Here is a 72,089-nt window from a genome sequence, read left to right as displayed (position 1 = left end):
GCGGTGGTGGGGCGGCAGATTAGGGGTTAATAAGTATAATGAAGGTGGCGGCGGTGTAGGGGGTAGCAGATTAGGGGTGTTTAGACTTGGGGTACATGTTAGGGTGTTAGGTGTAAACATTACTATAGGAATCAATGGGATATCGGGCAGCAGCGAACATGAGCTTTCGCTGCTTTCAGACTTCCATTGATTCCTATGGTATCCGCCGCCTCCAGGGTGGCGCATTGAAAACCAGGTAAGCTGGGCCGGAATAGTGTCAAGTGTACCTGGTAGAATTTTGATAACAAGCAAAAGTAATCAGATAGTGCCGAATTTGCATTCGGAACATCTGTATTGACGTAAGCATCGATCTGTGTCGGACTTTGCCCGGCGGATAGTATGTTATGTCACAAAATTTTACTTTTGCCGGTCTGTAGGGTTTGATAACAAAGGGGAATCAGGCACGCCACAAATATGCTGATGAATTCTAGTGTATTTGTGGTTGACAGCTTGATAAGTAGATGCCAAGGTCTCAATTTAAGGCCTGAGGAAAGCAGGTTTAATCTCCAGCAACGTAAAGATATTTTCACTGTAAGAGCAATCAAATTGTGGAACATCTTACCTAAGGAGGTAGTAACTTCCAATACCTGAGATAAATTTAAAAAATGGCTTAGATATATTTTTGACTAAAAACAGAATCCAGGGATATGATTGCTTTTGTTAAACGGATCAGTTTTCTAATTATTTAAGTTCAATTGTCAGTTTCTTTAGTGTAAATAAGGTAATCTTATAGGTTGAACTCAATGGATTTATGTCTTCTTTCAACCTCTACTATGTTACTATGTATGTAAATTGTAATGTTGTTAATTCTGAGCTCCACTAACCCTCACTTTGATAAAGTGTCTTCACTTTGTCCAGCTACACTTAGATGTTGTACTATGAGCATCATTCATCATGAAGTAGAGCAGCAAAATTCCCACAGTGAGACTGAAGACAGATATATTAATTTTACAATGATATTCTTGTGCTGAAATATAACAAATACAATAAATGGGTCAAGATCTCTGCAAGGCTTATAATCTACTCCTTTAAATGTGTGGGATCAATGCTGCATTATATGGACAATAAAAGTCAAAATTGAACTTTCGTAATTCAGACAGAGGCTACCATTTTAAACAACTTTCTGGTTAATTTCTATTAACTCATTTGTTTTATTCCCTTGATATAATTGAAAAGCATACCTAGGTATGCTCAAGAGCAGCAATGCATTACTGGAAGCTATCTGCTGATTCATGGCTGCACATATTTAGGGCTAGATTAGAAGTGGAGCACTAGTTTATCACGCGCCTGTAAACAGGCAAATTCGCTTGTTTATGGGCGCACAATAAATAACCAGCCTTTACAAGTGGCTGGTTATTGTTGTTGCAAGCTTGATTAGCAATTAGCACTCCACAAATTAACCAGAGATCAGATCTCTGGTTAATTTAAAAAATGTCCCGCAATTGCCCCGAAATAAAGTATAGTGTGCATTAATAAAATAAAAATTATTAGCATCTTTATTTGTATTAAAAACTGCACTTTTTTAGGGTTTAAAGTGTTGTGGGTGTAGTGTTCTAGAAAAAAATGGCACTGTGAAGTGCTTTTACATCAGGGTCTATGAAGACTGTGTAATTACTATAAATATATATGTAAATGCGTATGGATATATATTTGTGTTAATATGTGTATATACATTCATATACAGTCATGGCCAAAAATATTGGCACCCCTGCATTTCTGTCAGATAATAATGCACCACTTTGCCCAGAAAATTGTTGCATTTACAAATGTTTAGGCATTCTCATGTTTATTTCTTTTGTTTGTATTGGTATGACACATTATTGGTATGAAACATTCCATGCAAAACTCCAAAAATGGACTGGACAAAATTATTGGCACCTTCTCAAAATTGTAAGAAATAATTGCATCCCAAGTTTGTGATGCTCCTGTAATTTGTAATTAAACTCACCTGTATCAATTAACAGGTGCTGACAATATAAAAATCACACCGGCATCCAGTTAAAATGGTAAAAAAAATTACTCAACCTTTCTGTTGTGTGTCTCTGTGTGCAACAATCAGCATGGAGAAGAGAAAGAACAGCAAAGAATTGTCTGAGGATTTGATAACAAAATTTGTGGAAAAGCATGGACAATCTCAATGTTACAAGTCCATCTCCAGAGATCTTAATGTTCATGTGTCCACTGTGTGCAACATTGTCAAGACGTTTGTAGCCCATAGCACTGTAGCTAATCTCCCTGGGAGTGGACAAAAGGGAAAAATTGATCAAAGATTGCAATGAAGGATTGTTCGAATGGTGGATAAAGAACATTGATCAACTTCCAGATAAATTCAAGCTGACCTTCAGGCACAGTGTACAAAGGTGTCAGCTCACACTATACGTCGTTTTCTGAATGAAAAGGGACACTATGGTAGGAGACCCAAAACCCCCCACTGCTGACACAAAAACATAAAAAAGCTAGATTGGAGTTTGCCAAAACTTACCTGAGGAAGCCAAAATCCTTTTGGCAGAATGTGCTGTGGACAGACGAAACAAAATTACAGCTTTTTGGTAAAGCCCATAATTCTACTGTTTTCAGAAAAAGAAATGAGGTTTTTAAAGAAAAGAATACAATCCCTACAGTCAAAAAGACTGAAAAGGAACCCTTCCAATCTGAGAGACCTGGAGCAGTTGGCGAAAGAAGAGTGGTCCAAAAATTCCAGTAGAAAGGTGTAAGAAACTCATTGATGGTTACAGGAAGTGATTGATTTCAGTTACTTTTTTCCAAGGGGTTTATTACCAAATATTAAATTGAGGGTGCCAATAATGTTGTCCAGTCCATTTTTTGAGTTTTGCGTGGAATGTGTCAGATTTGGCTTTTTTTTTTTTCTGCACTTTTTTGTGTCAAACATGAGAATTCCTAAACATTTGTAATTGCAACAATTTTCTTGGTGAAGGGGTGGATTATCTGACAGAAATGCAGGGGTGCCAATATTTTTGGCCATGACTGTACATATATATTATATATATGCTGCCCTTTGCTGTGCTACTTACCCCCTTTGCTGGGCTAGTTTCTCAGCTGTGTCTGATAGCATCAGAACGAGGCTCGCATTGGAGCCTATTGAAGTGCGCTCCCATGCAATGAGAACGAGAGGTCACGTTCACATTGCGCTTTACTTGTAATACCAGTGCACATTTGCGTGTGCTGGTATTACATAGTGGAGCGCAAATATTGCGCTCGCGTAAGCAATATTTTGTGCTCTACTTGTAATCTGGCCCATAGTCATATGGCCCATCATATATAGTTATGATGTATTCAGATAGCTCCAAGTAGTGCCTAGCTGCTCATTCTACAAGAGAATGAACCATATTTGATAATATAATTAAATTAGAAAGCTGTTTAGAATTGTATGCTATATCTAAATCATAAACATACATGGTAATATATAAATGAAAAATATTCAGACCTTGATAAATAGAAAAGAGAAATTACAAATTATGTTAAGTCCTACAAGAAAATGACAAAATGTACATATTTTAGTCTTGAGGAATCAGCCTCATTTTCAATCATTTTGGTGAGAAGGTCATCACAGTAGTGATTGTGTGTGTTGGGTCAAAAATCAGTGTGCACAATAACTTTAAATGCATATAGATCATTATCTGTCTTTAACAATTTATTTTACCCTTAGCCCTAAACCTAATACTTTGATGAACACAGTCGTCTATCTGTAGCCTACAGCTAAGCTTTGTAGAGACAAGTCAGATCATCATGGCTGCTGCTATTAGAGAGAGTAAAAGTTACTTTAATAAATAACGTCATCAACAATAACAGAAAGAAAAGGGTACTCACTGCTCACTCATGTGAAATAGCAACTTGCCAAGGTTTCTTATTCTTATTTTTTGGTCTTTATTTATTTGGGCACATAACAGTGAGTGAACTTGTGAAGTCCCATAACTACGATATTAAAAGAGATATCATAAGGGGGCGGAGCCAGCTACAGAACTGAGCAGACGCAGGTGTTGAGAGCTCCTGCTCTAAAGGCATAATAAAGTATACTAAGGGACATCAAAACTATAGTTTTGACAAGTAAACGGGCATCAGCTTCATAGCAGACATTGGGGCACCCACAAAATTCCGCATTTGCTGTTTTGGAGAGAGCGGAGCTAGATGGTCTTCCTGAGAACCGGACAACTCACGGATCGCTCCTTTTCTCCTTGTATTTTGGTAAGAGGGATAAAAAAAAAAAAACTTATGAAACCCTGTAGGAGTTCTGATCAGCCACTATCTAACCTAGCTCTTAGCCATGTTCACGAAGGGCAGTTTTTGAAGTGGCGCGAAGCCGCCATTACCGCAGTGACGTCAAGATTTTGCTGAGGGTGAAGGGCCTGTTAATTTCACAACCGCTATTAGGAACAACTTAATAAAGGGATCCATACTCCCTTAGACCCTGGACTCTCATTTGTAACCTCTCTTCTGGGGGAAGTTTGGAGTCTCTAACTGATAGAGAAGATGGACTTCCAAATCCGTGCCGCATTCGCCGCCCTAGAGCTCCGCATGGAAGCTCAGTTCCACTCTCTCAGCCGACACCTCTCTCTTGTCCGGGAGGGTTTACTAGAGTCTTCAGAGGAATGTCCTGACATAACTACTTGCCAACCGGCAGAGGAATACAACCTGCAACACCTCCATTCTCAGAGCAGGTTAGCAAATGCGACCAGAGGTGTGCTGCCTGTACTACTGGAGCGGCCTGTTGAGACTGATTCTCTGATCCCATCCCTCCTGACCCCGGAGAACTCCCCTCACACTATCTCGCAACACACAGCTGTTGATTCTGCTTTTGCCCCGAGGCGGCCGATCGGAGCGGAGTTGAAGAGAAACATGCCTGCTGCTCACATAACGGGGGACACCTGCATCCTGAAACCCTGTAAAGAGGTCGACCAGGGGCTCTGTGAGAGATATATGAGGAGACCAGAAAAAATGCTCTATACACCCTCTTCCATATTAGGCCAGCTGGGCTCATCTTTCAATAATCCTGTTTTCATTCTACAGGCACCTATACTTTTGATACACCCCTCAAGCTGTCCCTGCCAGTTAATTGAGCCTATTGTTCATTTGGAGAACAGGGCCTTTGTTGCTCAAGCCGGTGTGGGATGAGGTCATCACAGAGCTGCTCTGACAAGTACGGGACATGCAGGGTTTAGGTCTAATATGTGTCCTGGTTACTGTTTGATATGTTTACTTGTTAGTCCGTGCCACAACAAAGACTAAGAGACGATATACAAGACAGCATATGGCATTCACTCTATATGATGGCATGATACCCTGATAAACAAGTTCTTGCCATTGAGCAATTTATAGCGCTCTATGCAACTGTTAGTTAATCATTAAAAAGACTGAACGCTACACTAGTAAGGTTATAGTATAATATCATTGTTCATGGTTACAGTTGTATAGTCATATACATGTATCTTAAGACATGCTCTGGCTTGAGTGGCGTTGTACTGATCTTATCTATCCTGATAGTTGTCTCACTACGTACTATGTTATATGCTTTAGCTGTATGCATGTAATCTCATACATATTTTAGCGTCAATGAGCTTGTGTTTCTTGCCCGGTGTATATTTATAAGCCTATATACACATTTCTCACAAGGCTTGTTTGACTTGACATAGGTCCCTGTGTTTAATAGATGCTAGTTGTACTAGTTCAATATACCTTAACGATTTGATATTATAGTATTTTCCCAAAACCACTTGGCTGTTTTTAGTGATACCTTGCCCCATAGGTTTAAAGTCTTACAGTTTAATATATAAGCTGTTATATATTCTTTACCCTCCAATATGCTTTGTACGGTTTATTCTATTCTTATTATTGACTTGAGTTACTTATGTTTGACCATGCTATATCTTTGTTTATCACTAATTAACAAATAAGAGGCTCGCTCTAGTTTTACAGCACGACCGCTATTACCTGCCTTAGGAATTACAACAGCTATGTTTTAATGTAGCGTACACAGAACATTTTTGCATTCCTGCCGTTGAAGTACATGTTTCTGGAGCTTGGTCCTCACTCTATGTGTTAGATACAGCAGTTATAGGTCCTCACTATTTTTAACACTGTTATTCATTTATATGTTTAAATATTTGCCTATTGGAATGTAGTGTGGTGTTATAGACTATGTTGGGTGACATCTTTTACATTGGTAGCTTAATGGGAGTTACTTGGGTTTGCAGCCTTCTTATTTTACCCCCTTATCACACCCATGAGGAGACAGTGAGTCATGTAGTAGAGGCCAAATAAATAGAGAGATATATTGTTGCAGAATATGGAAGAGGCTATAATACCCACATTCTATCACTCATAGATTGCATTTACATCACTGCTAGTAACTTTATCACATTATAGAAATTATGCGGTTGAGTCTCTAGCTATCTCTTAATTAAGCATTATAGTTGAAATGTCCAAATAACACTCTCACATGCCTGCTCCATGTACGCTACTACTTAATTCTCTTATACATTTAGGCACCCTATGTTGGGTAATGTTGTTTATTTATCTATATTCCACCACTTCATCCTGATTAGTAAAGCGTATAGCTTATAACACACTCATACTCAAACTGTCAAACAATGTATTCAGCGGTAGATGATAGCTTTTTCAGGATATGGCTTTCTTGGACACCCCTCATCTCTATCTGACCCCTCTCCTCCCTTTCCCGCCGGCGATTATTACCTGCGGGTCATATCCCTACTCCTTTTACCCGCATTGCCTATAGTTGGCACCTCCCCAGGAGAGGGGTTCACATTGTGGCCCCTAACTTTTTGAATCTATAGAAATATCCCCCCCTGTTTGTATCCTCTCTGGCAATTTATTTTTACCTACACATACCCTAGTCTTAATACACCAGAGGTGTTATCCAGGAATATACTCAAAGGCCCTGAGATCCAATCCCATTCCTTTTCACATAGTCCTGTAGTCTATATTTTCATAACAATTTAACTAGCTCCGCCCCCCCCTCCCCTCCTCCCTTTTCCCCTCCATTACGAGCGGCTCTTGCCCGCTGCATCCCCCACCCCCCCATTCACTTAGGTCTACGGGAGACCTAATAGAAGCCAGTTCCCTTCCTCTCACTATTTTCAGCGTATAGAATGCCCCTCATCTGAGAGTAGGGACCACTCATTATCTGTATTATAAAATCGAGACTTCATTACTATATGTTCCAGTCACACATGTTTTGTTTTCACTGTTTGCACTTCTTATTTAAGGCCATAAAGATGGTGCTATAACTCATGTCAAATGTTATCCCTTTGTTTTCGATCTAGATACCTTCCATGTCACTGACTCCTACAATCATATAAATATTGAGCTCCTATTGTCTAGATACTATTATAACGAATACTATATTAGCACACTAATGTTTTAACTATTATGTACCTTCCAAATGTGATATGTATCAGTTACTTATTTTTGTATCTGTCTCGTGCTGGGATATGCTTTCTTTCCTGTTATTTCCATTCAATGTCTCAATAAAAAACAGAATTTATGCTTACCTGATAAATTACTTTCTCCAACGGTGTGTCCGGTCCACGGCGTCATCCATTACTTGTGGGATATTCTCCTCCCCTACAGGGAAAGGCAAGGAGAGCACACAGCAAGAGCTGTCCATATAGCTCCCCCTCTGGCTCCGCCCCCCAGTCATTCGACCGACGGTTAGGAGAAAAAGGAGAAACTATAGGGTGCCGTGGTGACTGTAGTGTATAAAGAAAAAGAAAAATTTTTCAAACCTGATTAAAAAACCAGGGCGGGCCGTGGACCGGACACACCGTTGGAGAAAGTAATTTATCAGGTAAGCATAAATTCTGTTTTCTCCAACATTGGTGTGTCTGGTCCACGGCGTCATCCATTACTTGTGGGAACCAATACCAAAGCTTTAGGACACGGATGAAGGGAGGGAGCAAATCAGGTTACCTAAACAGAAGGCATCACGGCTTGCAAAACCTTTCTCCCAAAAACAGCCTACAAAGAAGCAAAAATATCAAATTTGTAAAATTTGGCAAAAGTGTGCAGAGAAGACCAAGTCGCTGCCTTACATATCTGATTAACAGAAGCCTCGTTCTTGAAGGCCCATGTGGAAGCCACAGCCCTAGTGGAGTGAGCTGTGATTCGTTCAGGAGGCTGCCGTCCGGCAGTCTCATAAACCAATCGGATAATGCTTTTCAGCCAGAAAGAAAGAGAGGTAGCAATAGCTTTTTGTCCTCTCCTCTTACCAGAGTAAACGACAAACAAGGATGAGGTTTGTCTAAAATTCTTTGTTGCTTCTAAATAGAACTTTAAAGCATGGACTACATCTAAATTGTGTAACAAACGTTCCTTCTTTGAAACTGGATTCGGGCACAGAGAAGGAACAACTATTTCCTGGTTAATATTCTTGTTGGAAACGACTTTTGGAAGAAAACCAGGCTTGGTACGCAAAATAACCTTATCTGAATGGAACACCAGATAGGGTGGATCACACTGCAAAGCAGATAATTCAGAAACTCTTCTAGCAGAAGAAATAGCAACCAAAAACAGAACTTTCCCAGATAGCAACTTGATATCTATTGAATATAAGGGTTCAAACGGAACCCCCTGAAGAACTGAAAGAACTAAATTTAGATTCCAAGGAGGAGTCAAGGGTCTGTAAACAGGTTTGATTCTGACCAAAGCCTGTTCAAAAGCTTGTACCTCTGGCACAGCTGCCAGTCGTTTGTATAACAAGACAGATAAAGCAGAAATCTGTCCTTTTAGAGAACTCGCTGACAATCCCTTATCCAAACCTTCTTGGAGAAAGGAGAGGATCTTAGGAATTTTAATCTTACTCCAGGAGAATCCCTTGGATTCACACCAACAGATATATCTTTTCCATATTTTATGGTAAATCTTTCTAGACACAGGTTTTCTGGATCTATCACTGAATCTGAAAACCCACGCTTGGATAAAATCAAACGTTCAATTTCCAAGCAGTCAGCTGCAGAGAAATTAGATTTGGATGTTCGAATGGACCTTGTACTAGAAGATCCTGTCTCAAAGGTAGCTTCCATGGTGGAGCCGATGACATATTCACCAGGTCTGCATACCAAGTCATGCGCGGCCACGCAGGAGCTATCAGAATCACCGAGGCCTTCTCCTGTTTGATCCTGGCTACAAGCCTGGGAAGGAGAGGGAACGGTGGAAACGCATAAGCTAGGTTGAACGACCAAGGCGCCACTAATGCATCCACTAGAGTGGCCTTGGGATCCCTGGATCTGGACCCGTAGCAAGGAACCTTGAAGTTCTGACGAGACGCCATCAGATCCATGTCTGGAATGCCCCATAATTGAGTCAACTGGGCAAACACCTCCGGGTGGAGTTCCCACTCCCCCGGATAGAAAATCTGACGACTCAGATAATCCGCCTCCCAGTTGTCTACTCCTGGGATGTGGATTGCAGATAGGTGGCAGGAGTGATCCTCCACCCATTTGATGATCTTGGATACCTCTCTCATTGCCAAGGAACTCCTTGTTCCTCCCTGATGGTTGATGTAAGCTACAGTCGTCATGTTATCTGACTGGAATCTTATGTATCCGGCCTTCGCTAGATGAGGCCAAGCCCGGAGAGCCTTGAATATCGCTCTCAGTTCCAGGATGTTGATCGGCAGAAGAGACTCTTCCCTAGACCATAAACCCTGAGTTTTCAGGGAATCCCAGACCGCGCCCCAGCCTGATAGACTGGCGTCGGTTGTGACAATGACCCACTTTGGTCTGCAGAAACTCATTCCCTGAGACAGGTGATCCTGTCTACTGGAGCATGCACAGTTGTAATGGTCTTAGATGAATTTGAGCAAAAGGAACTATGTCCATTGCTGCAACCATCAACCCTACTATTTCCATGCACTGAGCTATGGAAGGCTGCAGAATAGAGAGAAGAACTTGACAAGCGTTTAGAAGCTTTGACTTTCTGACTTCTGTCAGGAAGATCTTCATTTCAAAGGAATCTATTATTGTTCCCAAAAAGGGAACTCTTGTCGACGGAGACAGGGAACTCTTTTCTACGTTCACCTTCCACCCGTGAGATCTGAGAAAGGCTAGAACAATGTCTGTATGAGCCTTTGCCTTGGAAAGAGACGACGCTTGAATTAGAATGTCGTCCAGATAAGGTGCCACTGCAATGCCCCTTGGTCTTAGAACCGCTAGAAGGGACCCGAGCACCTTTGTGAAAATTCTGGGAGCAGTGGCTAGTCCGAATGGGAGAGCCACAAACTGATAATGTTTGTCCAGAAAGGCGAACCTTAGGAACTGATGATGATCTTTGTGGATAGGAATATGTAGATACGCATCCTTTAAATCCACGGTAGTCATATATTGACCCTCCTGGATTGTAGGTAAAATTGTTCAAATGGTTTCCATTTTGAACGATGGAACTCTGAGAAATTTGTTTAGAATTTTTAAATCCAGAATTGGTCTGAAAGTTCCCTCTTCTTTGGGAACTACAAACAGATTTGAGTAAAAAACCCTGACCTTGTTCCACAGTTGGAACTGGGTGTATCACTCCCATCTTTAACAGGTCTTCTACACAATGTAAGAATGCCTGTCTACTTATTTGGTTTGAAGATAAGTGAGAAATGTGGAACCTTCCCCTTGGTTTCATGCATTTGCATTGGTTTCCAAGCTGGTTTAGTCTGGGAAGCGTTACCCTCTTGTCTAGAGGCTGCCGAGTTAGAAGCTGGTCCGTTCCTGAAATTGCGAAAGGAACGGAAATTGGACTTATTCTTAGCCTTGAAAGTCCTATCGTGTGGGAGGGCATGGCCCTTTCCCCCAGTGATGTCTGAAATAATTTCTTTCAATTCTGGCCCAAAAAGGGTCTTACCTTTGAAAGGGATATTAAGCAATTTTGTCTTGGAAGATACATCCGCCGACCAAGACTTTAGCCAGAGCGCTCTGCGCGCCACAATTGCAAACCCTGAATTTTTCACCGCTAATCTCGCTAACTGCAAAGCGGCGTCTAAAATAAAGGAATTAGCTAACTGAAGTGCGTGAATTCTGTCCATGACTTCCTCATACGGAGTCTCCCTACTGAGCGACTTTTCCAGTTCCTCGAACCAGAACCACGCCGCTGTAGTGACAGGAATAATGCACGAAATAGGTTGAAGGAGGTAACCTTGCTGTACAAAAATCTTTTTAAGCAAACCCTCCAATTTTTTATCCATAGGATCTTTGAAAACACAATTGTCCTCAATGGGAATGGTCGTGCGTTTGGCTAGTGTAGAAACCGCCCCCTCGACCTTAGGGACTGTTTGCCATATGTCCTTCCTGGGGTCGACCATAGGGAACAATTTCTTAAATATAGGAGGAGGGACAAAAGGTATGCCTTGCTTCTCCCACTCCTTATTCACTATGTCCGCCACCCGTTTAGGTATCGGAAAGGCATCAGGGTGCACCGGGACCTCTAGGAACTTGTCCATCTTGCACAAGTTTTCTGGGATGACCAGATTGTCACAATCATCCAGAGTAGATAGCACCTCCTTAAGTAATGCGCGGAGATGCTCTGATTTAAATGTCACAACATCAGGTTCTGCCTGCTGAGAAATTCTTCCTGTATCAGAAATTTCTCCATCTGAGAAACCCTCCCTCACTGCCACTTCAGACTGGTGTGAGGGTATGACAGAAAAATTATCATCAGCGCCCTCCTGCTCTACAGTGTTTAAAACAGAGCAATCGCGCTTTCTCTGAAATGCTGGCATTTTGGATAAAATATTAGCTATGGAGTTATCCATTACTGCCGTCAATTGTTGCATAGTAACAAGCATTGGCGCGCTAGAAGTACTAGGGGTCGCCTGCGCGGGCATAACTGGTATAGACAAAGAAGGAGAAGATGTAGAACTATCTCTACTTCCTTCATCTGAGGAATCATCCTGGGCAACCTTACTATTTGTGACAATACTGTCCTTACTGTGTTTGGACGCTATGGCACAATTATCACATATATTTGAAGGGGGAACCACATTGGCTTCCATACATACAGAACATGATCTATCAGAAGGTATAGACATGTTAAACAGACTTAAACTGGTTAATAAAGTACAAAAACCGTTTTAAAACAAAACCGTTACTGTCTCTTTAAATGTTAAACAGGGCACACTTTATTACTGAATATGTGAAAAACTATGAAGGAATTGTCCAATCTTTACCAAATTTTCCACAGTGTCTTAATGCATTCAAAGTATTGCACCCCAATTTTCAAGCTGTTAACCCTTAAAATGTGGAAACCAGAGCCGTTTGCAATTTTAACCCCACTACAGTCCCAGCCACAGCCTTTGTTGTGACTTCAACTATCCCAGGGTGGTATTTCAAGCCTTCTAGGAACTTTTTCAGTGGAAACCAGACCCTCTCACATGCATCTGCATGCACTGTACTTAAAAGAAACTGTGCAATAATGGCGCGAAAATGAGGCTCTGCCTAATACAGTGAAAGGCCCTTCCTGACTGGGAAGGTGTCTTAACTAGTGCCTGGTGATAAAAAACGCTCCCCAAATAATAAAAGTGTGAAATCCACTTCAAACTTTAAATAAAAACTTAAATAAACAATCGATTTAGCCCTTAAGAGTGTCCACCAGTTAATAGCCCATAATAAGCCCTTTATTCTTTCTAAGTCTAAGAAAATGGCTTACCGATCCCCATGAGGGAAAAATGACAGCCTTCCAGCATTACACAGTCTTGTTAGAAAATGTCTAGTCATACCTTGAGCAGAAAAGTCTGCAAACTGTTCCCCCCAACTGAAGTTCTCTCATCTCAACAGTCCTGTGTGGGAACAGCAATCGATTTTAGTTACTGCTGCTAAAATCATACTCCTCTTTAAAACAGAACTCTTCATCTCTTTCTGTTTCAGAGTAAATAGTACATACCAGCACTATTTTAAAATAACAAACTCTTGATAGAAGAAATAAAAAACTACAACTAACACCACAAACTCCTCACCATCCCCGTGGAGATGCTACTTGTTCAGAGCGGCAAGGAGAATGACTAGGGGGCGGAGCCAGAGGGGGAGCTATATGGACAGCTCTTGCTGTGTGCTCTCCTTGCGTTTCCCTGTAGGGGAGGAGAATATCCCACAAGTAATGGATGACGCCATGGACCGGACACACCAATGTTGGAGAAATTTTATTTAAAAAAAAAAAAAAAGAGATATCATGTCAGGGGGGCAGGGGGCTAAGCATTGACCAGCTAAGCTTTGTAGAGACAAGTCAGATCATCATGGCTGCTGCTGCTATTAGAGTTACTTTAATAAATAACATCAATAATTAACATGTCATATGCTGAGGCCAGCCACATATTTTATATACAAGGCTGAAAAAGCTAGCACAAGAGCCTGCCGGCTGAGGGTACTTAAATCTTTTCTGAGGCTGAGCAATGTCCTTTTTTTTTATTTCATTGAGCGATTGTGTGTATGAGTGTATTATGTGTAAAAGGAGATATGAAAGGTGTGTGAATGGCCGGTAACAATGGTTGAAGCCTTGCCGTGGCGTTACTGCTCACATGTATACTGTGTGTGTACACATGTGCTAATTCAACCTACCTGAGACTGTATGCAAGCTTTTTACGAGCCCTGGCTGGAGAAAATTTAATTTTTAAATGCAGTAGCAGCAAAAAAAAAAGGAAGTCACAACTCTCTAACCAAAAAAAAAATGATATGGCCAAAAATGACCTAAATCCATGGGGGGGGGGGGGGTTCTGAGTGCCTAGGGCAGCACAAAACCTAAATACGCCCCTGGATGTTATGTGTAGTAGGAAGGAAATCTGAGATTATACTCTGGTTATGAGAGACATATTATATCCAACACACTGTTATAACAGAAGTGATTTTAGTCAGCATTGTAAACATAAAGAAGCAAGGCATTCTCACAAGTGGAAGTGGGAAGGGGGATGGTAGAAATAGAGATTCACAGACTCAATAACATACGGCAAAATTACAAGTTGTGCGGTTCGGTACGGCTATACCGGTGAAAAATTAGCCATTGCGCGCGGAATATACAGGTCTCCCGTATTACAAGTCACGGCGGTACAGCTATACCGATAGCGTTTTAGCCTTTACGCAAATCTCCATTCCGCACTCAGAAGATTTCTTTTGAGTGCAGGATTTTCATTGCGCCTGTATTACAGGTTGTGCGGTCCAGCTATTAAGCTAGCGTTATAGTCTATACCGCCGCGATCCATTCCGCTATCTGAGACCAGTAGTAGAAGATTTTGTGAAATAAACTAAAATGTTACAAAGTACACTAATATCCATAAACTACCTATTAACCCTTAAACCGCTATCCCTCCATATCGCAAATAGTATAATAAACCTATTAACCCCTAAACTGCCACCCACCCACATAGCCAACACTAAATAAACCTATTAACCCCTAAACCACCAACCCCCCACATAGTCAACATTAATTAACCTATTAACCCATAAACCGTCAGCCCCCCACATCTCTACTACTAAAATAAACCTATTAATCCCTAAACCGCTGCCCCCCACATCACTACTACTAAACTACAACTATTAACCCCTATGCCACCATTCCTCACAACGAAATAAACCTAATTACACTATTAACTCCTAAACCACCATCCCCCACAATGCAATAAACCTAATTAAACTATTAACACCTAAACCGCTATCCCCCAACAATGCAAATAACTAATTTAATCACTAAGCCCTGGATGAAGATAGAAGAGGTCCCCGCAGTGGATGAAGATGTCGCCGCCTGGAACAAGACCTTCACCGCCTGGAACAAGACATTCTCCGCCGGACTTCAGGAATGGTGAGTATCTATTTGGGGGTTTGCCCATACAAATGCCCCTTTAGGGGCAATGGGTAGCTTAAGTTTTTTTAGTGTTAGTTTTTTTTATTTTGGGGTTGTGTGTGTGTGGGGGGGTTACTTTTAGGGGGTAACTTGTACTTTATTTTGGTAGAAGAGCTGATTGCTTTAGGGCAATGCCCTACAAAAGGCCCTTTTAAGGGCTATTGGTAGCTTAGTGTTAGATTAGGGGGTGTTTTTATTTTGGGAGGATTTTTTATTGTTATAGGGGTATTAGATTAGGTTTAATTTTTTTATTTTTGATCATTTGGTTTATTATTTTCTGTAATTTTAAACTTTTTTATTTTTTGTAGTTTTAGATTTATTTATATTAATTTAATCTTAGTTTTTTTTTTAAATTAATGTTAGGATTTTTTATTTTAACTTAGTATTTTTTTATTTTATGTAATTGGGGTTAATTTAGGGGATGTTTTGGTAGGGGGCTTAGTGATTAAATTAGTTATTTGCGTTGTGGGTGGATGGGTGTTTAGGGGTAAATAGGTTTATTATAGTAGTAGCAATGTGGGGGGCTGGAGGTTTAGGGGTTAATAGGTTTATTTAGGTGTTAACGATACAGGGGGCGGCGGTTTAGGGGTTTTTCACTTTATTTAGTATCGGTGATGTCGGGGGGCAGTGGATTAGGGGTATATAGACTAGGGGTTTATGTCAGGGTGTTAGGTTTTAAAGTAACTTTCTTTTCCCCATAAACATCAATGGGGATTGCGTTACGGCGATCGCCATTCAAAGATCGCAGGTGTTATTTTTTTTCTAACACTTTCTCTCCATTGATGTCTATTGGGGAAAATGTGCACAAGCACGTCAAGTCAGGCCTTGGGTTTTGTGCGGTATGGAGCTTAATGTACCATACCACAAAAAACAAAAGAAGGGTTTTCTGTAACTTGTAATGGCAGCGCTATGGAGATTGCGATACTGCTTATTTTTTTGCGTTATTTACGCACCCGGTTTAGCACACAGCTTGTAATCTTGGTGACTGATTATTTATTTTCAATTCTAGAGTTTGCAGGGTTTATTATTAGTTTTATCTGGATATATTTAAAAGTAATTCTCTATTTTACTTAAAGGGACAGTCTAGGCCAAAATAAACTTTCATGATTCAGATAGGGCATGTCATTTTAAACAATTTTCCAATTTACTTTTATCACCAATTTTGCTTTGTTCTCTTGGTATTCTTAGTTGAAAGCTTAACCTAGGAGGTTCATATGCTAATTTCTTAGACCTTGAAGGCCACCTCTTTTCAGAATGCATTTTAACAGTTTTTCACCACTAGAGGGTGTTAGTTCATGTTTTTCATTTAGATAACACTGTGGGCGTGCACGTGAAGTTATCTGGGAGCAGGCACTGATTGGCTAAACTGCAAGTGTGTCAAAAGAACTGAAATAAAGGGACAGTTTGCAGAGGCTTAGATACAAGATAATCACAGAGGTTAAAAGTATACTAATATAACAGTGTTGGTTATACAAAACTGGGGAATGGGTAATAAAGGGATTATCTATCTTTTAAAACAATAAAAATTCTGGTGTAGACTGTCCCTTTAAAAAAGCCTTTTATTTTTAAGCAAACAGACATTTTTCCCTATAAAGTTAGCTAAAAAATTATAATTTGTGTTCAGTTTACCTTGAGACCATTAAAGACTTTTGGTTTGCTGTATAGTATAGTTAATGAGTTAATGGAATCAACTTTTTGGCTAGGCATATAGGGTCAAAATACCTTTTACAATTAGTTTTACCAAATAATTTAATAAATGTAATATTCTCTAAATGAAATTATATTGTTGTTTATACCTGGTTCCATCCCCTCTATAAACTGTCCCATTTTAAAGATGCAAATATTTCAAAACCCGAACTATTCTGAAATCCAAATTTTGTTCCAGTCCCAAGCAATTTGGTTAAAGAGCTTTTTACCTGTAGTAAACTAATAAATCATTCATAATTATATAAATAATATATTGTTAAAACTATAAACAAAAAAAGATTAATTAAACATAACATTATCTGACAGATGTAAATTAAATTATTTATCAAATGAGGAGAAGTCAGCCGGAAAGCCAAACGGTCGCATGGTGCTGCAGCTCTGATGTTAAACAGCTGAGTGTGCCAGATATCCCACTCTTTAGTCCATGGAACTTTCCAGAGGCTATCTACAGGTCCAGGTGCACATCTGGAGCTGACCTGCTGTCTACTTGGGCCCTTGGCGAGTGCGGTTGGCATTGAGAAAAATTTGCGGCTGCACTAAGGCAGAAAGAAAAGAAACCATTTTTAATAAGGCCCGTGCTACTCACCCATTGTGGCTGTCTTTCCAAATCTTGGAGACTCACTGGGAGACAACATTAGGCTAAAGCCACAAGGCAGGAGGCTCCATATGGGGCGTGTAGAGAGTGGAGAACCTGCATGTCAGATGCGAATCACTTCCATAACTGAATTAAGGAAATATATTACAGCTACAAATGAGAGACTTGAAATTCTAGACATCACAGTTGACCAGTCCAAACCTCTAAACCATATTCAAAACTGGCAGAACAAGTTTTCATTCTTGAAGATAAATTGGTGGACATAGAATATAGGTCCTGCCACAACAACGTGTGGGATCCCAGAAGCAGTCTCCACTCCAGATATTATTCCATTTCTCATAGATATTTTAGTCAATTGCCCCCCCCCCAAAAAAAAACCCACACACTAAAAACCTCATTGACAGAGCACACAGATCAGCAAGGTCTGAAGGTTATCCAACTGAAAAACCTAGTTATGTCATTGTCAGGTTACACTTCTATACTTACAAAGAATTACTTCAAAAAGCTATTTTCCAAAAAACAACTTTGCCAGAGAAGTAAGCTAATATAAATAAATGTGCTGAGCTATTGCCACACATGTTACAAAAGAGAAAAGCATTTGTGGACATCACTAGAGCACTTAGAAAACATAATATCCCCTACAGGTGTTTTTTTTCCACCAAACTGTTGGTATCTGGAGATAACCAAGTGCACACCATAGAAACATAGATAGAAACATAGATATTGACGGCATATAAGAGCCATAGGCCCAGCAAGTCTGCCCGATATTACCTAACAATATAAACTTATCTAGTTCGTAGGATGGCCTTATGCTTGTCCCAGGCATTTTTAAAGTCCCCGACAGTGTTTGTCATTACTACCTCTTGAGGAAGTTTATTCCATAAATCAATCACTCTTTCTGTAAAGAAGTGCTTCCTCAAATTACTCCTGAATCTACTACCCTTCAGCTTGAGATCATGACCCCTTGTTCTTGAATTTTCCATTTTAAGTAAAATACCCACAGCCTCAGTTTTACTAAGTCCTTTAACGTACTTCAAAATTGCTATCATATCACCTCTTTCCCTTCTCTCCTCTAAGCTATACATATTTAGGTCATTGAGCCTCTCCTGGTAAGTTTTATTTTTTAAACCATATACCATTTTGGTAGCCCTCCTTTGCACAGATTCAAGTTTGTTAATATCCTTCTGAAGGTATGGCCCCCGGAACTGCACACAATACTCAAGATGAGGTCTAACTAATGATCTATAAAGTGGCATAAGAACCTAAGGCCTAGATTTGGAGTTTTGCGTTAGAAGGGGTGCGTTAGCTACGCGTGCTTTTTTTTGGCCGCACCTTTTAAATACCGCTGGTATTTCGAGTTCACAGAATGGCTGCGTTAGGCTCCAAAAAGGGAGCGTACAGGCATATTTACCACCACTGCAACTCTAAATACCAGCGGTGCTTACGGACGAGGCCAGCTTCAAAAACGTGCGCGTGCACGATTCCCCCATAGGAAACAATGGGACAGTTTGAGCTGAAAAAAAACCTAACACCTGCAAAAAAGCAGCGTTCAGCTCCTAACGCAGCCCCATTGTTTCCTATGGGGAAACACTTCCTAAGTCTGCACCTAACACCCTAACATGAACCCCGAGTCTAAACACCCCTAACCTTACACTTATTAACCCCTAATCTGCCGCCCCCGCTATCGCTGATCCCTGCATATTATTTTTAACCCCTAATCTGCCGCTCCGTACACCGCTGCAAACTACATTATAGCTATGTACCCCTAATCTGCTACCCCTAACACCGCCGACCCCTATATTATATTTATTAACCCCTAATCTGCCGCCAGCTACCTACAATAATTAACCCCTAATCTGCCGACCGGACCTCACCGCTACTATAATAAAGTTATTAACCCCTAATCCGCCTCACTCCCGCATCAATAACCCTATAAGAAATAGTATTAACCCCTAATCTGCCCTCCCTAACATCGCCTACACCTAACTTCAATTATTAACCCCTAATCTGCCGACCAGACCTCACCGCTACTATAATAAATGTATTAACCCCTAAAGCTAAGTCTAACCCTAATACTAACACCCCCCTAAGTTAAATATAATTTTATTCTAACGAAAAAAAATAAATCTTATTAAATAAATTATTCCAATTTAAAGCTAAATACTTACCTGTAAAATAAATCCTAATATAGCTACAATATAAATTATAATTATATTGTAGCTATTTTAGGATTAATATTTATTTTACAGGCAACTTTGTATTTATTTTAACCAGGTACAATAGCTATTAATTAGTTAATAACTATTTAATAGCTACCTAGTTAAAATAATTACAAAATTACCTGTAAAATAAATCCTAACCTAAGTTACAATTAAACCTAACACTACACTATCAATAAATTACTTAAATAAAATACCTACAATTATCTACAATTAAACCTAACACTGCACTATCAATAAATTAATTAAATAAAATACCTACGAATAAATACAATTAAATAAACTAACTAAAGTACAAAAAATAAAAAAGAACTAAGTTACAAAATATAAAAAAATATTTACAAACATTAGAAAAATATTACAATTTTAAACTAATTACACCTACTCTAAGCCCCCTAATAAAATAACAAAGCCCCCCAAAATAAAAAAATGCTCTACCCTATTCTAAAATTAAAATAGAAAAGCTCTTTTACCTTACCAGCCCTTAAAAGGGCCATTTGCGGGGCATGCCCCAAAGAATTCAGCTCTTTTGCCTGGGAAAAAAAACATACAATACCCCCCCCAACATTACAACCCACCACCCACATACCCCTAATCTAACCCAAACCCCCCTTAAATAAACCTAACACTAAGCCCCTGAAGATCTTCCTACCTTATCTTCACCACACCGGGTATCAGCGATCGGTCCAGGCTCCGATGTCTTGATCCAAGCCCAAGCGGGGGCTGAACGTCCATCCTCCGGCTGAAGTCTTGATCCAAGCGGTGGCTAAAGAAGTCCATCTTCGGGCAGAAGTCTTCATCCTATCCGGGCAGAAGCGGATCCATCCTCTTCTTCCGACGACTAGACGACGAATGAAGGTTCCTTTAAGGGACGTCATCCAAGATGGCGTCCCTCGAATTCCGATTGGCTGATAGGATTCTATCAGCCAATCGGAATTAAGGTAGGAAAAATCTGATTGGCTGATGTATTGGGATCTGCGGTATGGAAAAGTCGAGGCTGCAAAGTGAGCGTTAGACCCTTTCCTGACTGACTCCAAATACCAGCGGGCGGTAAAAACCAGCGTTAGGACCCCCTAACGCTGGTTTTGACGGCTACTGCAAAACTCTAAATCTAGGCGTAACTATTTCTGCTGCAAATACCAATACATCCAAGCATTCTGCTAGCCTTACTCGCTGCATTACTACATTGTTTACTAAGTTTTAAATCATCTGAAATAATAATTCCCAAGTCCTGTTCCTCATCTATCAAAAATATATAAGGTACAAAAGAAACCCCATAACAGCACTCTTCAATAACAATGGTATATGCAAAAACACAAAATTTGTGCCAAAGTCTAAAATATATAGACACAGTCCGAGCTAGGGCTATAAGAGAAAGCTGCACATATCGTGCAGCTTAGAGTATAGACAGTTAATAACAATGCGGCCCTGCTCCGGACTATAATGGGTAAAGACTTAGGATAAATAGTACTACCGGTGCTGAGGTCTATACAAGCAAATATATAAAAAATATATAAGAAACAAAAGAAACCCCATAACAGCACTCTTCGTCGAATTAAACCTTATTTAAATACACATATAATCAAATTTACTGTATACGTGTTGTTAGGCTATACAAATATGCGTAATACTTATAACCGTGATTACCAGAAAAATAAACAAAATTATAAACTAAGTATGAAAGAGAGAAGGAGAACTCTAGGGGACAAAAAACAAGGCTTAAACATCAAACAAACATGCCAAGAGATACAAATATACTCATCGAATAGTGTCCACATGCGTAGTAGGTCAGTTCTGTGAACTAAGAAATATATATTGTATTATAACACAGTAGGTGACCACAATCCTGTTAAATAAACTGCAGTTTCTTGATAGAAGAAATCTACGTCCCATGCTGTTAGCACAGATAAAGCCTGTAAATATTTTCAGCTTAAATCTTGCTATGCGCCAATGCATAAGCCACGTGTGTGTGATCCTGGAAGGAGTGAGCTTTTTCTCATACGCGGTCGGTAACCCAGTTGCCCTGGTATATTCAAACTGCTGAGAAATCGAGTATTTAACCCGATGCCTGCTCCTTCTACACTTACACACTTGTGGTTAGCAAATTAAATGGCTCAAGGTATGCTGAATAAGAGTAATCAGCTGTAGACTGTGTTGATGTCCTCAAAAGTTTTCCTCCTTAACTCAAAAGAGAGTAAAGTAAAGCCGATGTCCGTTTCACCAAAAGTTTGGCTTCATCCGGGCATATCTATTTGGAGTCTATCATTTACTTTTTTAAGGCTTATTGATGTGAAGCCACCTCTGGAAACTGTTGCCAGCGAATATAGGTTCCCACTTAATTTAAGAGACACATGGTAACAATTTGTTTCATTAATATCATTGTTACAGAATTAAATAGATACAATATAAGTACATCATACTTAGATTTTTTTGGACTCATTGGTTTATGGCTTTCACCTACTAATACAGATTAAATCTAAGATTTTAGACTAGGTACACTTATAGGAAATGGCCTACATTAGTTTTCTCATTGAGGCCATTGGGGGCTTGCGTCCCTAAATTGAAGATCCATTTACTCTCATGTTGAAGCAACGTCCTATCTACATTGCCTCCCCTGATCCCCAGACTTACACGGTCAATTCCTATCATCTTAAATTCACATGGAGATGAATTATGATGCAGTTTGAAATGTCTCGTTATACTTGAAGTTTGAACTTTATTTTCTACGTCTCTTAAATGTTCAAGTACATGGTCACGGAGGGCTCTTGTCGTTTTTCTTACATAGTAAAGGGGACAACTGCACTCAGCCAAATATACTAAACCCTCTGTCCTACAAGTTATCTTGCTTCTAATTTTATAGATTTTGCCAGTTTTGTCAGAGAAAAAAACTTATTTTTTCAATATGATTGCAAGCCTTGCGATGTTTACAAGGATAGCATCCTGGTTCCACATTGATTCTATGGAGCCAATTGGATTTATTTTGGGGTCTGACGAAATGATTATGTACCAGACTGTCATGTAGGTTTGGCTGTGACGTTAGGACTGAATTTAATTTAGGATCAGTCTTAAGAATATGCCAGTAGCGCTTCATTATATTTCTAATATCTTCCCAGTTCTCATTATATCCTGTTATATATCTCATTTTCTGTTGTGTCCCTTTTAATTTTAATTGTTTGTTCTTTGAAATATTAAAGATGCTATCCTGTTGAGACTGATCACGTTGGCGTTGATACGCAGAGCTGATCAGTTTTCTTGGATAGCCTCTCTCAATGAATCTCTGTGTTAAATCATGGGATTCCTTTGTAAAGTCAACCTGTGATGCACAATTCCTTAGGGCCCGAAAGAATTGAGATACAGGGATACTCTTTATTTGATGCTTAGGATGAAAGCTGTCAGCTCTCAATAAGCTATTTGTTGAAGTTGGTTTACGGAAGACTTTTGTCTTTAGGCTTCCATCCTGTTTCATTATAGTCACATCAAGAAAATTAATTTCACTTATATTTGATGTCACAGTAAATTTGAGATTGAATGCCTCATTGTTTAAAGACTCAACAAAGTCTAAGAGTTGGTGTGCTGAACCCTGCCACAGGAGAAACACATCATCTATGTAATGAAGCCACACAGAAACATGTGTACCCACTGTGGCGGAGTCCAGCACATACATATTTTCCCAGTATCCCAGATAGAGGCATGCATATGAGGGAGCAAATTTTGCCCCCATAGCTGTGCCTCGTATCTGGAGACAATATCTGTCATCAAAAACAAATAGGTTATTGGTTAATGCAAACTCCAACAAGGTGCAAATAAAATCTATATGCTGCTTAAATGAAGTACCTCGTTGTGGTAGAAAATATCTTATTACTTGCAACCCTTTTTTGTGTGGGATACTGGAATATAGAGATTCGAGATCTATTGTCGCCAAAATCATGTCTTCCTCAATGTTTAAACCATTGATTTTCTTTAGAAGATCTGGTGTATATTGTACATAAATTGTAAGATACGTAACGAAAGGTTTTAAAAAATTATCAATTTCTTATCATATTTCTTATACTGTGACGTATCTTTTAACTGTCTATAACATTCATCCATATATCTGGAAGTATCCTGTAGTACAATGTTTCTTATTTCTTATCATATTTCTTATACTGTGACGTATCTTTTAACTGTCTATAACATTCATCCATATATCTGGAAGTATCCTGTAGTACAATGTTGCCCCCCTTGTTGGATGGCTTGATGGTTAAATTCCTATTACTGCCAAGCTCAATAAGAGCTTCCCTTTCCCCCTTAGACAAATTATCTGAGAGGGGACCAACATTGCACAAATTTGATATCTCTCCTTCTACCAATTTTACAAATGTATTCACTGCTGGTAATTTGTTCAAATTTGGCATAAAGAGTGATTTAGATTTAAGTCCACTTTTAATTGTAGTCTGTGCATCAGGGTATTCAGTCTCTGTGGTGCCTTTTTCTAATGATTCTAGTATTTGTAAGACACTCTCTAAATCCACTTCAGGATTAGATTCAGTTTCACCAGCAAATAATTTATAACACACAAGTTTTCTAGCAAAGAGTTAAGATCTTTTACTGCTTCAAACTTGTCAAGACTCTTAACTGGGGAAAATGACAATCCTTTTTTAAGTAAAGATATCTGATCGCTAGACAGTTTAACTGACAACAAATTAATAATTAGTCTATCATCTATTTCTTGTTCCTCAACCTGTAATGAGTGCTTCTTGGATTTGCCCCCTTGTTCTTGTTTCCTTTTACTTCTTCCCCTTCTAGTTCTGGACATCTTTTTGTTTCCTCAAAGGGGATGAACTTTTACCTTTGGTGCCTAATTTGTTTTTTTTCTCTCCATCCTCAGTATCACTACGATTATTTCTATTTCCATTTCAGATTGGGTACGTAAAATTTCATTTTTCATTTTTTCATTTAGTTCCTTGAACTCACTGTTCTCTTCCCATTTATTTAAAGGGACACTGAACCCAAATTTTTTCTTTTGTGATTCAGATAGTGCATGCAATTTTAAGCAACTATCTAATTTACTCCTTTTATCAATTTGTCTTCATTCTCTTGGTATGTTTATTTGAAAAGCAAGAATGTCAGTTTAGATGCCGGACCATTTTTGGTGAACAACCTGGGTTGTCGTTGCTGATTGGACACTACAAATAAACAAGTGCTGTCTATGGTTCTGAACCCAAAAATTGCTGGCTCCTAAGCTTAGATGCCTTCTTTTTCAAATAAAGATAGAAAGAGAATGAAGAAAACTTGATAATAGGAGTAAATTAGAAAGTTGCTTAAAATTGCATGCTCTATGTGAATCAGGAAAGAAAAAAGTTGGGTTCAGTGTCCCTTTAAGGATTCAGTAGTTTCTGTCAATTGTTAATTATTTTTTTCTAATTTCAAGTTATCCTTTTTTTAAATTAAAGTCATTAATTTGTTGGAGCACTCTGTCAGAATTTCTTTCCACTGATCCCTAAAATCTAGAATGATAGTTTCCTGTATGTTAGTCCCTGGCAGTTTTAAAAATCTAAAACCCCTGGGAATCATTCCTGCTGTCTGGTAGTTAGTTAAACTCGAAATCTCCCATTTTACTCTCAACTGTTTATACAGCAGCTGTTTCTGTTCTTAAAAATCCTTATATATGTTAGTATCTGCTGAAGTTGACTCATCCCCTGTTTCTTTTAGAGAGAAGGTATCTTTAACGTCTGAGTCCCAGTCACTATCACTATAGGTGAAAGCCATTATAACGCTACTAATAACAATGGTATATGCAAAAACACAAAATTTGTGCCAAAGTCTAAAATATATAGACACAGTCCGAGCTAGGGCTATAAGAGAAAGCTGCACATGTCGTGCAGCTTAGAGTATAAACAGTTAATAACAATGCGGCCCTGCTCCGGACTATAATGGGTAAAGACTTAGGATAAATAGTACTACCGGTGCTGAGGTCTACACAAGCAAATATATCAAAAATATATAAGAAACAAAAGAAACCCCATAACAGCACTCTTCGTCTAATTAAACCTTATTTAAATACACATATAGTCAAATTTACTGTATACGTGTTGTTAGGCTATACAAATATGCATAATACATATAACCGTGATTATCAGAAAAATAAACAAAATGATAAACTAAGTATGAAAGAGAGAAGGAGAACTCTAGGGGACAAAAAACAAGGCATAAACATCAAACAGACATGCCAAGAGATACAAATATACTCATCGAATAGTGTCCACATGCATAGTAGCTCAGTTCCGTGAACTAAGAAATATATATTGTATCATCACACAGTAGGCGGCCACAGTCCTGTTAAATAAACTGCAATTTCTTGATAGAAGAAATCTCCATCCCACGCTGTTAGCACAGATAAAGTCTGTAAATATCTTTAGCTTAAATATTGATATACGCCAATGCGTAAGCCACTTGTGTGTGTGATCCTGGAAGGAGTGTGCTTTTTCTCATATGCGGTCGGTAACCCAGTTCCCCCGGTATATTAAAAACGCGGAGAAATAGAGTATTTAACCCAATGCCTGCTTCTTCTACACTTACACACTTGCAGTTGGCAAATGAAATGGCTCAAGGTATGCTGAATAAGAGTAATCAGCTGTTGTAATGTCCCCTTTAATTCAGCCCCACCTTCTTTTGCTTTATAAGTGCACTTCCTGCTATCCTCTTTGCTTGATTATTTTGTTTGGCACAGGTTAAAGGATACACTCCTCCACTCCAGCTGACAGATATTGAGCCTCAAGCCTTTTTACCTATTAGGCTACTTGTTGCCTTCATCGCTATCCTGAACAAAGTACCTGACTCTTTTGTTACACATTTTGCTGTTCAGCTCCTCTCCGTTCTCAGCTACAGAACACTTCCTGTTTCCAGCGGATTGACTTTGTACAGCCGGATCTACACGCTGTTCCACGCTCACACCTTCCAGTAGCTTTCACGGACACTGCTACTGCTCCCTTCTCATCGTGTTAACATACACCAACCACCGGATTCATTCTACTACAGCTGCTAGTACTTGCAAGTATATCTCAATCTGTATTGAACTGCTAATTGTTATTTGTCTGCCATTCCTTGCTTGCAATACTTTGCTTATCTATTGGATAACCTGTTTTCTATCATTTGCTGCTTAAATCTCCAGTCTGCATTCTAACCATATCTTATGCTTTGCAACAATCAAAGTACTAAGAACATATCAGCCGTATATTTTTGCATAGTGTCATTTATACTTATATCAGCAGTTATCCTAACCTCTACCTGCTGTATTACTTTGCAAACACTCAGTTTCACTCTTAGACCGCTGCTGGGAATCATCCATTACTATTAAAGTGCTGTATTAATACTGACACTGCAGGCTAAGTCTTTCCTGTGGTTGTTCCGCTATTACAGCTACACAACATTTAAATATTGTAGTTATAACATAATAATCAAGCCTTAAAAAAAAAAAAAAAAAAAAAAAAAAAAAAAAAAAAAAAAAAAAAAAAAAAATTTAAAATATAGCTGCTAATAGTAATGGATCCCCAAACTGTGAAAACTGAAATTGATACTCTTAATCAAAAAGTTGAATATCTGGCAAGAGCACTTACAGATTTGCAAACCGAGAACAAAGCCTTAAAGAATTTGGTTAAAGACATAGTTGCACCAAAAAACCCTGAGCCTCCAGAGCCACAGGTAAATCCACCAGCTTTATTTTCAGGGAAAAGAAATGAATTCAGAGACTTTAAAAATGCCTGTTATCTTCTATTCACCATGAAACCCAGGACCTATTGTTCTGATAAAATAAAAGTCTGCACAGCCATATCTTATTTAACTGCCGAACCCAGGTCATGGGCAAACAGACTATTTGAGTCAAATAATCCTATTTTGGAGTCCATTGATCAATTCTTTCTTTCCATGGCAGCTTTATATGAGGATAGTAATACCCAGATTCAAGCAGAAACTAAACTCAGAGCACTTAAACAGGGTAAACGTCCTGTTGAGGAGTTTATAACTGATTTTCAAATGTGGGCAACTGACTCCCAATGGAATAACATTTCCCTGAAAAATCAGTTTAGATTGGGACTTAATGACACACTTAAAGATGAACTTTCAAGGCTGGAGATGCCTGATACATTGCAAGGATTAATGAAACTAGCAACCACTTTAGACCGTAGGTTTAGGGAGAGACGCTCTGAAAAATTATCAACAGACACACCCCCTAGAAGGTTATTGTTCCCCACTACTGAAAAACATAATCACCAACAAACACCCATGGAGATAGGTGCCATTAAAGGTCCTCTATCAGCTGAGGAAAAAATGAGACGACGCATGTCTAATCTCTGTCTTTATTGTGCGAATAAGGATCATTCAGTTTCATCCTGTCCAATTTTAAACCGACAAAAGAAGGGTAAGCTGACTAGTATAAATTCTGCCACACCTAAATTAAGTGTAGACCACCAATCATTCACATTATCTCTGTCTTTGCAGTGGGATCTCCAACAAATCAAGACTGACGCAATAATTGACTCCGGGGCTTATGATTGTTTCATAGATTCTAAGTTTGTTTCTGTAAATAAAATACCTTGTGTTGATAAGCATACACCTGTGTTTATAAAAGTTATTGACGGTTCCTTCATACATAACGGACCCATCACACAGCACACCATACCTTTGTTAATTACTACAAATCATGGTCACACTGAATATCTCAGTTTCGATGTAATACCAAACTCTTTACATCCTATTATTATGGGATATACATGGTTGAAAAAACATAACCCGAGTATAAATTGGGTGAAACCTAATATTTTATTTGATTCCCATTACTGCAAAACCACTTGTTTCCCCTATCAGTTACTTGGAGCAGTAGACATAGCTATTCCTGCTGAATACCATGATTTAACTGATGTCTTTGATCTAAAAGAGGCTGAGGTCTTGCCTCCTCATAGGGTATACGATTGCCCCATAGATTTAATCCCTGGTTCCCAAATCCCATACGGGAAAATTTATCCACTTTCACAGAAGGAGTTGCAACATTTAAGGGAATACTTCGATGACAACTTGAGAAAAGGCTTTATAGTACCCTCTGTCTCACCTGCAGCTGCAGGCATGTTTTTTGTTACTAATAAGGATCAGTCACTAAGACCAATCATCGATTATCGGGCCTTGAACTCAATTACCATAAAGAACCGTTACCCTCTGCCACTCATCCCCGAACTCCTAGAACGCTTAAATGGCGCCACCATTTTTACTAAATTGGATTTGAAGGGGGCCTATAACTTAATAAGAATCAAGGAGGGGGATGAGTGGAAGACAGCTTTTAGAACGAGGTACGGACTCTTTGAGTATAAGGTTATGCCATTTGGGCTGTGCAATGCCCCTGGCACATTTCAACACTTTATAAATGACATTTTCAAAGATCTAATTGATGTGTGTGTTATCATCTATCTCGATGACATTTTGGTTTATTCTAGAGATACACAGGAACACATAAAACATGTCAGGTGGGTCTTAACAAGACTTCGTGAACATAAATTATTTGCAAAGGCAGAAAAATGTTTATTTCATGTACATGAAATAAAATTTTTAGGTTATATTATCTCCCCTGACAAAGTACAGATGGATCCCGAAAAAGTGATGGCAATTAAGAACTGGCCCAAACCCACTAACTTGAAATCTCTACAGAGATTTTTAGGGTTCGCTAATTTTTATCGTAGATTCATATACAACTTTTCTACTATTGTGAAACCACTCACAAATCTAACCAGAAAGGCAGTTCCATTTCGGTGGACCCCAGATGCTGATCAAACCTTTAACTTACTAAAAGACTGTTTTACTACCGCTCCAATTTTAAGTTTACCAGATCATACTTGTCAGTTCATTCTGGAGGTGGATGCCTCAGACACGGGCTTGGGTGCAGTTTTATCCCAAAGATCTGATGAGAAACATCCTACTCACCCCATTGCCTTTTATTCCAGAACGTTGTTACCCGCTGAAGTTAATTATTCAGTAGGTGACAAGGAGTTGCTGGCAATAAAATGTGCACTGGAGGTCTGGAGGCATATCTTGGAAGGCACTGACAAAGCTTTCATTATCTACACTGATCATAAAAACCTTCAATATTTAAGACAGAATAAGACATTATCTTCCCGTCAAGTGCGTTGGTCACTTTTTTTTGATAGATTTAATTTTTTAATAACATACAGACCAGGCAAACTAAACCTCAAAGCTGATGCCCTTTCTCGACTGTCAGATAACAGACCACACACAGACGACACTTTACAAATGATACCTTCTCATAAAATAATCGGAACTTTAAACAATCTTGAAGTTGATATTTTAGAGGCTTTAGAAAGTGACAGGCTGCCTACACAATTTCAATTGCACAAAGAACCAAACGGTCTTCTCACAATGAATCAGAAATTGTACATACCAAAACAATTAAGATCCAGAATCCTAGATCATTATCATGATCATCCTCTGTCTGGTCATTTAGGTATAACCAAAACAACCGAACTAATGCAAAGGAATTTCTGGTGGCCAAATATGGGTAAAACTATACAAGATTATGTCACATCTTGTGAGACATGTGCACGATACAAAATCGAGAGGAAAAAACCAATAGGTTATCTCACACCTCTTCCTATTCCTGATATTCCCTGGACTGTAATTTCCATGGATTTTATAGTGGAACTTCCACCATCACAAAATCACAACACAATCATGGTAGTCGTCGACCATTTGACGAAACTTGCTCACTTTATACCTTTAAAAAGTTTACCCACAGCCTCCCAAACTACTGATACCTTCCTAAAACAAATTGTAAAACTACATGGGATACCAAATGTCATTATAACAGATCGTGGTTCTCAGTTTACCTCCCATTTCTGGAAGGAAATTTGCAAACTGTTAAACATACATCCTAGACTTTCAACGGCATATCACCCCCAGACTAATGGCCTCACTGAGCGAGTGAATGGTATCCTTGAACAATATCTTAGATGCTACATTACACACCAGCAGGATGACTGGCTCCATCATTTGGCCTTAGCCGAATTCTCTTATAATAATTCTGTATCGACCTCAACTAAGATGACCCCTTTCTATGCCACTTATGGTTATCACCCTCAAACCATCCGAATGCCTAAAATAGATTCTGCATCACCATCTGTCACTTCTTACTTAGCCAATCTACAGGATGCCCTACAACTACTGAAAGTTCACTTACACAAAGCCAAGACTGATCAACAACACTACTATAACACGAGACATCGTCCAGGTCCTGATTATAAAGTAGGCGACCAAGTGTGGCTTTCCACCAAATTTCTTAAACTTGTTATACCTTCTAAGAAATTGGGTAGTCAATTCATCGGACCATTCCGTATTCTACGTATTCTCAACCCAACAACTGTTGTGTTGGACCTGCCAGAGAAATACAAGATTCATCCTTCTTTTCATATATCGTTGCTCAAACCCTACAGAACCAGTGAAGAATTTCCGCGCTTAAGTGTTCCTCCACCACCTGTTACTGTCGAGGACCATGAGGAATATGAAGTTGATAGCGTCCTCGACTCACGTATACATCGTGGGAGACTGCAGTATTTGGTTCGATGGAAGGGGTATGGGCAGGAGGAGGACTCTTGGTTGTTGCACTCTCTGGTCCATGCTCCACGTCTTGTTGCTCTTTTTCATAGACGTTACCCTCAGAAACCCAATGCATCCTCGGTGATGATGCCCTGAAGGGGGGGGTCTGTAATGTCCCCTTTAATTCAGCCCCACCTTCTTTTGCTTTATAAGTGCACTTCCTGCTATCCTCTTTGCTTGATTATTTTGTTTGGCACAGGTTAAAGGATACACTCCTCCACTCCAGCTGACAGATATTGAGCCTCAAGCCTTTTTACCTATTAGGCTACTTGTTGCCTTCATCGCTATCCTGAACAAAGTACCTGACTCTTTTGTTACACATTTTGCTGTTCAGCTCCTCTCCGTTCTCAGCTACAGAACACTTCCTGTTTCCAGCGGATTGACTTTGTACAGCCGGATCTACACGCTGTTCCACGCTCACACCTTCCAGTAGCTTTCACGGACACTGCTACTGCTCCCTTCTCATCGTGTTAACATACACCAACCACCGGATTCATTCTACTACAGCTGCTAGTACTTGCAAGTATATCTCAATCTGTATTGAACTGCTAATTGTTATTTGTCTGCCATTCCTTGCTTGCAATACTTTGCTTATCTATTGGATAACCTGTTTTCTATCATTTGCTGCTTAAATCTCCAGTCTGCATTCTAACCATATCTTATGCTTTGCAACAATCAAAGTACTAAGAACATATCAGCCGTATATTTTTGCATAGTGTCATTTATACTTATATCAGCAGTTATCCTAACCTCTACCTGCTGTATTACTTTGCAAACACTCAGTTTCACTCTTAGACCGCTGCTGGGAATCATCCATTACTATTAAAGTGCTGTATTAATACTGACACTGCAGGCTAAGTCTTTCCTGTGGTTGTTCCGCTATTACAGCTACACAACATTTAAATATTGTAGTTATAACAGCTGTAGACTGTGTTGATGTCCTCAAATTTTTCCTCCTTAACTCAAAAGACAGTAAGTAAAGCCGACGTACGTTTCACCAAAAGTTTGGCTTCATCCAGGCATATCTATTTGGAATCCATCATTTACTTTTTTAAGGCTTATTGATGTGCAGCCGCCTCCAGAAACTGTTGCCAGTGAATATAGGTTCCCACTTAATTAAAGAGACACATGGTAACAATTTGTGTCATTAATATTATTGACAGTGTTACAGAATTAAATGGAGTAAAATAAAAAATACAATATAAGTACATCATACTTAGATTTTTTTGGATTCATTGGTTATATGGCTTTCACCTACTAATGAGAAATATGAAAGGATGAGAAAAGCTCTTCAAATATGCAACTCCACTGCAAACAAACATATGCAACAGTCTATTTCGTTGTTCCCGGGACTTACCCCAAATGAGCTCTGCTGCCCCTGTAGTTGCGACTTGGCTGTATGATCTTTACCATAAAGATGCTCTGGATATGCCGGGGGACCTACGTGGTCAGACCGAAACCTTGTCGGTGGGCTAATAGCTCCAAGTAAACGGCACTCACATGAGACTCCAGCAGCGCTTCTGGCTTGCCATATGGACTTTCAGCGTCGATCGTGACTCACAGGATTCTCCGCTCGGGGGGCGGTGCTCTCTGTCTTCACCCGGGTTTACAACAGGATACAGGTGAACAGGGGCTAAAGCGGATCCCAAGCTGGTGTGGATACGAACAATCACAAAGAAGGCAGGATCCAGCTTTAGTGTATAATAAAATCCAATTTTATTAGGTTTGATTAAAACGCCAAACAGGCTATAGAAACAGCACAAACAGAGTAGGTGTGTGAGCGTGACACCAGGGCTTACATGTTTCGGCCCGCAGCCGTAATCATAGCCATAGGTGTCATGCAGGTGAGTGCATACTTAAAAAGGTAATAGTAAAATGTGATTGGACAAGATACAAATTCAAAATACGCCCACACTCCACAGGTAGAAAGGGAATTAACCCTTGTTTCCCTTGATATGGAACAACACGTGTAAATACATTAGCAGATCAATATATGTACAAAATAGTATAATCTCCAAAACAACATTAGTAAATGATATGAATGTTAGAAATGATAAAAACACTGGCCATATAGACCGCACAGAATACTATGTAAATATACAAGAATAGAAGATATACACAAATAATATACTGCACTTAATGTACTATACTTCAGAATACGGTACAAAATGTATAAAATGTTTACCTCATAACACTTAACACTTCAAATACACAATCTTGTATAGTTTAACCCCTGCCTACCAGATAAATAATAATAATAGAATATGTACTATAGTATCAATGCACCTTAATTTTATATATATATAATGGTGCTAGTGGCTAGCTGTGGTACTATATAAACCTTATAAATTGTGTATTAGAGGATAAAATAGGGGGATAAGGGGAAAAACATAATATATAGTTCGGTTATGAATGAGAGTCAAAAAGGATATGGAATAGAAAATTAAATAAAATAAAAATTAAAATGTAAAAAATGAAAGTAAAAAACGCTGGAATGAAGTGTATGTGCTCAGTATGATATATGCCCTAAAAGTACGGTCCTAGATGGCTAATACTGGGAAAATGTAAGAGAAATATATATATATACACAAACATCATAAATATAGCATGGTAATATCCTGATGATGAGCAGTAGTGCTTGAGATGTATAATATGTTATACTATATATTATATAAGGCATGGTGGACATTACAGCAGGGCTAGCTAGTGTGGCTATTCCCAGAAATTAATTAAATCATATCTGGAGTTTAATCCTAAAGGAAGTCTAGTTTTTAACGTATAGATCCAATATACTTCCCTTTTGGCAAGTATATTCTCTAAGTTGCCACCCCTCTTCGGCACCTTGGCTTGTTCTATTGCCAGCCATTTAAAAGAATTTAAGCTACATCTGTGTTTAGTGGCAAAATGTTGAACCAGAGGTGTACTTGACGTGCCTTTAGTAATTGTGGAAAAGTGTTCTCTGATACGTGAATTGATGTCCCTCGAGGTTAACCCTACATACTGGATATTACATAAGGTGCATATAATAATGTATATGACATCCGTACTTTGGCAATTGAGGCAAGTTTTAATGGGATATGTCTGACCAGTTGTTGTAGAGGTGAATTCTTTAGTAACCCAAGCAAAATCACAGGGTTTACACTTTTTATGGCCGCATTTAAACATACCTAAATGTTGTAGCCATGAGCTGGTAGGTTGTAATGTCTGTTTGAGTTCTGTTGGCGACAGCATAGATGCTAGTGTGGGGCTTTTTCTGTATGAACACCTGACCCCTTGTTTCACGGTGTCAATCAGCTTATCATCAGCTGCCAGTAGAGGGAAATGTTTCTTAACTATATTACAAATCTGTGAGTATTGTGTACTATATGTTGTCACAAAGTGTACACCTTGAAAATCACTGTGTGTTTGTTTGGGTTTGTCTTTCAAAAGTTGATCCCTATCTAGCTTGTCCACAGCTGATCTAGCTTGTTTGATGTGTCTGCGTGTATATTTTCTTTCTTTAAGCCTCTTCTCAAGGCAATCAGCCTCCTGCACATAATCCACAGTGTTCCTCTTTAGCCTAGAAAATTGGCCCTTTGCAACAGCATATGATGTATTTTTGGGATGGCAACTGGAAGCGTGCAGGAGGGTGTTGCCAGAGATGGGCTTGCGATATACTTTAGAGGTGATTTGTCCACTACTTTCTCCTGTAAGGCATAGGTCTAAGTAATTAATAGACTTTGTGTCTGTAACGTAAGTGAAACTTAAGTTTAAATCGTTATTATTGATCATTTCCATGAAAGACAATATATCTACAGGTGACCCTGACCAGATAAAAAGAAGGTCATCTATGTAGCGTTTAAAAAAACAAATATGTGATCTGTATGGGTTACTGTGGTCAAAGATGTTGTCTAGCTCCCATTTGCCAAGAAATAAATTTGCATAGGAGGGGGCGTATTTCGCCCCCATGGCCGTTCCACATCTCTGAACATAGTATTGCCCTTCAAAGGTGAAAAAATTGTGAGTCAAAAGAAATTCTAGGATTCTCAGAACGTAGTCTTGGAAATCTGGTGTGTATTCTGTATGTGTAGTCAAAAAATACCTAACTGCCTCAATACCTTTATTATGTGGAATTCTGGAATATAGAGAGACCACATCCACTGAAAGCCAGTGATAGTTTGTTTGCCAATTTGTGTCAGTTAGCAAATTGAGTACATGCTTTGAATCCCTGGTATATGAGGGTAGTTAGTTAACCAGAGGTTGTAAAATGGCATCAAGCCACTGGGACAATCTTTCAAATAAGGAGTCTATACCGCTAACTATTGGGCGGCCCTTTACATCAGTTAATGATTTATGGACCTTGGGGAACATATGGAACACTGGGATCCTAGGATATTTGACATAAAGATAGTCTGCTGTATTTTCATCCAAAAAACCATGTTCAACACCATCATCTAGGATACCACATAGGAGTTTCTTATACTCATTTGTTGGATTTCTGGGTAAGAGTGAGTAGTCTGAAGGATTACTTAGCTGTCTGAGAGCTTCTGATACATAATCTTTCCTATCAAGGACTACAATAGTGCCGCCCTTATCTGACGGTCTAATCACAAGATTTGGTTGTTGTTGTAATGACCTGAGTGCTTGGGATTGTCTTTTGGTCAGATTATTTGCTGTACTATCTATAGTCTCCTTCAGTTTCTGTAGGTCTGCCTCTACTCGTGCGTGGAATGTCTCTATTATTGGCCCTCTGTTTTGTATCGGGTAGAAGGTAGATTTGTTTTTGAATGAAAAAGCCCTATTCAGTGTTCCAGATGCACTGTTACTCTCTATGGCTAGATTTTGTAGAGATATAAGATCACAGACTTCTGAAAATGTGTTTATACCTGTACATGTTGTAGTGTGGACACTAGTTGATTCAGAGTGGGTGATCTCATATGGAGTGTCTGCAAAATGTTTCTTAAGTGTGATATTCCTTACAAATTTGTTGATATCGATGAGTGTTTGGAAAATGTCAAAGCTTGTAGTAGGTGCAAAACCTAAACCCAGAGACAATACATCTATTTGATCTTTAGTCAATGTAGTTGAGGATAAGTTTACCACACTATTTATTTGTATTTGGTCTGTGTGCGGTTGCCCCGTACAGGGTATCTCTCTTGGCTGTTGTAAGGTTTCCCCCCTATACCCTGCAAAGGTGGACCTATTGGAAAAACCTGATTTAAAAGTAGCATATCTTGTGCCCCTGTGTTCCCAATGTGTGCACTCATTTGTTCATCTGGTCTGTTAGTAGGAACATATTTGGACACAGTATTTTTATCTTTGGATCTTGCTGCTTGTGGTACCAGGCTAGCAGATGTTGTGTTGGGCATACTGGGAGTATTAGGGGCATTAACAATATTGGAGGAAACAGTGGGAACCGTGGGTACCTTTAGAATGCCCTGTTGAGTGTTAGAAATAGTGTTTGTTTGTGTTACTCTGTCTATCTCATTGTCACCACCTGAGTTATATTCGCCTCCTGAGTTATATTCATCAGACGATCTGTCTGTATCACTATCAGAGAAGCTGACCTGTTTGCGGTGACCTCTACCATGTCTGCGATTGCCTCTACGGTTTTTGTTCTGTGGTAAGCTTCGTCTATAGTTGGAACGTTGTTTTTTGTTCCAAATATACACTGAGTTTTTCTGGTAATCAGTTTTGTCACGTACAAACTTAATATGTTTGTTTTCCATTATGATTTGCTTACCACGGGCCAAAGACTCTTGCAGGATTTTATCGAATTTGGCAAAATCTGGATCAATACTTCTATTGTTAAACTCAATCTGAAGGGTATCTATCTCTAGTTTGATATCACTTAGTTGCTTTGTCCTATATTGTATTAATAGTAACATTAATTGGCATGAACATTCTGATAACACTGCATTCCATTTATCAACAAATTCTACATCTGTGGTATCAACCTCAAAAGTAGGAAATTTAAAAATTCTCAGTCCTCTGGGAATCATTTGGGCTTTAAGATATGATTGGAATGTCCAAATGTCCCACTGTGCCTTAGTTTCTTTAAACAGAAGGGTTTCCATAGTATCAAATAAAGTGCTGAGTGAAAGTGTCCCCTTATCCTCAGAAAATATTTTTTCACATTCTGTGGAAAAGTCACTACGTGTTGTAGCCGGTCTCAGGGAAAAATATTGTTGTTGTGCTGGTTCTTCCATTATAATTCTGTAGCAATCGTATTAATTAAATGTTCACTGTTATAGTGGATAGTCAATATATAGTAGTAAATAGTAAAATAGAGCCCCTGTATTTGTATACTGCAATGAAGAGTTTCTCTGGGTATCACCAGTAATACCCCAAATAAATGAGAAATATGAAAGGATGAGAAAAGCTCTTCAAATATGCAACTCCACTGCAAACAAACATATGCAACAGTCTATTTCGTTGTTCCCGGGACTTACCCCAAATGAGCTCTGCTGCCCCTGTAGTTGCGACTTGGCTGTATGATCTTTACCATAAAGATGCTCTGGATATGCCGGGGGACCTACGTGGTCAGACCGAAACCTTGTCGGTGGGCTAATAGCTCCAAGTAAACGGCACTCACATGAGACTCCAGCAGCGCTTCTGGCTTGCCATACGGACTTTCAGCGTCGATCGTGACGTCACAGGATTCTCCGGTTGGGGGGCGGTGCTCTCTGTCTTCACCCGGGTTTACAACAGGATACAGGTGAACAGGGGCTAAAGCGGATCCCAAGCTGGTGTGGATACGAACAATCACAAAGAAGGCAGGATCCAGCTTTAGTGTATAATAAAATCCAATTTTATTAGGTTTGATTAAAACGCCAAACAGGCTATAGAAACAGCACAAACAGAGTAGGTGTGTGAGCGTGACACCAGGGCTTACATGTTTCGGCCCGCAGCCGTAATCATAGCCATAGGTGTCATGCAGGTGAGTGCATACTTAAAAAGGTAACAGTAAAATGTGATTGGACAAGATACAAATTCAAAATACACCCACACTCCACAGGTAGAAAGGGAATTAACCCTTGTTTCCCTTGATATGGAACAACACGTGTAAATACATTAGCAGATCAATATATGTACAAAATAGTATAATCTCCAAAACAACATTAGTAAATGATATGAATGTTAGAAATGATAAAAACACTGGCCATATAGACCGCACAGAATACTATATAAATATACAAGAATAGAAGATATACACAAATAATATACTGCACTTAATGTACTATACTTCAGAATACGGTACAAAATGTATAAAATGTTTACCTCATAACACTTAACACTTCAAATACACAATCTTGTATAGTTTAACCCCTGCCTACCAGATAAATAATAATAATAGAATATGTACTATAGTATCAATGCACCTTAATTTTATATATATATAATGGTGCTAGTGGCTAGCTGTGGTACTATATAAACCTTATAAATTGTGTATTAGAGGATAAAATAGGGGGATAAGGGGAAAAACATAATATATAGTTCGGTTATGAATGAGAGTCAAAAAGGATATGGAATGGAAAATTAAATAAAATTAAAATTAAAATGTAAAAAATGAAAGTAAAAAACGCTGGAATGAAGTGTATGTGCTCAGTATGATATGCCCTAAAAGTACGGTCCTAGATGGCTAATACTGGGAAAATGTAAGAGAAATATATATATATACACAAACATCATAAATATAGCATGGTAATATCCTGATGATGAGCAGTAGTGCTTAAGGATATTTGTATATACATATACATTACTCCATATGTAGGGCAACATTGAAGTAAAGGTATATAAACCCATAATGCAGTAATACCAATAATTGCACAGGATGGTAATTGGATAGTGCATGAGATGTATAATATGTTATACTATATATTATATAAGGCATGGTGGACATTACAGCAGGGCTAGCTAGTGTGGCTATTCCCAGAAATTAATTAAATCATATCTGGAGTTTAATCCTAAAGGAAGTCTTGTTTTTAACGTATAGATCCAATATACTTCCCTTTTGGCAAGTATATTCTCTAAGTTGCCACCCCTCTTCGGCACCTTGGCTTGTTCTATTGCCAGCCATTTAAAAGAATTTTAGCTAAATCTGTGTTTAGTGGCAAAATGTTGAACCAGAGGTGTACTTGACGTGCCTTTAGTAATTGTGGAAAAGTGTTCTCTGATACGTGAATTGATGTCCCTCGAGGTTAACCCTACATACTGGATATTACATAAGGTGCATATAATAATGTATATGACATCCGTACTTTGGCAATTGAGGCAAGTTTTAATGGGATATGTCTGACCAGTTGTTGTAGAGGTGAATTCTTTAGTAACCCAAGCAAAATCACAGGGTTTACACTTTTTATGGCCGCATTTAAACATACCTAAATGTTGTAGCCATGAGCTGGTAGGTTGTAATGTCTGTTTGAGTTCTGTTGGCGACAGCATAGATGCTAGTGTGGGGCTTTTTCTGTATGAACACCTGACCCCTTGTTTCACGGTGTCAATCAGCTTATCATAGGCTGCCAGTAGAGGGAAATGTTTCTTAACTATATTACAAATCTGTGAGTATTGTGTACTATATGTTGTCACAAAGTGTACACCTTGAAAATCACTGTGTGTTTGTTTGGGTTTGTCTTTCAAAAGTTGGTCCCTATCTAGCTTGTCCACAGCTGATCTAGCTTGTTTGATGTGTCTGCGTGTATATTTTCTTTCTTTAAGCCTCTTCTCAAGGCAATCAGCCTCCTGCACATAATCCACAGTGTTGCTACAGTTAATCTTTAGCCTAGAAAATTGGCCCTTTGCAACAGCATATGATGTATTTTTGGGATGGCAACTGGAAGCGTGCAGGAGGGTGTTGCCAGAGATGGGCTTGCGATATACTTTAGAGGTGATTTGTCCACTACTTTCTCCTGTAAGGCATAGGTCTAAGTAATTAATAGACTTTGTGTCTGTAACGTAAGTGAAACTTAAGTTTAAATCGTTATTATTGATCATTTCCATGAAAGACAATATATCTACAGGTGACCCTGACCAGATAAAAAGAAGGTCATCTATGTAGCGTTTAAAAAAACAAATATGTGATCTGTATGGGTTACTGTGGTCAAAGATGTTGTCTAGCTCCCATTTGCCAAGAAATAAATTTGCATAGGAGGGGGCGTATTTCGCCCCCATGGCCGTTCCACATCTCTGAACATAGTTGATACCACAGATGTAGAATTTGTTGATAAATGGAATGCAGTGTTATCAGAATGTTCATGCCAATTAATGTTACTATTAATACAATATAGGACAAAGCAACTAAGTGATATCAAACTAGAGATAGATACCCTTCAGATTGAGTTTAACAATAGAAGTATTGATCCAGATTTTGCCAAATTCGATAAAATCCTGCAAGAGTCTTTGGCCCGTGGTAAGCAAATCATAATGGAAAACAAACATATTAAGTTTGTATGTGACAAAACTGATTACCAGAAAAACTCAGTGTATATTTGGAACAAAAAACAACGTTCCAACTATAGACGAAGCTTACCACAGAACAAAAACCGTAGAGGCAATCGCAGACATGGTAGAGGTCACCGCAAACAGGTCAGCTTCTCTGATAGTGATACAGACAGATCGTCTGATGAATATAACTCAGGAGGCGAATATAACTCAGGTGGTGACAATGAGATAGACAGAGTAACACAAACAAACACTATTTCTAACACTCAACAGGGCATTCTAAAGGTACCCACGGTTCCCACTGTTTCCTCCAATATTGTTAATGCCCCTAATACTCCCAGTATGCCCAACACAACATCTGCTAGCCTGGTACCACAAGCAGCAAGATCCAAAGATAAAAATACTGTGTCCAAATATGTTCCTACTAACAGACCAGATGAACAAATGAGTGCACACATTGGGAACACAGGGGCACAAGATATGCTACTTTTAAATCAGGTTTTTCCAATAGGTCCACCTTTGCAGGGTATAGGGGGGACACCTTACAACAGCCAAGAGAGATACCCTGTACGGGGCAACCGCACACAGACCAAATACAAATAAATAGTGTGGTAAACTTATCCTCAACTACATTGACTAAAGATCAAATAGATGTATTGTCTCTGGGTTTAGGTTTTGCACCTACTACAAGCTTTGACATTTTCCAAACACTCATCGATATCAACAAATTTGTAAGGAATATCACACTTAAGAAACATTTTGCAGACACTCCATATGAGATCACCCACTCTGAATCAACTAGTGTCCACACTACAACATGTACAGGTATAAACACATTTTCAGAAGTCTGTGATCTTATATCTCTACAAAATCTAGCCATAGAGAGTAACAGTGCATCTGGAACACTGAATAGGGCTTTTTCATTCAAAAACAAATCTACCTTCTACCCGATACAAAACAGAGGGCCAATAATAGAGACATTCCACGCACGAGTAGAGGCAGACCTACAGAAACTGAAGGAGACTATAGATAGTACAGCAAATAATCTGACCAAAAGACAATCCCAAGCACTCAGGTCATTACAACAACAACCAAATCTTGTGATTAGACCGTCAGATAAGGGCGGCACTATTGTAGTCCTTGATAGGAAAGATTATGTATCAGAAGCTCTCAGACAGCTAAGTAATCCTTCAGACTACTCACTCTTACCCAGAAATCCAACAAATGAGTATAAGAAACTCCTATGTGGTATCCTAGATGATGGTGTTGAACATGGTTTTTTGGATGAAAATACAGCAGACTATCTTTATGTCAAATATCCTAGGATCCCAGTGTTCCATATGTTCCCCAAGGTCCATAAATCATTAACTGATGTAAAGGGCCGCCCAATAGTTAGCGGTATAGACTCCTTATTTGAAAGATTGTCCCAGTGGCTTGATGCCATTTTACAACCTCTGGTTAACCAACACTACCCTCATATACCAGGGATTCAAAGCATGTACTCAATTTGCTAACTGACACAAATTGGCAAACAAACTATCACTGGCTTTCAGTGGATGTGGTCTCTCTATATTCCAGAATTCCACATAATAAAGGTATTGAGGCAGTTAGGTATTTTTTGACTACACATACAGAATACACACCAGATTTCCAAGACTACGTTCTGAGAATCCTAGAATTTCTTTTGACTCACAATTTTTTCACCTTTGAAGGGCAATACTATGTTCAGAGATGTGGAACGGCCATGGGGGCGAAATACGCCCCCTCCTATGCAAATTTATTTCTTGGCAAATGGGAGCTAGACAACATCTTTGACCACAGTAACCCATACAGATCACATATTTGTTTTTTTAAATGCTACATAGATGACCTTCTTTTTATCTGGTCAGTGTCACCTGTAGATATATTGTCTTTCATGGAAATGATCAATAATAACGATTTAAACTTAAGTTTCACTTACGTTACAGACACAAAGTCTATTAATTACTTAGACCTATGCCTTACAGGAGAAAGTAGTGGACAAATCACCTCTAAAGTATATCGCAAGCCCATCTCTGGCAACACCCTCCTGCACGCTTCCAGTTGCCATCCCAAAAATACATCATATGCTGTTGCAAAGGGCCAATTTTCTAGGCTAAAGAGGAACTGTAGCAACACTGTGGATTATGTGCAGGAGGCTGATTGCCTTGAGAAGAGGCTTAAAGAAAGAAAATATACACGCAGACACATCAAACAAGCTAGATCAGCTGTGGACAAGCTAGATAGGGACCAACTTTTGAAAGACAAACCCAAACAAACACACAGTGATTTTCAAGGTGTACACTTTGTGACAACATATAGTACACAATACTCACAGATTTGTAATATAGTTAAGAAACATTTCCCTCTACTGGCAGCCTATGATAAGCTGATTGACACCGTGAAACAAGGGGTCAGGTGTTCATACAGAAAAAGCCCCACACTAGCATCTATGCTGTCGCCAACAGAACTCAAACAGACATTACAACCTACCAGCTCATGGCTACAACATTTAGGTATGTTTAAATGCGGCCATAAAAAGTGTAAACCCTGTGATTTTGCTTGGGTTACTAAAGAATTCACCTCTACAACAACTGGTCAGACATATCCCATTAAAACTTGCCTCAATTGCCAAAGTACGGATGTCATATACATTATTATATGCACCTTATGTAATATCCAGTATGTAGGGTTAACCTCGAGGGACATCAATTCACGTATCAGAGAACACTTTTCCACAATTACTAAAGGCACGTCAAGTACACCTCTGGTTCAACATTTTGCCACTAAACACAGATGTAGCTTAAATTCTTTTAAATGGCTGGCAATAGAACAAGCCAAGGTGCCGAAGAGGGGTGGCAACTTAGAGAATATACTTGCCAAAAGGGAAGTATATTGGATCTATACGTTAAAAACTAGACTTCCTTTAGGATTAAACTCCAGATATGATTTAATTAATTTCTGGGAATAGCCACACTAGCTAGCCCTGCTGTAATGTCCACCATGCCTTATATAATATATAGTATAACATATTATACATCTCATGCACTATCCAATTACCATCCTGTGCAATTATTGGTATTACTGCATTATGGGTTTATATACCTTTACTTCAATGTTGCCCTACATATGGAGTAATGTATATGTATATACAAATATCCTTAAGCACTACTGCTCATCATCAGGATATTACCATGCTATATTTATGATGTTTGTGTATATATATATATATTTCTCTTACATTTTCCCAGTATTAGCCATCTAGGACCGTACTTTTAGGGCATATATCATACTGAGCACATACACTTCATTCCAGCGTTTTTTACTTTCATTTTTTACATTTTAATTTTAATTTTATTTAATTTTCCATTCCATATCCTTTTTGACTCTCATTCATAACCGAACTATATATTATGTTTTTCCCCTTATCCCCCTATTTTATCCTCTAATACACAATTTATAAGGTTTATATAGTACCACAGCTAGCCACTAGCACCATTATATATATATAAAATTAAGGTGCATTGATACTATAGTACATATTCTATTATTATTATTTATCTGGTAGGCAGGGGTTAAACTATACAAGATTGTGTATTTGAAGTGTTAAGTGTTATGAGGTAAACATTTTATACATTTTGTACCGTATTCTGAAGTATAGTACATTAAGTGCAGTATATTATTTGTGTATATCTTCTATTCTTGTATATTTATATAGTATTCTGTGCGGTCTATATGGCCAGTGTTTTTATCATTTCTAACATTCATATAATTTACTAATGTTGTTTTGGAGATTATACTATTTTGTACATATATTGATCTGCTAATGTATTTACACGTGTTGTTCCATATCAAGGGAAACAAGGGTTAATTCCCTTTCTACCTGTGGAGTGTGGGCGTATTTTGAATTTGTATCTTGTCCAATCACATTTTACTATTACCTTTTTAAGTATGCACTCACCTGCATGACACCTATGGCTATGATTACGGCTGCGGGCCGAAACATGTAAGCCCTGGTGTCACGCTCACACACCTACTCTGTTTGTGCTGTTTCTATAGCCTGTTTGGCGTTTTAATCAAACCTAATAAAATTGGATTTTATTATACACTAAAGCTGGATCCTGCCTTCTTTGTGATTGTTCGTATCCACACCATCTTGGGATCCGCTTTAGCCCCTGTTCACCTGTATCCTGTTGTAAACCCGGGTGAAGACAGAGAGCACCGCCCCCCCGACCGGAGAATCCTGTGACGTCACGATCGACGCTGAAAGTCCGTATGGCAAGCCAGAAGCGCTGCTGGAGTCTCATGTGAGTGCCGTTTACTTGGAGCTATTAGCCCACCGACAAGGTTTCGGTCTGACCACGTAGGTCCCCCGGCATATCCAGAGCATCTTTATGGTAAAGATCATACAGCCAAGTCGCAACTACAGGGGCAGCAGAGCTCATTTGGGGTAAGTCCCGGGAACAACGAAATAGACTGTTGCATATGTTTGTTTGCAGTGGAGTTGCATATTTGAAGAGCTTTTCTCATCCTTTCATATTTCTCATTTATTTGGGGTATTACTGGTGATACCCAGAGAAACTCTTCATTGCAGTATACAAATACAGGGGCTCTATTTTACTATTTACTACTATATATTGACTATCCACTATAACAGTGAACATTTAATTAATACGATTGCTACAGAATTATAATGGAAGAACCAGCACAACAACAATATTTTTCCCTGAGACCGGCTACAACACGTAGTGACTTTTCCACAGAATGTGAAAAAATATTTTCTGAGGATAAGGGGACACTTTCACTCAGCACTTTATTTGATACTATGGAAACCCTTCTGTTTAAAGAAACTAAGGCACAGTGGGACATTTGGACATTCCAATCATATCTTAAAGCCCAAATGATTCCCAGAGGACTGAGAATTTTTAAATTTCCTACTTTTGAGGTTGATACCACAGATGTAGAATTTGTTGATAAATGGAATGCAGTGTTATCAGAATGTTCATGCCAATTAATGTTACTATTAATACAATATAGGACAAAGCAACTAAGTGATATCAAACTAGAGATAGATACCCTTCAGATTGAGTTTAACAATAGAAGTATTGATCCAGATTTTGCCAAATTCGATAAAATCCTGCAAGAGTCTTTGGCCCGTGGTAAGCAAATCATAATGGAAAACAAACATATTAAGTTTGTACGTGACAAAACTGATTACCAGAAAAACTCAGTGTATATTTGGAACAAAAAACAACGTTCCAACTATAGACGAAGCTTACCACAGAACAAAAACCGTAGAGGCAATCGCAGACATGGTAGAGGTCACCGCAAACAGGTCAGCTTCTCTGATAGTGATACAGACAGATCGTCTGATGAATATAACTCAGGAGGCGAATATAACTCAGGTGGTGACAATGAGATAGACAGAGTAACACAAACAAACACTATTTCTAACACTCAACAGGGCATTCTAAAGGTACCCACGGTTCCCACTGTTTCCTCCAATATTGTTAATGCCCCTAATACTCCCAGTATGCCCAACACAACATCTGCTAGCCTGGTACCACAAGCAGCAAGATCCAAAGATAAAAATACTGTGTCCAAATATGTTCCTACTAACAGACCAGATGAACAAATGAGTGCACACATTGAGAACACAGGGGCACAAGATATGCTACTTTTAAATCAGGTTTTTCCAATAGGTCCACCTTTGCAGGGTATAGGGGGGACACCTTACAACAGCCAAGAGAGATACCCTGTACGGGGCAACCGCACACAGACCAAATACAAATAAATAGTGTGGTAAACTTATCCTCAACTACATTGACTAAAGATCAAATAGATGTATTGTCTCTGGGTTTAGGTTTTGCACCTACTACAAGCTTTGACATTTTCCCAACACTCATCGATATCAACAAATTTGTAAGGAATATCACACTTAAGAAACATTTTGCAGACACTCCATATGAGATCACCCACTCTGAATCAACTAGTGTCCACACTACAACATGTACAGGTATAAACACATTTTCAGAAGTCTGTGATCTTATATCTCTACAAAATCTAGCCATAGAGAGTAACAGTGCATCTGGAACACTGAATAGGGCTTTTTCATTCAAAAACAAATCTACCTTCTACCCGATACAAAACAGAGGGCCAATAATAGAGACATTCCACGCACGAGTAGAGGCAGACCTACAGAAACTGAAGGAGACTATAGATAGTACAGCAAATAATCTGACCAAAAGACAATCCCAAGCACTCAGGTCATTACAACAACAACCAAATCTTGTGATTAGACCGTCAGATAAGGGCGGCACTATTGTAGTCCTTGATAGGAAAGATTATGTATCAGAAGCTCTCAGACAGCTAAGTAATCCTTCAGACTACTCACTCTTACCCAGAAATCCAACAAATGAGTATAAGAAACTCCTATGTGGTATCCTAGATGATGGTGTTGAACATGGTTTTTTGGATGAAAATACAGCAGACTATCTTTATGTCAAATATCCTAGGATCCCAGTGTTCCATATGTTCCCCAAGGTCCATAAATCATTAACTGATGTAAAGGGCCGCCCAATAGTTAGCGGTATAGACTCCTTATTTGAAAGATTGTCCCAGTGGCTTGATGCCATTTTACAACCTCTGGTTAACCAACACTACCCTCATATACCAGGGATTCAAAGCATGTACTCAATTTGCTAACTGACACAAATTGGCAAACAAACTATCACTGGCTTTCAGTGGATGTGGTCTCTCTATATTCCAGAATTCCACATAATAAAGGTATTGAGGCATTTAGGTATTTTTTGACTACACATACAGAATACACACCAGATTTCCAAGACTACGTTCTGAGAATCCTAGAATTTCTTTTGACTCACAATTTTTTCACCTTTGAAGGGCAATACTATGTTCAGAGATGTGGAACGGCCATGGGGGCGAAATACGCCCCCTCCTATGCAAATTTATTTCTTGGCAAATGGGAGCTAGACAACATCTTTGACCACAGTAACCCATACAGATCACATATTTGTTTTTTTAAATGCTACATAGATGACCTTCTTTTTATCTGGTCAGTGTCACCTGTAGATATATTGTCTTTCATGGAAATGATCAATAATAACGATTTAAACTTAAGTTTCACTTACGTTACAGACACAAAGTCTATTAATTACTTAGACCTATGCCTTACAGGAGAAAGTAGTGGACAAATCACCTCTAAAGTATATCGCAAGCCCATCTCTGGCAACACCCTCCTGCACGCTTCCAGTTGCCATCCCAAAAATACATCATATGCTGTTGCAAAGGGCCAATTTTCTAGGCTAAAGAGGAACTGTAGCAACACTGTGGATTATGTGCAGGAGGCTGATTGCCTTGAGAAGAGGCTTAAAGAAAGAAAATATACACGCAGACACATCAAACAAGCTAGATCAGCTGTGGACAAGCTAGATAGGGACCAACTTTTGAAAGACAAACCCAAACAAACACACAGTGATTTTCAAGGTGTACACTTTGTGACAACATATAGTACACAATACTCACAGATTTGTAATATAGTTAAGAAACATTTCCCTCTACTGGCAGCCTATGATAAGCTGATTGACACCGTGAAACAAGGGGTCAGGTGTTCATACAGAAAAAGCCCCACACTAGCATCTATGCTGTCGCCAACAGAACTCAAACAGACATTACAACCTACCAGCTCATGGCTACAACATTTAGGTATGTTTAAATGCGGCCATAAAAAGTGTAAACCCTGTGATTTTGCTTGGGTTACTAAAGAATTCACCTCTACAACAACTGGTCAGACATATCCCATTAAAACTTGCCTCAATTGCCAAAGTACGGATGTCATATACATTATTATATGCACCTTATGTAATATCCAGTATGTAGGGTTAACCTCGAGGGACATCAATTCACGTATCAGAGAACACTTTTCCACAATTACTAAAGGCACGTCAAGTACACCTCTGGTTCAACATTTTGCCACTAAACACAGATGTAGCTTAAATTCTTTTAAATGGCTGGCAATAGAACAAGCCAAGGTGCCGAAGAGGGGTGGCAACTTAGAGAATATACTTGCCAAAAGGGAAGTATATTGGATCTATACGTTAAAAACTAGACTTCCTTTAGGATTAAACTCCAGATATGATTTAATTAATTTCTGGGAATAGCCACACTAGCTAGCCCTGCTGTAATGTCCACCATGCCTTATATAATATATAGTATAACATATTATACATCTCATGCACTATCCAATTACCATCCTGTGCAATTATTGGTATTACTGCATTATGGGTTTATATACCTTTACTTCAATGTTGCCCTACATATGGAGTAATGTATATGTATATACAAATATCCTTAAGCACTACTGCTCATCATCAGGATATTACCATGCTATATTTATGATGTTTGTGTATATATATATATTTCTCTTACATTTTCCCAGTATTAGCCATCTAGGACCGTACTTTTAGGGCATATATCATACTGAGCACATACACTTCATTCCAGCGTTTTTTACTTTCATTTTTTACATTTTAATTTTAATTTTATTTAATTTTCCATTCCATATCCTTTTTGACTCTCATTCATAACCGAACTATATATTATGTTTTTCCCCTTATCCCCCTATTTTATCCTCTAATACACAATTTATAAGGTTTATATAGTACCACAGCTAGCCACTAGCACCATTATATATATATAAAATTAAGGTGCATTGATACTATAGTACATATTCTATTATTATTATTTATCTGGTAGGCAGGGGTTAAACTATACAAGATTGTGTATTTGAAGTGTTAAGTGTTATGAGGTAAACATTTTATACATTTTGTACCGTATTCTGAAGTATAGTACATTAAGTGCAGTATATTATTTGTGTATATCTTCTATTCTTGTATATTTATATAGTATTCTGTGCGGTCTATATGGCCAGTGTTTTTATCATTTCTAACATTCATATAATTTACTAATGTTGTTTTGGAGATTATACTATTTTGTACATATATTGATCTGCTAATGTATTTACATGTGTTGTTCCATATCAAGGGAAACAAGGGTTAATTCCCTTTCTACCTGTGGAGTGTGGGCGTATTTTGAATTTGTATCTTGTCCAATCACATTTTACTATTACCTTTTTAAGTATGCACTCACCTGCATGACACCTATGGCTATGATTACGGCTGCGGGCCGAAACATGTAAGCCCTGGTGTCACGCTCACACACCTACTCTGTTTGTGCTGTTTCTATAGCCTGTTTGGCGTTTTAATCAAACCTAATAAAATTGGATTTTATTATACACTAAAGCTGGATCCTGCCTTCTTTGTGATTGTTCGTATCCACACCATCTTGGGATCCGCTTTAGCCCCTGTTCACCTGTATCCTGTTGTAAACCCGGGTGAAGACAGAGAGCACCGCCCCCCGACCGGAGAATCCTGTGACGTCACGATCGATGCTGAAAGTCCGTATGGCAAGCCAGAAGCGCTGCTGGAGTCTCATGTGAGTGCCGTTTACTTGGAGCTATTAGCCCACCGACAAGGTTTCGGTCTGACCACGTAGGTCCCCCGGCATATCCAGAGCATCTTTATGGTAAAGATCATACAGCCAAGTCGCAACTACAGGGGCAGCAGAGCTCATTTGGGGTAAGTCCCGGGAACAACGAAATAGACTGTTGCATATGTTTGTTTGCAGTGGAGTTGCATATTTGAAGAGCTTTTCTCATCCTTTCATATTTCTCATTTATTTGGGGTATTACTGGTGATACCCAGAGAAACTCTTCATTGCAGTATACAAATACAGGGGCTCTATTTTACTATTTACTACTATATATTGACTATCCACTATAACAGTGAACATTTAATTAATACGATTGCTACAGAATTATAATGGAAGAACCAGCACAACAACAATATTTTTCCCTGAGACCGGCTACAACACGTAGTGACTTTTCCACAGAATGTGAAAAAATATTTTCTGAGGATAAGGGGACACTTTCACTCAGCACTTTATTTGATACTATGGAAACCCTTCTGTTTAAAGAAACTAAGGCACAGTGGGACATTTGGACATTCCAATCATATCTTAAAGCCCAAATGATTCCCAGAGGACTGAGAATTTTTAAATTTCCTACTTTTGATTTTGATACCACAGATGTAGAATTTGTTGATAAATGGAATGCAGTGTTATCAGAATGTTCATGCCAATTAATGTTACTATTAATACAATATAGGACAAAGCAACTAAGTGATATCAAACTAGAGATAGATACCCTTCAGATTGAGTTTAACAATAGAAGTATTGATCCAGATTTTGCCAAATTCGATAAAATCCTGCAAGAGTCTTTGGCCCGTGGTAAGCAAATCATAATGGAAAACAAACATATTAAGTTTGTACGTGACAAAACTGATTACCAGAAAAACTCAGTGTATATTTGGAACAAAAAACAACGTTCCAACTACAGGGAGTGCAGAATTATTAGGCAAATGAGTATTTTGACCACATCATCCTCTTTATGCATGTTGTCTTACTCCAAGCTGTATAGGCTCGAAAGCCTACTACCAATTAAGCATATTAGGTGATGTGCATCTCTGTAATGAGAAGGGGTGTGGTCTAATGACATCAACACCCTATAACAGGTGTGCATAATTATTAGGCAACTTCCTTTCCTTTGGCAAAATGGGTCAAAAGAAGGACTTGACAGGCTCAGAAAAGTCAAAAATAGTGAGATATATTGCAGAGGGATGCAGCACTCTTAAAATTGCAAAGCTTCTGAAGCGTGATCATCGAACAATCAAGCGTTTCATTCAAAATAGTCAACAGGGTCGCAAGAAGCGTGTGGAAAAACCAAGGCGCAAAATAACTGCCCATGAACTGAGAAAAGTCAAGCGTGCAGCTGCCAAGATGCCACTTGCCACCAGTTTGGCCATATTTCAGAGCTGCAACATCACTGGAGTGCCCAAAAGCACAAGGTGTGCAATACTCAGAGACACGGCCAAGGTAAGAAAGGCTGAAAGACGACCACCACTGAACAAGACACACAAGCTGAAACGTCAAGACTGGGCCAAGAAATATCTCAAGACTGATTTTTCTAAGGTTTTATGGACTGATGAAATGAGAGTGAGTCTTGATGGGCCAGATGGATGGGCCCGTGGCTGAATTGGTAAAGGGCAGAGAGCTCCAGTCCGACTCAGACGCCAGCAATGTGGAGGTGGAGTACTGGTTTGGGCTGGTATCATCAAAGATGAGCTTGTGGGGCCTTTTCGGGTTGAGGATGGAGTCAAGCTTAACTCCCAGTCCTACTGCCAGTTTCTGGAAGACACCTTCTTCAAGCATGGTACAGGAAGAAGTCTGCATCCTTCAAGAAAAACATGATTTTCATGCAGGACAATGCTCCATCACACGCGTCCAAGTACTCCACAGCGTGGCTGGCAAGAAAGGGTATAAAAGAAGAAAATCTAATGACATGGCCTCCTTGTTCACCTGATCTGAACCCCATTGAGAACCTGTGGTCCATCATCAAATGTGAGATTTACAAGGAGGGAAAACAGTACACCTCTCTGAACAGTGTCTGGGAGGCTGTGGTTGCTGCTGCACACAATGTTGATGGTGAACAGATCAAAACACTGACAGAATCCATGGATGGCAGGCTTTTGAGTGTCCTTGCAAAGAAAGGTGGCTATATTGGTCACTGATTTGTTTTTGTTTTGTTTTTGAATGCTAGAAATGTATATTTGTGAATGTTGAGATGTTATATTGGCTTCACTGGTAAAAATAAATAATTGAAATGGGTATATATTTGTTTTTTGTTAAGTTGCCTAATACTTATGCACAGTAATAGTCACCTGCACACACAGATATCCCCCTAAAATAGCTATAACTAAAAACAAACTAAAAACTACTTCCAAAACTATTCAGCTTTGATATTAATGAGTTTTTTGGGTTCATTGAGAACATGGTTGTTGTTCAATAATAAAATTAATCCTCAAAAATACAACTTGCCTAATAATTCTGCACTCCCTGTATAGACGAAGCTTACCACAGAACAAAAACCGTAGAGGCAATCGCAGACATGGTAGAGGTCACCGCAAACAGGTCAGCTTCTCTGATAAGTGATACAGACAGATCGTCTGATGAATATAACTCAGGAGGCGAATATAACTCAGGTGGTGACAATGAGATAGACAGAGTAACACAAACAAACACTATTTCTAACACTCAACAGGGCATTCTAAAGGTACCCACGGTTCCCACTGTTTCCTCCAATATTGTTAATGCCCCTAATACTCCCAGTATGCCCAACACAACATCTGCTAGCCTGGTACCACAAGCAGCAAGATCCAAAGATAAAAATACTGTGTCCAAATATGTTCCTACTAACAGACCAGATGAACAAATGAGTGCACACATTGGGAACACAGGGGCACAAGATATGCTACTTTTAAATCAGGTTTTTCCAATAGGTCCACCTTTGCAGGGTATAGGGGGGACACCTTACAACAGCCAAGAGAGATACCCTGTACGGGGCAACCGCACACAGACCAAATACAAATAAATAGTGTGGTAAACTTATCCTCAACTACATTGACTAAAGATCAAATAGATGTATTGTCTCTGGGTTTAGGTTTTGCACCTACTACAAGCTTTGACATTTTCCAAACACTCATCGATATCAACAAATTTGTAAGGAATATCACACTTAAGAAACATTTTGCAGACACTCCATATGAGATCACCCACTCTGAATCAACTAGTGTCCACACTACAACATGTACAGGTATAAACACATTTTCAGAAGTCTGTGATCTTATATCTCTACAAAATCTAGCCATAGAGAGTAACAGTGCATCTGGAACACTGAATAGGGCTTTTTCATTCAAAAACAAATCTACCTTCTACCCGATACAAAACAGAGGGCCAATAATAGAGACATTCCACGCACGAGTAGAGGCAGACCTACAGAAACTGAAGGAGACTATAGATAGTACAGCAAATAATCTGACCAAAAGACAATCCCAAGCACTCAGGTCATTACAACAACAACCAAATCTTGTGATTAGACCGTCAGATAAGGGCGGCACTATTGTAGTCCTTGATAGGAAAGATTATGTATCAGAAGCTCTCAGACAGCTAAGTAATCCTTCAGACTACTCACTCTTACCCAGAAATCCAACAAATGAGAATAAGAAACTCCTATGTGGTATCCTAGATGATGGTGTTGAACATGGTTTTTTGCATGAAAATACAGCAGACTATCTTTATGTCAAATATCCTAGGATCCCAGTGTTCCATATGTTCCCCAAGGTCCATAAATCATTAACTGATGTAAAGGGCCGCCCAATAGTTAGCGGTATAGACTCCTTATTTGAAAGATTGTCCCAGTGGCTTGATGCCATTTTACAACCTCTGGTTAACCAACACTACCCTCATATACCAGGGATTCAAAGCATGTACTCAATTTGCTAACTGACACAAATTGGCAAACAAACTATCACTGGCTTTCAGTGGATGTGGTCTCTCTATATTCCAGAATTCCACATAATAAAGGTATTGAGGCAGTTAGGTATTTTTTGACTACACATACAGAATACACACCAGATTTCCAAGACTACGTTCTGAGAATCCTAGAATTTCTTTTGACTCACAATTTTTTCACCTTTGAAGGGCAATACTATGTTCAGAGATGTGGAACGGCCATGGGGGCGAAATACGCCCCCTCCTATGCAAATTTATTTCTTGGCAAATGGGAGCTAGACAACATCTTTGACCACAGTAACCCATACAGATCACATATTTGTTTTTTTAAATGCTACATAGATGACCTTCTTTTTATCTGGTCAGTGTCACCTGTAGATATATTGTCTTTCATGGAAATGATCAATAATAACGATTTAAACTTAAGTTTCACTTACGTTACAGACACAAAGTCTATTAATTACTTAGACCTATGCCTTACAGGAGAAAGTAGTGGACAAATCACCTCTAAAGTATATCGCAAGCCCATCTCTGGCAACACCCTCCTGCACGCTTCCAGTTGCCATCCCAAAAATACATCATATGCTGTTGCAAAGGGCCAATTTTCTAGGCTAAAGAGGAACTGTAGCAACACTGTGGATTATGTGCAGGAGGCTGATTGCCTTGAGAAGAGGCTTAAAGAAAGAAAATATACACGCAGACACATCAAACAAGCTAGATCAGCTGTGGACAAGCTAGATAGGGACCAACTTTTGAAAGACAAACCCAAACAAACACACAGTGATTTTCAAGGTGTACACTTTGTGACAACATATAGTACACAATACTCACAGATTTGTAATATAGTTAAGAAACATTTCCCTCTACTGGCAGCCTATGATAAGCTGATTGACACCGTGAAACAAGGGGTCAGGTGTTCATACAGAAAAAGCCCCACACTAGCATCTATGCTGTCGCCAACAGAACTCAAACAGACATTACAACCTACCAGCTCATGGCTACAACATTTAGGTATGTTTAAATGCGGCCATAAAAAGTGTAAACCCTGTGATTTTGCTTGGGTTACTAAAGAATTCACCTCTACAACAACTGGTCAGACATATCCCATTAAAACTTGCCTCAATTGCCAAAGTACGGATGTCATATACATTATTATATGCACCTTATGTAATATCCAGTATGTAGGGTTAACCTCGAGGGACATCAATTCACGTATCAGAGAACACTTTTCCACAATTACTAAAGGCACGTCAAGTACACCTCTGGTTCAACATTTTGCCACTAAACACAGATGTAGCTTAAATTCTTTTAAATGGCTGGCAATAGAACAAGCCAAGGTGCCGAAGAGGGGTGGCAACTTAGAGAATATACTTGCCAAAAGGGAAGTATATTGGATCTATACGTTAAAAACTAGACTTCCTTTAGGATTAAACTCCAGATATGATTTAATTAATTTCTGGGAATAGCCACACTAGCTAGCCCTGCTGTAATGTCCACCATGCCTTATATAATATATAGTATAACATATTATACATCTCATGCACTATCCAATTACCATCCTGTGCAATTATTGGTATTACTGCATTATGGGTTTATATACCTTTACTTCAATGTTGCCCTACATATGGAGTAATGTATATGTATATACAAATATCCTTAAGCACTACTGCTCATCATCAGGATATTACCATGCTATATTTATGATGTTTGTGTATATATATATATTTCTCTTACATTTTCCCAGTATTAGCCATCTAGGACCGTACTTTTAGGGCATATATCATACTGAGCACATACACTTCATTCCAGCGTTTTTTACTTTCATTTTTTACATTTTAATTTTAATTTTATTTAATTTTCCATTCCATATCCTTTTTGACTCTCATTCATAACCGAACTATATATTATGTTTTTCCCCTTATCCCCCTATTTTATCCTCTAATACACAATTTATAAGGTTTATATAGTACCACAGCTAGCCACTAGCACCATTATATATATATAAAATTAAGGTGCATTGATACTATAGTACATATTCTATTATTATTATTTATCTGGTAGGCAGGGGTTAAACTATACAAGATTGTGTATTTGAAGTGTTAAGTGTTATGAGGTAAACATTTTATACATTTTGTACCGTATTCTGAAGTATAGTACATTAAGTGCAGTATATTATTTGTGTATATCTTCTATTCTTGTATATTTATATAGTATTCTGTGCGGTCTATATGGCCAGTGTTTTTATCATTTCTAACATTCATATAATTTACTAATGTTGTTTTGGAGATTATACTATTTTGTACATATATTGATCTGCTAATGTATTTACACGTGTTGTTCCATATCAAGGGAAACAAGGGTTAATTCCCTTTCTACCTGTGGAGTGTGGGCGTATTTTGAATTTGTATCTTGTCCAATCACATTTTACTATTACCTTTTTAAGTATGCACTCACCTGCATGACACCTATGGCTATGATTACGGCTGCGGGCTGAAACATGTAAGCCCTGGTGTCACGCTCACACACCTACTCTGTTTGTGCTGTTTCTATAGCCTGTTTGGCGTTTTAATCAAACCTAATAAAATTGGATTTTATTATACACTAAAGCTGGATCCTGCCTTCTTTGTGATTGTTCGTATCCACACCATCTTGGGATCCGCTTTAGCCCCTGTTCACCTGTATCCTGTTGTAAACCCGGGTGAAGACAGAGAGCACCGCCCCCCGACCGGAGAATCCTGTGACGTCACGATCGACGCTGAAAGTCCGTATGGCAAGCCAGAAGCGCTGCTGGAGTCTCATGTGAGTGCCGTTTACTTGGAGCTATTAGCCCACCGACAAGGTTTCGGTCTGACCACGTAGGTCCCCCGGCATATCCAGAGCATCTTTATGGTAAAGATCATACAGCCAAGTCGCAACTACAGGGGCAGCAGAGCTCATTTGGGGTAAGTCCCGGGAACAACGAAATAGACTGTTGCATATGTTTGTTTGCAGTGGAGTTGCATATTTGAAGAGCTTTTCTCATCATTTCATATTTCTCATTTATTTGGGGTATTACTGGTGATACCCAGAGAAACTCTTCATTGCAGTATACAAATACAGGGGCTCTATTTTACTATTTACTACTATATATTGACTATCCACTATAACAGTGAACATTTAATTAATACGATTGCTACAGAATTATAATGGAAGAACCAGCACAACAACAATATTTTTCCCTGAGACCGGCTACAACACGTAGTGACTTTTCCACAGAATGTGAAAAAATATTTTCTGAGGATAAGGGGACACTTTCACTCAGCACTTTATTTGATACTATGGAAACCCTTCTGTTTAAAGAAACTAAGGCACAGTGGGACATTTGGACATTCCAATCATATCTTAAAGCCCAAATGATTCCCAGAGGACTGAGAATTTTTAAATTTCCTACTTTTGAGGTTGATACCACAGATGTAGAATTTGTTGATAAATGGAATGCAGTGTTATCAGAATGTTCATGCCAATTAATGTTACTATTAATACAATATAGGACAAAGCAACTAAGTGATATCAAACTAGAGATAGATACCCTTCAGATTGAGTTTAACAATAGAAGTATTGATCCAGATTTTGCCAAATTCGATAAAATCCTGCAAGAGTCTTTGGCCCGTGGTAAGCAAATCATAATGGAAAACAAACATATTAAGTTTGTACGTGACAAAACTGATTACCAGAAAAACTCAGTGTATATTTGGAACAAAAAACAACGTTCCAACTATAGACGAAGCTTACCACAGAACAAAAACCGTAGAGGCAATCGCAGACATGGTAGAGGTCACCGCAAACAGGTCAGCTTCTCTGATAGTGATACAGACAGATCGTCTGATGAATATAACTCAGGAGGCGAATATAACTCAGGTGGTGACAATGAGATAGACAGAGTAACACAAACAAACACTATTTCTAACACTCAACAGGGCATTCTAAAGGTACCCACGGTTCCCACTGTTTCCTCCAATATTGTTAATGCCCCTAATACTCCCAGTATGCCCAACACAACATCTGCTAGCCTGGTACCACAAGCAGCAAGATCCAAAGATAAAAATACTGTGTCCAAATATGTTCCTACTAACAGACCAGATGAACAAATGAGTGCACACATTGGGAACACAGGGGCACAAGATATGCTACTTTTAAATCAGGTTTTTCCAATAGGTCCACCTTTGCAGGGTATAGGGGGGACACCTTACAACAGCCAAGAGAGATACCCTGTACGGGGCAACCGCACACAGACCAAATACAAATAAATAGTGTGGTAAACTTATCCTCAACTACATTGACTAAAGATCAAATAGATGTATTGTCTCTGGGTTTAGGTTTTGCACCTACTACAAGCTTTGACATTTTCCCAACACTCATCGATATCAACAAATTTGTAAGGAATATCACACTTAAGAAACATTTTGCAGACACTCCATATGAGATCACCCACTCTGAATCAACTAGTGTCCACACTACAACATGTACAGGTATAAACACATTTTCAGAAGTCTGTGATCTTATATCTCTACAAAATCTAGCCATAGAGAGTAACAGTGCATCTGGAACACTGAATAGGGCTTTTTCATTCAAAAACAAATCTACCTTCTACCCGATACAAAACAGAGGGCCAATAATAGAGACATTCCACGCACGAGTAGAGGCAGACCTACAGAAACTGAAGGAGACTATAGATAGTACAGCAAATAATCTGACCAAAAGACAATCCCAAGCACTCAGGTCATTACAACAACAACCAAATCTTGTGATTAGACCGTCAGATAAGGGCGGCACTATTGTAGTCCTTGATAGGAAAGATTATGTATCAGAAGCTCTCAGACAGCTAAGTAATCCTTCAGACTACTCACTCTTACCCAGAAATCCAACAAATGAGTATAAGAAACTCCTATGTGGTATCCTAGATGATGGTGTTGAACATGGTTTTTTGGATGAAAATACAGCAGACTATCTTTATGTCAAATATCCTAGGATCCCAGTGTTCCATATGTTCCCCAAGGTCCATAAATCATTAACTGATGTAAAGGGCCGCCCAATAGTTAGCGGTATAGACTCCTTATTTGAAAGATTGTCCCAGTGGCTTGATGCCATTTTACAACCTCTGGTTAACCAACACTACCCTCATATACCAGGGATTCAAAGCATGTACTCAATTTGCTAACTGACACAAATTGGCAAACAAACTATCACTGGCTTTCAGTGGATGTGGTCTCTCTATATTCCAGAATTCCACATAATAAAGGTATTGAGGCAGTTAGGTATTTTTTGACTACACATACAGAATACACACCAGATTTCCAAGACTACGTTCTGAGAATCCTAGAATTTCTTTTGACTCACAATTTTTTCACCTTTGAAGGGCAATACTATGTTCAGAGATGTGGAACGGCCATGGGGGCGAAATACGCCCCCTCCTATGCAAATTTATTTCTTGGCAAATGGGAGCTAGACAACATCTTTGACCACAGTAACCCATACAGATCACATATTTGTTTTTTTAAATGCTACATAGATGACCTTCTTTTTATCTGGTCAGTGTCACCTGTAGATATATTGTCTTTCATGGAAATGATCAATAATAACGATTTAAACTTAAGTTTCACTTACGTTACAGACACAAAGTCTATTAATTACTTAGACCTATGCCTTACAGGAGAAAGTAGTGGACAAATCACCTCTAAAGTATATCGCAAGCCCATCTCTGGCAACACCCTCCTGCACGCTTCCAGTTGCCATCCCAAAAATACATCATATGCTGTTGCAAAGGGCCAATTTTCTAGGCTAAAGAGGAACTGTAGCAACACTGTGGATTATGTGCAGGAGGCTGATTGCCTTGAGAAGAGGCTTAAAGAAAGAAAATATACACGCAGACACATCAAACAAGCTAGATCAGCTGTGGACAAGCTAGATAGGGACCAACTTTTGAAAGACAAACCCAAACAAACACACAGTGATTTTCAAGGTGTACACTTTGTGACAACATATAGTACACAATACTCACAGATTTGTAATATAGTTAAGAAACATTTCCCTCTACTGGCAGCCTATGATAAGCTGATTGACACCGTGAAACAAGGGGTCAGGTGTTCATACAGAAAAAGCCCCACACTAGCATCTATGCTGTCGCCAACAGAACTCAAACAGACATTACAACCTACCAGCTCATGGCTACAACATTTAGGTATGTTTAAATGCGGCCATAAAAAGTGTAAACCCTGTGATTTTGCTTGGGTTACTAAAGAATTCACCTCTACAACAACTGGTCAGACATATCCCATTAAAACTTGCCTCAATTGCCAAAGTACGGATGTCATATACATTATTATATGCACCTTATGTAATATCCAGTATGTAGGGTTAACCTCGAGGGACATCAATTCACGTATCAGAGAACACTTTTCCACAATTACTAAAGGCACGTCAAGTACACCTCTGGTTCAACATTTTGCCACTAAACACAGATGTAGCTTAAATTCTTTTAAATGGCTGGCAATAGAACAAGCCAAGGTGCCGAAGAGGGGTGGCAACTTAGAGAATATACTTGCCAAAAGGGAAGTATATTGGATCTATACGTTAAAAACTAGACTTCCTTTAGGATTAAACTCCAGATATGATTTAATTAATTTCTGGGAATAGCCACACTAGCTAGCCCTGCTGTAATGTCCACCATGCCTTATATAATATATAGTATAACATATTATACATCTCATGCACTATCCAATTACCATCCTGTGCAATTATTGGTATTACTGCATTATGGGTTTATATACCTTTACTTCAATGTTGCCCTACATATGGAGTAATGTATATGTATATACAAATATCCTTAAGCACTACTGCTCATCATCAGGATATTACCATGCTATATTTATGATGTTTGTGTATATATATATATTTCTCTTACATTTTCCCAGTATTAGCCATCTAGGACCGTACTTTTAGGGCATATATCATACTGAGCACATACACTTCATTCCAGCGTTTTTTACTTTCATTTTTTACATTTTAATTTTAATTTTATTTAATTTTCCATTCCATATCCTTTTTGACTCTCATTCATAACCGAACTATATATTATGTTTTTCCCCTTATCCCCCTATTTTATCCTCTAATACACAATTTATAAGGTTTATATAGTACCACAGCTAGCCACTAGCACCATTATATATATATAAAATTAAGGTGCATTGATACTATAGTACATATTCTATTATTATTATTTATCTGGTAGGCAGGGGTTAAACTATACAAGATTGTGTATTTGAAGTGTTAAGTGTTATGAGGTAAACATTTTATACATTTTGTACCGTATTCTGAAGTATAGTACATTAAGTGCAGTATATTATTTGTGTATATCTTCTATTCTTGTATATTTATATAGTATTCTGTGCGGTCTATATGGCCAGTGTTTTTATCATTTCTAACATTCATATAATTTACTAATGTTGTTTTGGAGATTATACTATTTTGTACATATATTGATCTGCTAATGTATTTACACGTGTTGTTCCATATCAAGGGAAACAAGGGTTAATTCCCTTTCTACCTGTGGAGTGTGGGCGTATTTTGAATTTGTATCTTGTCCAATCACATTTTACTATTACCTTTTTAAGTATGCACTCACCTGCATGACACCTATGGCTATGATTACGGCTGCGGGCCGAAACATGTAAGCCCTGGTGTCACGCTCACACACCTTCTCTGTTTGTGCTGTTTCTATAGCCTGTTTGGCGTTTTAATCAAACCTAATAAAATTGGATTTTATTATACACTAAAGCTGGATCCTGCCTTCTTTGTGATTGTTCGTATCCACACCATCTTGGGATCCGCTTTAGCCCCTGTTCACCTGTATCCTGTTGTAAACCCGGGTGAAGACAGAGAGCACCGCCCCCCGACCGGAGAATCCTGTGACGTCACGATCGACGCTGAAAGTCCGTATGGCAAGCCAGAAGCGCTGCTGGAGTCTCATGTGAGTGCCGTTTACTTGGAGCTATTAGCCCACCGACAAGGTTTCGGTCTGACCACGTAGGTCCCCCGGCATATCCAGAGCATCTTTATGGTAAAGATCATACAGCCAAGTCGCAACTACAGGGGCAGCAGAGCTCATTTGGAGAGAGAACAGGAATACAGACTTTATTCAGCAGCATCCATCTTAACAATAACTGCCCGCCCCCTCCAATCACATGACTAAAATGTTAACTGTTTGTAGTGCACAGAGTGAACTAAGCATAACTATTGAACTTAAACTATAACATAAAGCATACACATCATTACATCTTCCCCTTCAAATATGAAACACCTAATATGAGACAAAGTCTTCCCATATTTTTGGTTTAATAGCTCGACCATAACGAGAGAAAGTAACTGCTGGCTCACTAGCAGTACAATCAGTGTCAGGTTGAGAGTCATTCCCAGCATTATCGCAAGCTGATACACTTATGTTGTCCTCAAAGTCCTCAGTAGACTTTACATCCATGTTAGGGAATTCTGTGCATTCATTGCTTTGCTCTTTATTGTCATTGCTGCTTGGTTCCTCGAGTAGAGTATCAGCTGCAGTGTCTGGTCGAAGATGACGCCTGTTGCGTCTCAGTTTCTGTCCACACTTGGTTTTGATTATATATGACCTTGGTGAATTAGCTTCACTGACAATTCGAGCAGGTTCCCATGTATCCCCAGTGACTCTGTGTCTCACAGCTTGCCCAGCCCTGAGTGGACCAAGTAACTTGGTAGATTTGTCAAAATACAGCTTTTGCTTTTTCATGTTTATGTTCCTCTGACCTGTTACCTGATCCTGTGGGATAGTCTGAGGCTGCAATTTCTGTGGTGCAATAGGCACTGTGGTCCTCAGTGCTCTACCCATGAGCAGCTGTGCAGGTGAACATAAACCCTCCATGGGTGTTGCACGATAGTTTAACAGGCCTAGGTACACATCCTGCCCTGATGATTGTGCTTTTCTGATAATGGATTTGGCTATGCCAACATACTTCTCAGCTAAACCATTGGCCTGTGAGTGATACGGACTTACTGGTTTGTGCCTGACTCCCCATTCAAGCAGAAAGCACTGGAATTCAGCACTTGAGAATTGCGGGCCATTATCAGACACAAGTTCTTCACACACTCCATGTCTCGAGAGTATTGTTTTGAAAGCCCATATGATTGCTGATGCTTTTAGATTTCTCAGCTGTACTAACTCAAAGAATTTGCTGTAGTAATCTACTACTATCAGGTAGTGGTTGTCCTCAAAATGAAAAATATCTGTGGCCAGTCTCTGCCATGCCCGTGAAGGAGTGTTCCATGGTGTGAGAGGTTCTTTTGCATTGTTTTTTTGAAATGTCTGGCAGGTTTCACATGTCTTCACAAGTGTCTCAATATCAAGGTCCAAATTAGGCCAGTAAACCACATCCCGTGCTCTGCGCTTACAAAGAGTAATGCCCAAATGTCCCTGGTGAATTTGCTCCAATATTTCTGCCTGCTGTGATTTAGGAATAACAATACGGTCACCCATGAATATGATATCCGTATGAAAGGATAGTTCATTTCTCACAGGCCAGAATCCCTGCAACTCAGGAGAAAGCTTCTTTCGTTTTTCTGGCCAGCCATTGCACATGACACGAATTAGTTTTTCTAGTACTTTATTTTGTTTGGTATCTTGTCTAATTTTTTCCAGCCGTACATCAGCTATTGGAATATTTACTAGTACTGTATGTACCTGTTCTTCCAATTCAGGTTCATCCCGTGCTTCATGTCCTTCTGGAAACACCCTAGACAGCGTATCTGCCATCGGAATTTCCTTTCCTGGTTTATATTTCACTGTGAGATCATACTGTTGTAGTTTCATAACCATCCTCTGCAGGCGTGGAGGTATAGCAGATAGTGGTTTTTGCATGATGTACTCCAATGGTTTGTGATCAGTTTCCACAACCACTGGGCGACCATAGATATACTGGTGAAATTTCTCACATCCATTTACAATGGCCAACATCTCCTTCTCAATTTGAGCATAATTGGCTTGTGTTGTTGTCAGAGCTCGTGAAGCATATGCAACAGGATGTCCTTGTTGCATTAGCACAGCACCTAACCCAAACTGGGATGCATCCACTTGAAGCACAGTGTTGCAGTTTACGTCAAAATATTTCAGTATTGGCCCTGGATGTTTAGTGATCAGTTTTTTTACTTTCTCAAATGTCTTTTCCATGTTTGCGTCCCAAGACCAAATAGCATCCCTTTGTAGCAATGCACGTAGTGGGGCTGTCAGCTGAGCGAGGCCCTGAGAAAACTTGGATAGATAATTAAAAATGCCTAATGATGTCTCTAGTTCCTTCCTGGAGGATGGGGCCTTCATGCTAATAACTGCTGTTATCTTCTTTGGATCAGGCTTTAAACCCTCTTTGGTTAGAAGGTGTCCAAAATATGTAACCTCTTCTACCCCAATTTGCATTTTGTTTGGATTGAGTTTAAGATTTTTCTCCCGACACCGCTTGAGTAAGGCAATAAGGTTTTTGTCATGTTCTGTACGATCCTTTCCATAAACCAGCAAATCATCAATTATTACTTCAGCACCATGTAGACCAGCAATCAACTCATGTGATTTCTTTTGAAATATCTCCTGAGCAGAAGCAATGCCGAAAGGTACCCTTGTGAAACGCCATCGTCCAAAGGGGGAGTTGAAAGTGGTCAGGTGACTGCTGGGTTCATCAAGACGCAATTGCCAGTAACCAGATTGTGCATCTAGTACACTAAACACTGTTGCTCCTACTAGCTTGTGAGCTATATCATCTATGGTGGGGAGTTTGTAGTGTTCTCTCATTATTACTTTGTTCAAATCACGTGGGTCAATGCAAATACGAATTGCGCCTGTGTTTTTCTTCTCTACCACAACCATAGAACTGACCCATTCTGATGGTTCTGTGACCTTTTTTACTACCCCCAACTTCTCCATCCTAGTTAGTTCTTGTTTGACTTTAGCCTCAAGGGATAGAGGTATTTTCCTTGGGGCATGAATGACAGGCTGTGCACCCTCTTTTGTACGTATGCGGCTAATCCCCGGGAGGCACCCTAGGCCTTTGAATAGATCACTGTACTCATGCTTAATGTTGTCCTTTGACAGTTCGCTGCACCCACCATCCACAGCCATAATGATCTTTACAAGTCCAATATCTTTACTTGTTTTTAGACCTAATACTGCTGGGGCTTTTGTTTCTATCACAAACAATTGTAAGACCTTTTCAGATCCCTTGTAAAAACATTTTGCATGGCAGCGACCCATCACTTTCAGCTTTTCACCACCATATCCCAACAGTTTTGGTAGGTCTTGAGTCTCTAAGGGGAATTCATTTCTAAGGAGTTCCAGGTATGTGTGGCTTGGCACACAGTTTACTTGTGCCCCTGTATCTATTTTGAATGTGACTGGAGTTTTGTGAGCCCCTATCTGTAGGGTTACATTTGCTTCATCTGCAGACTTGTGTGATTTCTGTACTGCTGCAAGATATATTGGGGTGCAATCTGAGTCTAACCCTGCATTGTCATCATTGTCCTCTATGGCGTGTACAGCCTGTGTTTGTGTCCTTGCAATATGTGAAAACAGTTTACACACCCTGGCAAAATGTCCTCTTTTCTTGCATTTATTACATATCTGCCACCTTGCAGGACAGGCAGCATTTTTGTTGTGCATGTTTCCACAGTAGCCACAGGTTGCTTGTGTGTTACTTGTCCCAGTGTCCCACTTGCCTTTTATCCCCTTGTGTCCTCTTTCTTGCCAGTATCTGCTGCTTTGATTTTCTATAGCACTGATCTGGTGTTGTGTTCCTTCCAGTACCTGCATGTCCTTTCTTGACATTTCATATGCTCTAGCAATCCTGATGGCTTTCTCAAGATTTAAATCTTCTTCCTGCAGCAGCTTTTCCTGAACTTCTTTAAACTTACTGCCCATCAGAATACGGTCTTTTATCATATCACCTGCATCATAAAAAGCACAGTCTTTGGCAAGCAAGCGCAGCTGTGTCACCCATTCATCCACAGATTCACCTCCACACTGATTCCTCTCATAAAACATTTTCCTTTGCACTGTGGTGTTTTTCCTTGGATTGCAGTATGCTTCAAACTTTGCAAACAATACCTCTGTTTTTTTTTTGTCATCTGCAGTGATATCCCCACTTGCCTGCCAGGCTCTGCATACATCACGTCCCTTTTGTCCCACACATATCAAAAAGTGTGCTGCCTTCTGTTGATCAGTCCATCTGTCTGCATCTGGGCCTGCAAACACAAGTTCAATCAGCTCCCTCCATTTTGACCAATTGTCAGAAATGTTCCCTGACTCTAAATCCAGAGAAGGAATGTTCTTTGTGTTGCTGTTTGCTGCCATGTCACTTTTCACCCTACTTCTGGTACCATGTGATGATCTTTATAATGTATTAGCAAACAGCAAGGAGAGAGAACAGGAATACCGACTTTATTCAGCAGCATCCATCTTAACAATAACTGCCCGCCCCCTCCAATCACATGACTAAAATGTTAACTGTTTGTAGTGCACAGAGTGAACTAAGCATAACTATTGAACTTAAACTATAACATAAAGCATACACATCATTACACCGGGAACAACGAAATAGACTGTTGCATATGTTTGTTTGCAGTGGAGTTGCATATTTGAAGAGCTTTTCTCATCCTTTCATATTTCTCATTTATTTGGGGTATTACTGGTGATACCCAGAGAAACTCTTCATTGCAGTATACAAATACAGGGGCTCTATTTTACTATTTACTACTATATATTGACTATCCACTATAACAGTGAACATTTAATTAATACGATTGCTACAGAATTATAATGGAAGAACCAGCACAACAACAATATTTTTCCCTGAGACCGGCTACAACACGTAGTGACTTTTCCACAGAATGTGAAAAAATATTTTCTGAGGATAAGGGGACACTTTCACTCAGCACTTTATTTGATACTATGGAAACCCTTCTGTTTAAAGAAACTAAGGCACAGTGGGACATTTGGACATTCCAATCATATCTTAAAGCCCAAATGATTCCCAGAGGACTGAGAATTTTTAAATTTCCTACTTTTGAGGTTGATACCACAGATGTAGAATTTGTTGATAAATGGAATGCAGCGTTATCAGAATGTTCATGCCAATTAATGTTACTATTAATACAATATAGGACAAAGCAACTAAGTGATATCAAACTAGAGATAGATACCCTTCAGATTGAGTTTAACAATAGAAGTATTGATCCAGATTTTGCCAAATTCGATAAAATCCTGCAAGAGTCTTTGGCCCGTGGTAAGCAAATCATAATGGAAAACAAACATATTAAGTTTGTACGTGACAAAACTGATTACCAGAAAAACTCAGTGTATATTTGGAACAAAAAACAACGTTCCAACTATAGACGAAGCTTACCACAGAACAAAAACCGTAGAGGCAATCGCAGACATGGTAGAGGTCACCGCAAACAGGTCAGCTTCTCTGATAGTGATACAGACAGATCGTCTGATGAATATAACTCAGGAGGCGAATATAACTCAGGTGGTGACAATGAGATAGACAGAGTAACACAAACAAACACTATTTCTAACACTCAACAGGGCATTCTAAAGGTACCCACGGTTCCCACTGTTTCCTCCAATATTGTTAATGCCCCTAATACTCCCAGTATGCCCAACACAACATCTGCTAGCCTGGTACCACAAGCAGCAAGATCCAAAGATAAAAATACTGTGTCCAAATATGTTCCTACTAACAGACCAGATGAACAAATGAGTGCACACATTGGGAACACAGGGGCACAAGATATGCTACTTTTAAATCAGGTTTTTCCAATAGGTCCACCTTTGCAGGGTATAGGGGGGACACCTTACAACAGCCAAGAGAGATACCCTGTACGGGGCAACCGCACACAGACCAAATACAAATAAATAGTGTGGTAAACTTATCCTCAACTACATTGACTAAAGATCAAATAGATGTATTGTCTCTGGGTTTAGGTTTTGCACCTACTACAAGCTTTGACATTTTCCAAACACTCATCGATATCAACAAATTTGTAAGGAATATCACACTTAAGAAACATTTTGCAGACACTCCATATGAGATCACCCACTCTGAATCAACTAGTGTCCACACTACAACATGTACAGGTATAAACACATTTTCAGAAGTCTGTGATCTTATATCTCTACAAAATCTAGCCATAGAGAGTAACAGTGCATCTGGAACACTGAATAGGGCTTTTTCATTCAAAAACAAATCTACCTTCTACCCGATACAAAACAGAGGGCCAATAATAGAGACATTCCACGCACGAGTAGAGGCAGACCTACAGAAACTGAAGGAGACTATAGATAGTACAGCAAATAATCTGACCAAAAGACAATCCCAAGCACTCAGGTCATTACAACAACAACCAAATCTTGTGATTAGACCGTCAGATAAGGGCGGCACTATTGTAGTCCTTGATAGGAAAGATTATGTATCAGAAGCTCTCAGACAGCTAAGTAATCCTTCAGACTACTCACTCTTACCCAGAAATCCAACAAATGAGAATAAGAAACTCCTATGTGGTATCCTAGATGATGGTGTTGAACATGGTTTTTTGGATGAAAATACAGCAGACTATCTTTATGTCAAATATCCTAGGATCCCAGTGTTCCATATGTTCCCCAAGGTCCATAAATCATTAACTGATGTAAAGGGCCGCCCAATAGTTAGCGGTATAGACTCCTTATTTGAAAGATTGTCCCAGTGGCTTGATGCCATTTTACAACCTCTGGTTAACCAACACTACCCTCATATACCAGGGATTCAAAGCATGTACTCAATTTGCTAACTGACACAAATTGGCAAACAAACTATCACTGGCTTTCAGTGGATGTGGTCTCTCTATATTCCAGAATTCCACATAATAAAGGTATTGAGGCAGTTAGGTATTTTTTGACTACACATACAGAATACACACCAGATTTCCAAGACTACGTTCTGAGAATCCTAGAATTTCTTTTGACTCACAATTTTTTCACCTTTGAAGGGCAATACTATGTTCAGAGATGTGGAACGGCCATGGGGGCGAAATACGCCCCCTCCTATGCAAATTTATTTCTTGGCAAATGGGAGCTAGACAACATCTTTGACCACAGTAACCCATACAGATCACATATTTGTTTTTTTAAATGCTACATAGATGACCTTCTTTTTATCTGGTCAGTGTCACCTGTAGATATATTGTCTTTCATGGAAATGATCAATAATAACGATTTAAACTTAAGTTTCACTTACGTTACAGACACAAAGTCTATTAATTACTTAGACCTATGCCTTACAGGAGAAAGTAGTGGACAAATCACCTCTAAAGTATATCGCAAGCCCATCTCTGGCAACACCCTCCTGCACGCTTCCAGTTGCCATCCCAAAAATACATCATATGCTGTTGCAAAGGGCCAATTTTCTAGGCTAAAGAGGAACTGTAGCAACACTGTGGATTATGTGCAGGAGGCTGATTGCCTTGAGAAGAGGCTTAAAGAAAGAAAATATACACGCAGACACATCAAACAAGCTAGATCAGCTGTGGACAAGCTAGATAGGGACCAACTTTTGAAAGACAAACCCAAACAAACACACAGTGATTTTCAAGGTGTACACTTTGTGACAACATATAGTACACAATACTCACAGATTTGTAATATAGTTAAGAAACATTTCCCTCTACTGGCAGCCTATGATAAGCTGATTGACACCGTGAAACAAGGGGTCAGGTGTTCATACAGAAAAAGCCCCACACTAGCATCTATGCTGTCGCCAACAGAACTCAAACAGACATTACAACCTACCAGCTCATGGCTACAACATTTAGGTATGTTTAAATGCGGCCATAAAAAGTGTAAACCCTGTGATTTTGCTTGGGTTACTAAAGAATTCACCTCTACAACAACTGGTCAGACATATCCCATTAAAACTTGCCTCAATTGCCAAAGTACGGATGTCATATACATTATTATATGCACCTTATGTAATATCCAGTATGTAGGGTTAACCTCGAGGGACATCAATTCACGTATCAGAGAACACTTTTCCACAATTACTAAAGGCACGTCAAGTACACCTCTGGTTCAACATTTTGCCACTAAACACAGATGTAGCTTAAATTCTTTTAAATGGCTGGCAATAGAACAAGCCAAGGTGCCGAAGAGGGGTGGCAACTTAGAGAATATACTTGCCAAAAGGGAAGTATATTGGATCTATACGTTAAAAACTAGACTTCCTTTAGGATTAAACTCCAGATATGATTTAATTAATTTCTGGGAATAGCCACACTAGCTAGCCCTGCTGTAATGTCCACCATGCCTTATATAATATATAGTATAACATATTATACATCTCATGCACTATCCAATTACCATCCTGTGCAATTATTGGTATTACTGCATTATGGGTTTATATACCTTTACTTCAATGTTGCCCTACATATGGAGTAATGTATATGTATATACAAATATCCTTAAGCACTACTGCTCATCATCAGGATATTACCATGCTATATTTATGATGTTTGTGTATATATATATATTTCTCTTACATTTTCCCAGTATTAGCCATCTAGGACCGTACTTTTAGGGCATATATCATACTGAGCACATACACTTCATTCCAGCGTTTTTTACTTTCATTTTTTACATTTTAATTTTAATTTTATTTAATTTTCCATTCCATATCCTTTTTGACTCTCATTCATAACCGAACTATATATTATGTTTTTCCCCTTATCCCCCTATTTTATCCTCTAATACACAATTTATAAGGTTTATATAGTACCACAGCTAGCCACTAGCACCATTATATATATATAAAATTAAGGTGCATTGATACTATAGTACATATTCTATTATTATTATTTATCTGGTAGGCAGGGGTTAAACTATACAAGATTGTGTATTTGAAGTGTTAAGTGTTATGAGGTAAACATTTTATACATTTTGTACCGTATTCTGAAGTATAGTACATTAAGTGCAGTATATTATTTGTGTATATCTTCTATTCTTGTATATTTATATAGTATTCTGTGCGGTCTATATGGCCAGTGTTTTTATCATTTCTAACATTCATATAATTTACTAATGTTGTTTTGGAGATTATACTATTTTGTACATATATTGATCTGCTAATGTATTTACACGTGTTGTTCCATATCAAGGGAAACAAGGGTTAATTCCCTTTCTACCTGTGGAGTGTGGGCGTATTTTGAATTTGTATCTTGTCCAATCACATTTTACTATTACCTTTTTAAGTATGCACTCACCTGCATGACACCTATGGCTATGATTACGGCTGCGGGCCGAAACATGTAAGCCCTGGTGTCACGCTCACACACCTACTCTGTTTGTGCTGTTTCTATAGCCTGTTTGGCGTTTTAATCAAACCTAATAAAATTGGATTTTATTATACACTAAAGCTGGATCCTGCCTTCTTTGTGATTGTTCGTATCCACACCATCTTGGGATCCGCTTTAGCCCCTGTTCACCTGTATCCTGTTGTAAACCCGGGTGAAGACAGAGAGCACCGCCCCCCGACCGGAGAATCCTGTGACGTCACGATCGACGCTGAAAGTCCGTATGGCAAGCCAGAAGCGCTGCTGGAGTCTCATGTGAGTGCCGTTTACTTGGAGCTATTAGCCCACCGACAAGGTTTCGGTCTGACCACGTAGGTCCCCCGGCATATCCAGAGCATCTTTATGGTAAAGATCATACAGCCAAGTCGCAACTACAGGGGCAGCAGAGCTCATTTGGGGTAAGTCCCGGGAACAACGAAATAGACTGTTGCATATGTTTGTTTGCAGTGGAGTTGCATATTTGAAGAGCTTTTCTCATCCTTTCATATTTCTCATTTATTTGGGGTATTACTGGTGATACCCAGAGAAACTCTTCATTGCAGTATACAAATACAGGGGCTCTATTTTACTATTTACTACTATATATTGACTATCCACTATAACAGTGAACATTTAATTAATACGATTGCTACAGAATTATAATGGAAGAACCAGCACAACAACAATATTTTTTCCCTGAGACCGGCTACAACACGTAGTGACTTTTC

The sequence above is a fragment of the Bombina bombina genome, chromosome 2 (assembly GCF_027579735.1).
Source record: "Bombina bombina isolate aBomBom1 chromosome 2, aBomBom1.pri, whole genome shotgun sequence".
Lineage (NCBI taxonomy): Eukaryota > Metazoa > Chordata > Amphibia > Anura > Bombinatoridae > Bombina > Bombina bombina.
The sequence above is the reverse complement of the archived record's forward strand: the minus strand, read 5'-3'. Positions refer to the sequence as shown.